General features: G+C 35.4%; 4 protein-coding genes and 1 long non-coding RNA gene across 5 annotated transcripts; 3 read left to right on the top strand and 2 right to left on the bottom strand.

The window, feature by feature from the left end:
- Positions 1-1,804: 1,804 nt before the first annotated feature.
- LOC110704145 (heat shock cognate 70 kDa protein-like) lies at positions 1,805-5,740 on the bottom strand. Its single transcript, XM_021881928.1, has 2 exons — positions 4,642-5,740; positions 1,805-3,586 (listed from the first exon to the last, which is right to left on the bottom strand). The coding sequence occupies exons 1-2, from the start codon at positions 4,853-4,855 to the stop codon at positions 2,070-2,072; spliced, it is 1,731 nt and encodes a 576-aa protein (XP_021737620.1). The 5' UTR covers positions 4,856-5,740; the 3' UTR covers positions 1,805-2,069.
- Positions 5,741-13,337: 7,597 nt separating this feature from the next.
- LOC110704144 (heat shock cognate 70 kDa protein-like) lies at positions 13,338-17,272 on the bottom strand. Its single transcript, XM_021881927.1, has 2 exons — positions 16,175-17,272; positions 13,338-15,119 (listed from the first exon to the last, which is right to left on the bottom strand). Exons 1-2 carry the CDS (start codon positions 16,386-16,388, stop codon positions 13,603-13,605), a joined length of 1,731 nt encoding a protein of 576 aa, XP_021737619.1. The 5' UTR covers positions 16,389-17,272; the 3' UTR covers positions 13,338-13,602.
- Positions 17,273-41,603: 24,331 nt separating this feature from the next.
- On the top strand, positions 41,604-42,893 carry LOC110704080. Its single transcript, XR_002507857.1, has 2 exons — positions 41,604-42,166; positions 42,461-42,893. It is a non-coding gene; the product is annotated as an uncharacterized LOC110704080 (long non-coding RNA).
- Positions 42,894-45,222: 2,329 nt separating this feature from the next.
- Positions 45,223-48,466, top strand: LOC110704109. The gene is made up of 4 exons (XM_021881888.1): positions 45,223-46,039; positions 46,175-46,471; positions 46,866-47,314; positions 47,441-48,466. The coding sequence occupies exons 1-4, from the start codon at positions 45,223-45,225 to the stop codon at positions 48,464-48,466; spliced, it is 2,589 nt and encodes an 862-aa protein (XP_021737580.1).
- A 99-nt stretch (positions 48,467-48,565) lies between these two features.
- On the top strand, positions 48,566-49,111 carry LOC110704108. The gene has a single exon (XM_021881886.1). The coding sequence runs from the start codon at positions 48,566-48,568 to the stop codon at positions 49,109-49,111; it is 546 nt and encodes a 181-aa protein (XP_021737578.1).
- Positions 49,112-60,948: the final 11,837 nt, after the last annotated feature.

Raw genomic sequence — 60,948 nt, 5'->3', positions numbered from 1 at the left:
GAGGAGCTTGAAAATTCTGATAACTTCATGCATAAGATGGCAGCAAGAATGAATGAGAAATTTGCTAAATATTGGACCAACTTTAGCATAATCATGGCTGTGGCTGTTGTTTTAGACCCTCGATTTAAGTATGAGTTTGTGGAGTGGGCTTTTAAGAAGGTGTATGGGGAAATAGAGGGTACTAATGAGTTGGTGAAGTTCAAGGAAAGGTTGGATTATTTATATGGTGTTTATGTGACTGAGGCTTCCACAACAACACCACGAACAAGGCGCCGTTCTTCTAGACAGCCTAATGAAGAGCAAGTTGATGTTGCTTCTGATTCTTTTATGATGGTAACTGTGAACACTTGCTTTTTGTTTGATAATCAGCTTTAAATTCTGTTTTTTGTATGCTTTATTGTAATTTTTGTTTAAACATCTTTTAGGACTTTGATAACTTCTCTTCTAGAAAATCATATGTTGCTGCTAAATCTGACTTGCAAATCTACTTGGAAGAGCCATTGATTCCTCGTGCAACCAACATTAATATTCTATATCATTGGAAAACAAATGTTGTGAGGTATCCAATTCTTTCAAAGATGGCAAGGGACATCCTTGCAATCCCTATTTCAACAGTAGCTTCAGAATCTGCCTTCAGTACTGGTGGTCGAGTTTTGGACTGCTATAGAAGCTCTTTGAAACCAAACACAGCAGAAGCTATCATTTGCCTCAAAGATTGGACTTTTGGTGAAGGTATGAAAATAGTTTATGTATTTAAAATTACAATTTTTTTTGTTTCTTTTTTGTACTATTTTATTTATGCTTAAGGCTGAAATTAACTTTTGTATGTATTCTTTTGGTTGTAGCTAATATGGATCCGCAATTGCAAGATTTATGTGGAAAAATCATGGCCATGAAAGTCAACGATGATGTGGGGGATACTCCCAGCCCCAGCCCTCCACAAAGTGCACCAGAAAGTCCTGCTGTCATGGAGAGTCAAACCTGATTATGTTGTTAATTTCTTCTAAAATTAGTTGATGAAACTGTTACTGTTATTTTGGACATGTATTTGGTTTTCTAGTTGAACTTTTATTTGCCTACTTGGAAGTATTTTGGACATGTAACTCTTGAATTATGTTGTTAAGTTATGTTTGCTTGAATTATGTGTTGAATTTGAAGTCTTGAATACTTGAATCTTACAGGTTAAAGAAATTAGTCAAATTACAGGTTAAAAAAATTACAGTATAAAGAAATTAGTAAATTACAGGTTTTTATTTTATTTTTTTTAATTAAAAAAAATCAGGTTTAGGCGGGTCGGGTTCAGGTCGACCCGTTTATAATCAGGTCGGGTTCAGGTTGGTTTTTTTGACCTGTTTAAGTAAACATGTCGGGTTCAGGTTGGGGGGTCCTGACCCGTTTATGTAAACAGGTCGACCTGAACCCGACCCGACCCGACCTGTTTGCCAGCCCTAGGATTTGTTGGTGGTAAGGGAAAGGGGGCTCTGGCAGAGAGGCAGGGGAAGGAAGAAGAAGATATTTTATTTTAATTCTTTAATATTTTAAAAAATCAATTAAAAAGTGACACGTGTCAAATTACCTTTTAAAATAGGTTAACAATTCAACACAACCGGTCATTAAATGAAAAAGGTTCATTTTCGGAAGATGGGGTTACAAGGTGGGATTATTTCTAGAATTCGAAAAGGTGGGATTATTTCTAGAATTCGAAAATGTGGGATTATTTTGAGCAGATGGGCGAAAGGTAGGATTATTATTTTCAACTTAATAGCTCAGGAGGTAGCCCAAATCCAAAAAAGCTTAAGGGGGGTATAAAGTAATTAAGTCTTGTTAAATGTCAATTCAATCTAAAAAGACCAAAAACATATTTTCACAAAAATAATTTGTAATCTGAAATTAATTTGTTACACCGTTACACGACCATAGACAAAAGCTAAGATTATACATGCATGTTAAGTGTATAATTTAGAAACCTGTAGCTAACGAGTAATGACATGAAATATCTCTAGCTGATAGCAGCACCTTTGTCAAGGCATGTCTCCAAATTATAAGGCCGAGAATTGTCTTGAGTTCATTCAACTTTTCCTCTTATTCAGAAACTCTCGAAACTTGTTCCAGCGAACTTCCACCATGTCCAACATACTTTCAGCATAATTCTGTAATGCAAGCTTTGCGTTGACAGCTTTTTTGTGCTGCTCGTCCTCTGCCTTGTAATTGTTGGCTTCCTCTACCATCCGATCAATCTCTTCTTTGGATAACCTACCACTGTGATTTGCAATACTGATTTGTTTTTTGTTGTCAGTGCCTATATGCTGCGCTGACACAGTAAGGATACCATCATTGTCGATTTCAAAGCAAACATCAAATTTTTCTTGACCTTGCGGTGCTGGAGGGATATCGTACAGAGTAAATGTACCTAAGAAGTTGTTGTCTTCAGCGATAGGTCTCTCACCCTCGTATACACTAAATGGAACGGTTGTCTCACCATCATAAGCAGTGAAAAGAATAGTTGACATTTTCACTGGAATGGTAGAATTTCTCGGGATCACAATATTCATTTCACCATAATAAAGCCTAACCCCAAGGGACAAAGGAGTAACATCTACTAGTGTGAAGTCTTTATTGTTACGTACACCGCTCAAGATTGCAGCTTGAATTGCAGCACCATATGCAACGGCCTCATCCGGGTTAATGCTTTGGCAAAGTTCCTTCCCTTTGAAAAAATCTTTCAACAATTCTTGAACTTTTGGAATTCTAGTTGACCCACCAACAAGAACAACATCATCAACATCACCCTTTTTCATATTGGCGTCTTCCAAACATCTCTTAACAGGATTTATACAATTTTTAAACAAATCCAGGTTCAACTTTTCAAACTTGGCACGGGAGATGGTTGAATAAAAATCAATACCCTCGTAGAGACAATCTACATCAATACTAGTCTCAGTAGCTGATGAAAGCATCCTTTTAGCCCTCTCACAAGCATATCTCAACCTCCCAATAGCCCTGCGCTCCTGACTGATGTCCTTGTTATGTTTCCTCTTAAATTCAGACACAAAGTAGTCAACCATTCTACTATCAAAATCCTGACCACCTAAATGAGTGTCTCCGTTAACAGCTTTCACTTCATAAGCCTGTTTACTAATTCTGACCAAAGATACATCAAATGTCCCACCGCCAAGATCAAAAACTAACACGTTCTTAGCCATGTCTTTCCTATCATTGCTCATATCGTTTAGACCATAGGCAATGGCAGCAGCAGTTGGCTCATTGATAATGTGCATGACATTGAGTCCAGCAATGGTACTGGCAGCTTTTGTTGCCTGACGCTGGGAATCATTGAAATAAGCCGGGACAGTGATAACAGCATTTTTCACTTCTGAGCCAAGGTAGGTCTCTGCAGTCTGTTTCATCTTCATTAGGACCATTGAAGAGATTTCCTCTGCAGAAAATTCCTTTTCTTCGCCCTTATAGGTGACTACAATAACAGGTTTGTCGTCTTCAGACGCAGAAATAACCTTAAAAGGCCAGAGTTTCATGTCATTCTGCACTATTTCATCAGTGAATCTTCTGCCAATAAGCCTCTTTGCATCTGTAGTTTATTCCAGTGGTTAAGAAAGCAATTATAAGAAATTGACAAATGTAATACAGCTATTGCATCAATTTGTTTCAAAATAAATTGCAAAACTTTGACTAAATGTGAGAGCTCTTGTTGCAATTTTATGAAACGGAGAAGTATAAACTCTTTTAAAATAAAATAAAAAACATAACTACATAAGTAGTTAAATGTGCTTTAGGAGACATATAAGAGTTAAAGAGTATATCTAACCCATTGTCTCTTTACGACGATTGTTTCATTTTTTTTATATATAAAATAATTACATTCTAATAACACTTTGCAATAATCATCAATCCGTTGTCTTCCTCTTACAATTTTTAAATACTTCAACTTTAATTCCCTACTTATCAATAACACTTATTCAAGTGATATCACTTTTGAATACAATATCAGATTTTTAGAATGCTATCTTCTCATATTGAGAAACGAAATTTGTTTCTCATGGAGAATATCACGTGAGAAACAAATTTTGTTTCACAATATGAGATATTAGACATCCCCGAGTGGAAGTGCTTGTTTACAATAAGTACTACATCCGTTAACTTTTAGTTGTAACAAAGGGTATTATTTATAAGACGTAACACAATGTATTTTTTATTGCAACTAAAAATTAACAAAAGTATTAAAAATGAACAACAATAATAAGTTTCAATTAATCGACGATAATTATTTGAAGTTTAAAGATTATTTCCCTTCAACTAAAATCAACTAGGAATAATTACTTTCTAAACCGGATGCTATCGACATATATTGGACACACATTATAAAGTCAATCTAGTAAAACATAATTACGGATTAATTAATAATTCTAGTGTACATTAAATATTTATTTGATAAAAATAATTTCATCTGGGTTTACGGTCAGTTTTAGCTAACATGGATGCTATTATATGGACACACGTTAGGATTTAGGAATATCATCTGTGACCAAACGTTGTTATACGAAGTATAATAAACGAAGCAAAATTATATTGTAACATGATATACATGAAGATTGAAGGATAGAGGTTAAGAGGTAGAAAACGAACCAAAAATAGTATTAATAGGATTAGAAGTAGCCTGATTTTTAGCAGCCTCGCCAACAAGACGCTGGGTTTGATTGAAAGCAACACAAGATGGTGTCGTTCTGTTTCCTTGATCATTGATAATGATTTCAACACGGCCGTGCTGCCATACTCCAACACAAGAGTATGTTGTCCCGAGATCGATTCCTATTGCCGGCAATTCTTTTTTACCTTCCATAGTTTTATTTGTTTAGACAGGATGGAAATTTGAGGGATTTAACGTCGGATAAGGGAAAGAAAGAACGGTTGGTTAGGGTATTTGTTTGAAGCAATTTATAACAGAGTAGTTTGACTTGCAAAATAAATTATGTGAAATTTGGAGTGTACACTACTTATAGGAAGGTCCGTAGGTGTAGAATACTTAGGATTTTTTAATTTTATCTTTTTAGGAAGTGTACACTACTTAGGATTGGGTAGAAAAAAGCCTTGAGCACGCCTGATCTGATCTTTATAGAAATAGAATAATTGAAGACAGATAGAACGTAGCTACGAGAAGAGAAGGTATGCCGCTTGTTCCTTCTACTTTTTACCGAATTAAATTGTTGTTCGGTCGTGGTACTTTGTTATGTGTACCCAGAAAAAGGGGAAAACTCTGGTTCGAAGACGGTTTTCAAGCTTACTAAAATCTTATAGGAAAATTTGAGTTTATAAATCCCAACTTTGGGCGATTTACGATGAAAAATCTCAACTATGCATTATCCCTCAAAAATCCCAACTTTGATACATATTTTCTTTTAAAGATCCCAACAGGTCACCAAACCTATTACTTTAGGTTACAATCCACGTGTCAACACGAGATTGGTAAAATAATAATTCAAAAAATAAATACTAAAAAGAATTAATTCAAAAAAAAAAAAACTAAATGAACCAAAAAAATCAAAACAGTAGCCCCTACCCCATCCCGGAAAACACCCTACCCACACCCCACCCTCGTCGGATTATCGCCCTCAACCCCGACAACCCCTCCCCATCCCCGGAATCCGACGACAAACCCTCTCCCACCCTCGAAAACCCACCCCTGTCCCTCCTCCCACCCTCGCGAAACCCACCCACTAACCCCCTAACCCGGAAAACACCCCTCCCCTAACCCCACCTTCGAAAACGCCCCCTTCCCCTTCCCCAACCGTGGATCGATTTCTGGGGTGGGGGAAGGGAGGGGGCGACTTCGAGGGTGGGGGTTTTGGGAGGGGGCTTTAAGGTTTAGGGTGGGAGGGTTTCACGAGGGTGGGGGGAGGGTTTTTTCGTCAGATTCCGGCGACATGAAGGGATTATTGGGGGTGGGGGAAGGGTGGGCGCCGTTTTACGGCGGCGGGGAGAGGTTTTCGGGGATGGGAGGCGATTTCCGGCGGGGTGCTGGGGTGGGGGTGAGGGTGAGGTGTTTTCTGGGATTGGGGTGGGAGCTGGGGGTTGGGTTTTTTTTAATTTTTTGAATAAATCAGATTTTTTTAAAAAATAACAATTATTAATTTTATTGTTTGGACCACTAAAATTTTGACAAGTGGCGATTTTATTTTAGAAAAAATGAGTTAACCTTCTCTTCAAGTAACCGGTCATCTGGTATCTATAAAATAAAATGAGTACCAAAGTTGAGATTTTTTAGGGATAATGCATAGTTGGGATTTTTCAAAGTAAACCACCCAAAGTTGGGATTTATAATCTCAATTTTCCAATCATTTAATGCAAGTAACCATTCATTCGTCAAATTCGTAAATATTTGCACCACAAAGAATCTAGCTATAGTCACATTTGTAAGTCGTTCATTTAAAATACTAATTGTAATTAAAAAAAAATATTTAAACCCTATGAGTTGTTTTTACAAACGAGTTTGGCAAATACTTTTAACAAAAAATAAATTAGAAAAAAAAAACTTGCCTTAATTATAAAAAATATATATATTGCGATATAAACAATTAAACATTTTTTTATTAAAAATAATAATAATAAAGATTTATATAAATACATACATTTTATTTATTTTTTATTTTTTTGAAAGAAGTCCTAAAGGACATTAAATTTCATTAATTATAGTCATACGACATCTACAATTGATAAGTAACGATAATGAAAACGAATTTAACACAATCAAACAAGAATTAATCGGGGAAGGGCTAAGAATCCAAATACATAAATACAACAATTCGACACATTCTCGAGTTGTTGTCTCATACAACTTTTTGAGTAGATCCGTCATCGCTTCGCAATTTTGGGAGTAAGTAAATTATTGTGCTGATTCCGACCCGTAATCCGAATCCGAGCCATAATCAATCGTAGCCCCGTAAAACCGCAGATCAAAATAAACACAAATAAAACCTTGTCTTTCGAAGGAGTCCGGAAAACCTTGTCATTCGAAGGAGATCAAGAAAACCTTGTCTTTCAAAAGAGATAAACCCTTTCTTTCGAGGGAGACATTATTGCAACAAAAAAAAAACAAAAAGCTTAAAAAAAATAATAAAGATTAGGGCTTTCCACCGGTGAAATCCATTGGAAGCCCCTTCAAATTGACAATGGAGGCTAGAGTTTAGGAGAGAGTTCAGAGAGGAGGCTAGGGTTTTTTTTTTTACATACATTTTATTTTAATTAAAATAATATTAATAATCTATACTTTGTTAAACCTCCATAATTCTCTCTTTAAACTTGTAAATACCTTTATCCCTATAAAAAAATCATGTAAAATCGAAGAGCATTAGAGCATCTCCAGTGGTTCAATTATAAGGACTTGCTTGCAATTTAAATAAAGTTCCTAACTACATGCTTATCACTGGAGAACAAAAAATTGAGCAACATGCAAGTAACTGTAGCCCAAACAAGCTACATGCTTGATAGAAAAAGAGAGAAATAAATTCTACTCATACTATACTATGTGTAAAATTATTTATTTAATTTTCATTGGAACAAGTTGTTGCTTAAAAGTATTGTAGCTTAGAAATTTATGTGGAAAAGCAAGCTACAATTTTTTATAGCTTGCCACCGGAGATTTTGATGTTCTTATCTTTAAAAAGCTTGCCACGGGAGATGCTCTTGTCTTTCCAAAAAAAAAAAAAAAAAAAAAAAAAATCCAAGAGAATTACTAACGTGCTACCGTCACGTGTTCAAACATTAAGGCTAATTAAAAATCTAGTCAGTTATAAATAAGTTTCAAAAGAAATGAACAAAAACAAATTAAGTCTTACAACTTGAAACCATGACCGTTATTCAAGACCCATTAAAAGTGGTAAATAAATCAACCCAAGTTTAAATAAATTCAAATTTAAAAAATAAAATAAATTCTAAACGGTAACCAACACTGCTCTCCAATATTTTAGGTGAGCATTCGAATTCCATATAATTCCTGCGTGTAATTCCTGATTTCATTCATCATCAATATTATTCCATAGTGCAAGGGTGGGTTTTTTTCTCCCAATTCTCAGGTTTTCCCATGGTAACATTATCTCACTTTTACTTGCTTTAATTTCTTCGTGGATGTTCTTAGTTGTTGTGCTTGCTTGTTCTTCATTGTTATGGGTCGATTGCAATTAGTTTGAGCTCTTAACCCTTACATAACTTAGTGCCTAAAATCAAGTTGTAAGCTTTGTCAAGTTGCTAATTGAATTTCTATCACTTTGTAATAAATGCTTAACTTGAATAAGTAATTTAATTTGATAACTTTCTTTTATTCGTGACTACTATAACATGATTAAAGTATGGGTTTTAATGTTCTTTTTATTCAACAATTTCTGCAAATAAGTTCTTTTTATTCAAATCAAACACCAAATAATATTACTAATTTAACAAGCGATGACAATCACTTGACAAACTGAACAAAAGAAATAGAACATCAAATTATTGAGCGATCAACCATTTTATAATCAATCTACCATGAATCATACGAGCCTAACATCTGCGTTTTATATAGAAATAGAAAGGGAAAGTATAAATTTCCCATTCCGATCCCATACAAAAACGAAAAATAGTTATTAGAAATATCCAACAAATGTAACAAAAATAAAAATATACTTGGCGACTTTTATTACACCTTGTTTTTGCAATAGGTCTAAGATGCATCCTCGTGCACTTATTTTAGATGCAACATCAACCCACAAGCCCAATTTCAAACGTGCCCCATTAAAAAAGCCCCAAACCAAAATGAGCCCACCCAAAAACTGAACATATGTTTAAATTACAGCCCACTCAACCATCACTTTCAACGGCTATTATTTTTTTTTTTTAAAAAAAAACGTCACTCTTAAATTTAAATTTCTGAAATTTATTATTCATTTATTTGATTTTCTCCCTCTAACAATCAAACACAATTCACTCTCTCTTCAAAACAACCATGAATATTTGAAATGAGATGAAAAATCAAACAAGTTCTCCCTTAAAAATGCAATTTAATGTAAATTTTACTTAATTTTGTTTGAATTTATATGTTTATCACTTAATTTTAAATTTTACTTAATTTTGTTTGGATATTGTTTTTTTTTTTTTTTTTTTTTTGAAACCTGTTTGGATATTGTTCGATACTCTATTGTTCGAAATATTCTTATGTTCATATTTTGAATACTTATGTTCACTTTTTGAAATACATATGTTCATATTTTTTATGCGTATGTTCACTTTCTTAGATGTTTATGTTCATATTTTGAATCCTTGTAATCTTTCTGAAATGCATATATTCACTTTCTAAATCCATATGTTCATATTTTTTATGTATATGTTCACTTTCTAAAATGCTTAATTATGTTCATACGCATTAAAAAATGAACCAATGCATATGTCACATTTAATACTTATGATGCATATGTTTCATTAATAATCATATTATTTTTTATTTCTTCAATTTTTATGTTCATAATTAAATGTCTTATATTCATAATAATATTTTATATGTTCATGATGTAAATATTCATAGTTAATATTTGTTGTTCATGAAATATTCTCATTAAATCTGTTTATGCATATGTTCTCTTTCTTAAATACACATGTTTATATTATTTACGCATATATTCACCTTTTAAATGCTTATATTCACTTAAAGGAAACAAATGCTTATGTTCATATTTTGAATTGTTATGTTTACTTTCTGAAATACAAATGTTCATATTTTTTATGCCTATATTCACTTTTTGAAAAGGTAATATTCACATTTAAGGGAACCTATGCATATGTTCATATTTTGCATGATTATGTTCATTGATAAAAAAAATGTAGAAAATCAGATGAAATTAATTAGCTCATAAGAAATCGAAATTTATACATAATACATCAAATTGATCGAACATAACCAAAAATCAGATGAAATTGAATAACTGATCAATCGAAACTAATCGAAGCTAACCTAAAATCATACAAAACACAATTACAACTGAAACTAACAAAAAAAAAAAATTAGAAATCAAAAAATTAAGCAACTAACCTGCATTGACGATGTCTTCGTCGAGAACAACCAATTCCATATTTATCCAATCGAAACAGATGCAATCGCAAAATAGAGGATAATTTTTCCAGAAAAAACAGAGAAAAAAGAAATTAAAGAAGGAGAAAAAACATAGAATAATTTTTCCAAGAAAAAAAACAGAGAACAAACTATAGTAATGAAAATTTTTATAGAAAACTTTGATGAGAATTAGGAAATACAAGAGAAGAGAGAGAATTGGAAAAGAAGAAACCAAATTTTTTTAAAAAGGAAACTAAGCTGCATTTTGAGCAGTGACATCTACTTCTAGGTGTAGGAGGTTACACCTAAGAATATGTGTTGCTGAACTTGATTGATAGAATTTGGGTGCACGCATAAGTTTAAACCCGAATATCATATACCAAGTCTATGATTTCATAAATTTATCATAAATTGTACAAATACGTTTGTGAGAGTTCATATGTCTCTCACTCTCTTGATAGAACCCCTAGTTTCTATCAATCATTGGTGGAACTCTTTTGATTAGCTCACCTCCTAACCCTTTTCACATACAACATATTTATAGTGGTTGTTCGCCACTCTCTAAATCTTTCTACACATGTCTAATATTACATGTATCTAGATTAGAGTTGTCAATTCGGGTAAACGGGTCGGGTTAGTGTGAGTTGGGTCATCTCGGGTCAGGTCAATACGGGCTAATGTCATAACATATGCGGGTCGGGTTCGGGTTGGGTCATGCTTGAGTCGGGTCACGTCGGGTCATACATCTTATCGGGTTTAGGTCATGTTACATTCGAGCCGGGTGAAAAATAGGTCGGGTTAAATTTGGCTCTTTACGATTTTAAACGAGTTAAGGTCGTTCTCGGGTTCGAGTCGGGTTCGGTTCAAGTCAATTATTTACGGGTTATAATTAGGTTGGGTCATTCTCGAGTTCAAGTCGGGTTCGGTTCAAGTAATTAATTTGCGGGTTATAATCAAGTCGGGTCATTTTCAAGTTAGGTCATTTTCGGGTTCGAGTCGGGTTCGGTTCAAGTGAATAATTTGCAGAAAACATGTTTCGTCCATGAGTAAAAACATGTTGTGAAACTAACCTCTTAAAATTCAAAGTGAAATATTAAAGGAATAGAGTTAGGATTCAATTTTCATTCCAATACCAACATGAGATAACGACCTATACATATTGATTTAATAACAAGTCGGGTTGAATTTGAGACAGGTCAATAACAAGTCGGGTTGATTTGGGCCGGATTTGAAACAGGTCGGGTAGAAATTCGAGTCGGGTTTGTAGCAGGTCGGGTAAAATTCGGGTCGGGTTAGGAACAGGTCGGGTTGAATTCGGGTCATGTTAAGAACAAGTCAGGTTAAATTCGGGTTTTAACGGGTTAAAACAACGGGTTTGGGTCAATTTTGTTTCAGGTCGAGTTCGGTTCAGATCAATAATTTACGGGTTACATTCAGGTTGGGTCGTTTCTAGGTCGGTTAATGTTCCGATTCGGGTCTCAAATACTCGGGTCAACTCGGGTCTATGGTTGGTTTCATGTCGGGTTCGGGTCACCATTTTTTTGGGTTCAGACGGGTCAGTTAATAAGTCGGGTTAGAGTCGATATTTCGAGTCGGGTCAGCTTTTGACAGCTAAGCCCAGACCATCTCTAGCAGACTAGCACGCACATTCCGAAAGAGTAGATGTTAATCAACTCAATGTAACGTAACTTTTCTGTATTAATTACATACTCCGTATACAAAGTATTTTTGAATAAATAAAAAAACATTAAAGTATTTTTGTTACTCTGTAGATTTTCTACACTAAAATAGATGTAATAAGACCATAATTGATTTATTAAGGGCTTGTTTGGAATTATTTTTGGTTTTCAGTTTTCTTTTTTTTTTTAAACTAAAAACCAAAAACAGGAAAAGAGAAAAAGGTGTTTTCACTTTTTGTTGTCGGTTTTCAAAATCATCATGATTATAAGTCTAAATAATTTTTGATTCATTATGTGACACATATAATATACTTTTAAAAAATAAAAAACCAAAAAAACAGAAAACCACAGCGATGTCAAACGAACCCTTATTAATTAGTATTGTATTTTGTGTATGTTAACAAACCAATAAAATTGGAAAGTAGGTAAATTTATTAGAAAAGATTTTACAACATTGTACACGAGCTTAAGAAAACATAGCTTCAAATAAGACTCATATCTATAGTACTACAGAAAGAGAAAGGACATCTTGGTCGACTTTTTTAAAAATACCCTTATCCATATCTAAATTTACTATTTCAATTTTTTTTTAATTACCCTCTTTTTTAAAAAACTACCATCCTTTTAAAAAAAAACTACCATCTTAATAAAAACTAGATGAAGCCCGTGCGATGCACGGTTTGTTTGATTTTTTTTAAATAATTTTTTTTTTTTGTATTTATGAGCCTAAAATTTGTTATATATTTAGATCAAATTCCTAATATTAAAAGATTTTATATAATATTTAATTAATTTAAACTTAAAAATCTCATTCGCCAATTTTGTTTACATGACATTTAAATTATATAATTATAAAAGAAATTAATAATCTCTTATTTAATTGTCTACTACTAAGATTTATAATCCTACATGGCGCGCTGAGAAAATTAGATCCTACGTGGCTCTCTAAAAACTCGGGAAAAAACTCCCCTTTATATATATATATTAGATTTAAAAAAAAAAAACATTAACATTTTTTTTCAACAATTTTGTAATCAACTAATATTTTTTTATTAGAGTATGAAATAAATACAAAAATCCAACTTGATATAATACTTATATTGTACACGCACGCATCGTGTGCGTCTCTTAGCTTGCCTATCTAATTAATATAGATTGTCAAAAATCGATTCAAAAAGCGACGGTCAGCTGGGTCACTGGTTGTGATGGGGTTTAGGATTTGTTGGTGGTAAGGGAAAGGGGGCTCTGGCAGGGAGGCAGGGGAAGGAAGAAGAAGATATTTTATTTTAATTCTTTAATATTTTAAAAAATCAATTAAAAAGTGACACGTGTCAAATTACCTTTTAAAATAGGTTAACAATTCAACACAACCGGTCATTAAATGAAAAAGGTTCATTTTCGGAAGATGGGGTTACAAGGTGGGATTATTTCTAGAATTCGAAAAGGTGGGATTATTTCTAGAATTCGAAAATGTGGGATTATTTTGAGCAGATGGGCGAAAGGTAGGATTATTATTTTCAACTTAATAGCTCAGGAGGTAGCCCAAATCCAAAAAAGCTTAAGGGGGGTATAAAGTAATTAAGTCTTGTTAAATGTCAATTCAATCTAAAAAGACCAAAAACATATTTTCACAAAAATAATTTGTAATCTGAAATTAATTTGTTACACCGTTACACGACCATAGACAAAAGCTAAGATTATACATGCATGTTAAGTGTATAATTTAGAAACCTGTAGCTAACGAGTAATGACATGAAATATCTCTAGCTGATAGCAGCACCTTTGTCAAGGCATGTCTCCAAATTATAAGGCCGAGAATTGTCTTGAGTTCATTCAACTTTTCCTCTTATTCAGAAACTCTCGAAACTTGTTCCAGCGAACTTCCACCATGTCCAACATACTTTCAGCATAATTCTGTAATGCAAGCTTTGCGTTGACAGCTTTTTTGTGCTGCTCGTCCTCTGCCTTGTAATTGTTGGCTTCCTCTACCATCCGATCAATCTCTTCTTTGGATAACCTACCACTGTGATTTGCAATACTGATTTGTTTTTTGTTGTCAGTGCCTATATGCTGCGCTGACACAGTAAGGATACCATCATTGTCGATTTCAAAGCAAACATCAAATTTTTCTTGACCTTGCGGTGCTGGAGGGATATCGTACAGAGTAAATGTACCTAAGAAGTTGTTGTCTTCAGCGATAGGTCTCTCACCCTCGTATACACTAAATGGAACGGTTGTCTCACCATCATAAGCAGTGAAAAGAATAGTTGACATTTTCACTGGAATGGTAGAATTTCTCGGGATCACAATATTCATTTCACCATAATAAAGCCTAACCCCAAGGGACAAAGGAGTAACATCTACTAGTGTGAAGTCTTTATTGTTACGTACACCGCTCAAGATTGCAGCTTGAATTGCAGCACCATATGCAACGGCCTCATCCGGGTTAATGCTTTGGCAAAGTTCCTTCCCTTTGAAAAAATCTTTCAACAATTCTTGAACTTTTGGAATTCTAGTTGACCCACCAACAAGAACAACATCATCAACATCACCCTTTTTCATATTGGCGTCTTCCAAACATCTCTTAACAGGATTTATACAATTTTTAAACAAATCCAGGTTCAACTTTTCAAACTTGGCACGGGAGATGGTTGAATAAAAATCAATACCCTCGTAGAGACAATCTACATCAATACTAGTCTCAGTAGCTGATGAAAGCATCCTTTTAGCCCTCTCACAAGCATATCTCAACCTCCCAATAGCCCTGCGCTCCTGACTGATGTCCTTGTTATGTTTCCTCTTAAATTCAGACACAAAGTAGTCAACCATTCTACTATCAAAATCCTGACCACCTAAATGAGTGTCTCCGTTAACAGCTTTCACTTCATAAGCCTGTTTACTAATTCTGACCAAAGATACATCAAATGTCCCACCGCCAAGATCAAAAACTAACACGTTCTTAGCCATGTCTTTCCTATCATTGCTCATATCGTTTAGACCATAGGCAATGGCAGCAGCAGTTGGCTCATTGATAATGTGCATGACATTGAGTCCAGCAATGGTACTGGCAGCTTTTGTTGCCTGACGCTGGGAATCATTGAAATAAGCCGGGACAGTGATAACAGCATTTTTCACTTCTGAGCCAAGGTAGGTCTCTGCAGTCTGTTTCATCTTCATTAGGACCATTGAAGAGATTTCCTCTGCAGAAAATTCCTTTTCTTCGCCCTTATAGGTGACTACAATAACAGGTTTGTCGTCTTCAGACGCAGAAATAACCTTAAAAGGCCAGAGTTTCATGTCATTCTGCACTATTTCATCAGTGAATCTTCTGCCAATAAGCCTCTTTGCATCTGTAGTTTATTCCAGTGGTTAAGAAAGCAATTATAAGAAATTGACAAATGTAATACAGCTATTGCATCAATTTGTTTCAAAATAAATTGTAAAACTTTGACTAAATGTGAGAGCTCTTGTTGCAATTTTATGAAACGGAGAAGTATAAACTCTTTTAAAATAAAATAAAAAACATAACTACATAAGTAGTTAAATGTGCTTTAGGAGACATATAAGAGTTAAAGAGTATATCTAACCCATTGTCTCTTTACGACGATTGTTTCATTTTTTTTATATATAAAATAATTACATTCTAATAACACTTTGCAATAATCATCAATCCGTTGTCTTCCTCTTACAATTTTTAAATACTTCAACTTTAATTCCCTACTTATCAATAACACTTATTCAAGTGATATCACTTTTGAATACAATATCAGATTTTTAGAATGCTATCTTCTCATATTGAGAAACGAAATTTGTTTCTCATGGAGAATATCACGTGAGAAACAAATTTTGTTTCACAATATGAGATATTAGACATCCCCGAGTGGAAGTGCTTGTTTACAATAAGTACTACATCCGTTAACTTTTAGTTGTAACAAAGGGTATTATTTATAAGACGTAACACAATGTATTTTTTATTGCAACTAAAAATTAACAAAAGTATTAAAAATGAACAACAATAATAAGTTTCAATTAATCGACGATAATTATTTGAAGTTTAAAGATTATTTCCCTTCAACTAAAATCAACTAGGAATAATTACTTTCTAAACCGGATGCTATCGACATATATTGGACACACATTATAAAGTCAATCTAGTAAAACATAATTACGGATTAATTAATAATTCTAGTGTACATTAAATATTTATTTGATAAAAATAATTTCATCTGGGTTTACGGTCAGTTTTAGCTAACATGGATGCTATTATATGGACACACGTTAGGATTTAGGAATATCATCTGTGACCAAACGTTGTTATACGAAGTATAATAAACGAAGCAAAATTATATTGTAACATGATATACATGAAGATTGAAGGATAGAGGTTAAGAGGTAGAAAACGAACCAAAAATAGTATTAATAGGATTAGAAGTAGCCTGATTTTTAGCAGCCTCGCCAACAAGACGCTGGGTTTGATTGAAAGCAACACAAGATGGTGTCGTTCTGTTTCCTTGATCATTGATAATGATTTCAACACGGCCGTGCTGCCATACTCCAACACAAGAGTATGTTGTCCCGAGATCGATTCCTATTGCCGGCAATTCTTTTTTACCTTCCATAGTTTTATTTGTTTAGACAGGATGGAAATTTGAGGGATTTAACGTCGGATAAGGGAAAGAAAGAACGGTTGGTTAGGGTATTTGTTTGAAGCAATTTATAACAGAGTAGTTTGACTTGCAAAATAAATTATGTGAAATTTGGAGTGTACACTACTTATAGGAAGGTCCGTAGGTGTAGAATACTTAGGATTTTTTAATTTTATCTTTTTAGGAAGTGTACACTACTTAGGATTGGGTAGAAAAAAGCCTTGAGCACGCCTGATCTGATCTTTATAGAAATAGAATAATTGAAGACAGATAGAACGTAGCTACGAGAAGAGAAGGTATGCCGCTTGTTCCTTCTACTTTTTACCGAATTAAATTGTTGTTCGGTCGTGGTACTTTGTTATGTGTACCCAGAAAAAGGGGAAAACTCTGGTTCGAAGACGGTTTTCAAGCTTACTAAAATCTTATAGGAAAATTTGAGTTTATAAATCCCAACTTTGGGCGATTTACGATGAAAAATCTCAACTATGCATTATCCCTCAAAAATCCCAACTTTGATACATATTTTCTTTTAAAGATCCCAACAGGTCACCAAACCTATTACTTTAGGTTACAATCCACGTGTCAACACGGGATTGGTAAAATAATAATTCAAAAAATAAATACTAAAAAGAATTAATTCAAAAAAAAAAAACTAAATGAACCAAAAAAATCAAAACAGTAGCCCCTACCCCATCCCGGAAAACACCCTACCCACACCCCACCCTCGTCGGATTATCGCCCTCAACCCCGACAACCCCTCCCCATCCCCGGAATCCGACGACAAACCCTCTCCCACCCTCGAAAACCCACCCCTGTCCCTCCTCCCACCCTCGCGAAACCCACCCACTAACCCCCTAACCCGGAAAACACCCCTCCCCTAACCCCACCTTCGAAAACGCCCCCTTCCCCTTCCCCAACCGTGGATCGATTTCTGGGGTGGGGGAAGGGAGGGGGCGACTTCGAGGGTGGGGGTTTTGGGAGGGGGCTTTAAGGTTTAGGGTGGGAGGGTTTCACGAGGGTGGGGGGAGGGTTTTTCGTCAGATTCCGGCGACATGAAGGGATTATTGGGGGTGGGGGAAGGGTGGGCGCCGTTTTACGGCGGCGGGGAGAGGTTTTCGGGGATGGGAGGCGATTTCCGGCGGGGTGCTGGGGTGGGGGTGAGGGTGAGGTGTTTTCTGGGATTGGGGTGGGAGCTGGGGGTTGGGTTTTTTTTAATTTTTTGAATAAATCAGATTTTTTTTAAAAATAACAATTATTAATTTTATTGTTTGGACCACTAAAATTTTGACAAGTGGCGATTTTATTTTAGAAAAAATGAGTTAACCTTCTCTTCAAGTAACCGGTCATCTGGTATCTATAAAATAAAATGAGTACCAAAGTTGAGATTTTTTAGGGATAATGCATAGTTGGGATTTTTCAAAGTAAACCACCCAAAGTTGGGATTTATAATCTCAATTTTCCAATCATTTAATGCAAGTAACCATTCATTCGTCAAATTCGTAAATATTTGCACCACAAAGAATCTAGCTATAGTCACATTTGTAAGTCGTTCATTTAAAATACTAATTGTAATTAAAAAAAAATATTTAAACCCTATGAGTTGTTTTTACAAACGAGTTTGGCAAATACTTTTAACAAAAAATAAATTAGAAAAAAAAAACTTGCCTTAATTATAAAAAATATATATATTGCGATATAAACAATTAAACATTTTTTTATTAAAAATAATAATAATAAAGATTTATATAAATACATACATTTTATTTATTTTTTATTTTTTTGAAAGAAGTCCTAAAGGACATTAAATTTCATTAATTATAGTCATACGACATCTACAATTGATAAGTAACGATAATGAAAACGAATTTAACACAATCAAACAAGAATTAATCGGGGAAGGGCTAAGAATCCAAATACATAAATACAACAATTCGACACATTCTCGAGTTGTTGTCTCATACAACTTTTTGAGTAGATCCGTCATCGCTTCGCAATTTTGGGAGTAAGTAAATTCTTGTGCTGATTCCGACCCGTAATCCGAATCCGAGCCATAATCAATCGTAGCCCCGTAAAACCGCAGATCAAAATAAACACAAATAAAACCTTGTCTTTCGAAGGAGTCCGGAAAACCTTGTCATTCGAAGGAGATCAAGAAAACCTTGTCTTTCAAAAGAGATAAACCCTTTCTTTCGAGGGAGACATTATTGCAACAAAAAAAAAAACAAAAAGCTTAAAAAAAATAATAAAGATTAGGGCTTTCCACCGGTGAAATCCATTGGAAGCCCCTTCAAATTGACAATGGAGGCTAGAGTTTAGGAGAGAGTTCAGAGAGGAGGCTAGGGTTTTTTTTTTACATACATTTTATTTTAATTAAAATAATATTAATAATCTATACTTTGTTAAACCTCCATAATTCTCTCTTTAAACTTGTAAATACCTTTATCCCTATAAAAAAATCATGTAAAATCGAAGAGCATTAGAGCATCTCCAGTGGTTCAATTATAAGGACTTGCTTGCAATTTAAATAAAGTTCCTAACTACATGCTTATCACTGGAGAACAAAAAATTGAGCAACATGCAAGTAACTGTAGCCCAAACAAGCTACATGCTTGATAGAAAAAGAGAGAAATAAATTCTACTCATACTATACTATGTGTAAAATTATTTATTTAATTTTCATTGGAACAAGTTGTTGCTTAAAAGTATTGTAGCTTAGAAATTTATGTGGAAAAGCAAGCTACAATTTTTTATAGCTTGCCACCGGAGATTTTGATGTTCTTATCTTTAAAAAGCTTGCCACGGGAGATGCTCTTGTCTTTCCAAAAAAAAAAAAAAAAAAAAAATCCAAGAGAATTACTAACGTGCTACCGTCACGTGTTCAAACATTAAGGCTAATTAAAAATCTAGTCAGTTATAAATAAGTTTCAAAAGAAATGAACAAAAACAAATTAAGTCTTACAACTTGAAACCATGACCGTTATTCAAGACCCATTAAAAGTGGTAAATAAATCAACCCAAGTTTAAATAAATTCAAATTTAAAAAATAAAATAAATTCTATACGGTAACCAACACTGCTCTCCAATATTTTAGGTGAGCATTAGAATTCCATATAATTCCTGCGTGTAATTCCTGATTTCATTCATCATCAATATTATTCCATAGTGCAAGGGTGGGTTTTTTTCTCCCAGTTCTCAGGTTTTCCCATGGTAACATTATCTCACTTTTACTTGCTTTAATTTCTTCGTGGATGTTCTTAGTTGTTGTGCTTGCTTGTTCTTCATTGTTATGGGTCGATTGCAATTAGTTTGAGCTCTTAACCCTTACATAACTTAGTGCCTAAAATCAAGTTGTAAGCTTTGTCAAGTTGCTAATTGAATTTCTATCACTTTGTAATAAATGCTTAACTTGAATAAGTAATTTAATTTGATAACTTTCTTTTATTCGTGACTACTATAACATGATTAAAGTATGGGTTTTAATGTTCTTTTTATTCAACAATTTCTGCAAATAAGTTCTTTTTATTCAAATCAAACACCAAATAATATTACTAATTTAACAAGCGATGACAATCACTTAACAAACTGAACAAAAGAAATAGAACATCAAATTATTGAGCGATCAACCATTTTATAATCAATCTACCATGAATCATACGAGCCTAACATCTGCGTTTTATATAGAAATAGAAAGGGAAAGTATAAATTTCCCATTCCGATCCCATACAAAAACGAAAAATAGTTATTAGAAATATCCAACAAATGTAACAAAAATAAAAATATACTTGGCGACTTTTATTACACCTTGTTTTTGCAATAGGTCTAAGATGCATCCTCGTGCACTTATTTTAGATGCAACATCAACCCACAAGCCCAATTTCAAACGTGCCCCATTAAAAAAGCCCCAAACCAAAATGAGCCCACCCAAAAACTGAACATATGTTTAAATTACAGCCCACTCAACCATCACTTTCAACGGCTATTATTTTTTTTTTAAAAAAAAAACGTCACTCTTAAATTTAAATTTCTGAAATTTATTATTCATTTATTTGATTTTCTCCCTCTAACAATCAAACACAATTCACTCTCTCTTCAAAACAACCATGAATATTTGAGATGAGATGAAAAATCAAACAAGTTCTCCCTTAAAAATGCAATTTAATGTAAATTTTACTTAATTTTGTTTGAATTTATATGTTTATCACTTAATTTTAAATTTTACTTAATTTTGTTTGGATATTGCTTTTTTTTTTTTTTTTTTTTGAAACCTGTTTGGATATTGTTCGATACTCTATTGTTCGAAATATTCTTATGTTCATATTTTGAATACTTATGTTCACTTTTTGAAATACATATGTTCATATTTTTTATGCGTATGTTCACTTTCTTAGATGTTTATGTTCATATTTTGAATCCTTGTAATCTTTCTGAAATGCATATATTCACTTTCTAAATCCATATGTTCATATTTTTTATGTATATGTTCACTTTCTAAAATGCTTAATTATGTTCATACGCATTAAAAAATGAACCAATGCATATGTCACATTTAATACTTATGATGCATATGTTTCATTAATAATCATATTATTTTTTATTTCTTCAATTTTTATGTTCATAATTAAATGTCTTATATTCATAATAATATTTTATATGTTCATGATGTAAATATTCATAGTTAATATTTGTTGTTCATGAAATATTCTCATTAAATCTGTTTATGCATATGTTCTCTTTCTTAAATACACATGTTTATATTATTTACGCATATATTCACCTTTTAAATGCTTATATTCACTTAAAGGAAACAAATGCTTATGTTCATATTTTGAATTGTTATGTTTACTTTCTGAAATACAAATGTTCATATTTTTTATGCCTATATTCACTTTTTGAAAAGGTAATATTCACATTTAAGGGAACCTATGCATATGTTCATATTTTGCATGATTATGTTCATTGATAAAAAAAATGTAGAAAATCAGATGAAATTAATTAGCTCATAAGAAATCGAAATTTATACATAATACATCAAATTGATCGAACATAACCAAAAATCAGATGAAATTGAATAACTGATCAATCGAAACTAATCGAAGCTAACCTAAAATCATACAAAACACAATTACAACTGAAACTAACAAAAAAAAAAAAATTAGAAATCAAAAAATTAAGCAACTAACCTGCATTGACGATGTCTTCGTCGAGAACAACCAATTCCATATTTATCCAATCGAAACAGATGCAATCGCAAAATAGAGGATAATTTTTCCAGAAAAAACAGAGAAAAAAGAAATTAAAGAAGGAGAAAAAACATAGAATAATTTTTCCAAGAAAAAAAAACAGAGAACAAACTATAGTAATGAAAATTTTTATAGAAAACTTTGATGAGAATTAGGAAATACAAGAGAAGAGAGAGAATTGGAAAAGAAGAAACCAAAATTTTTTAAAAAGGAAACTAAGCTGCATTTTGAGCAGTGACACCTACTTCTAGGTGTAGGAGGTTACACCTAAGAATATGTGTTGTGTTTGCTGAACTTGATTGATAGAATTTGGGTGCACGCATAAGTTTAAACCCGAATATCATATAACAATTCTATGATTTCATAAATTTATCATAAATTGTACAAATACGTTTGTGAGAGTTCATATGTCTCTCACTCTCTTGATAGAACCCCTAGTTTCTATCAATCATTGGTGGAACTCTTTTGATTAGCTCACCTCCTAACCCTTTCACATACAACATATTTATAGTGGTTGTTCTCCACTCTATACATCTTTCTACACATGTCTAATATTACATGTATCTAGATTAGAGCTGTCAATTCGGGTAAACGGGTCGGGTTTGAGTCGTGTTAGTGTGAGTTGGGTCATCTCGGGTCAGGTCAATACGGGTTAATATCATAACATATGCGGGTCGGGTTCGGGTTGGGTCATGCTTGAGTCGGGTCACGTCGGGTCATACATCTTATCGGGTTTAGGTCATGTTACATTCGGGTCGGGTGAAAAATATGTCGGGTTAAATTTGGCTCTTTACGATTTTAAACGAGTTAAGGTCGTTCTCGGGTTCGAGTCGGGTTCGGTTCAAGTCAATTATTTACGGGTTATAATTAGGTTGGGTCATTCTCGAGTTCAAGTCGGGTTCGGTTCAAGTAATTAATTTGCGGGTTATAATCAAGTCGGGTCATTTTCAAGTTAGGTCATTTTCGGGTTCGAGTCGGGTTCGGTTCAAGTGAATAATTTGCAGTTCGGTTTGTTTGATTTTTTTTAAATAATTTTTTTTTTGTATTTATGAGCCTAAAATTTGTTATATATTTAGATCAAATTCCTAATATTAAAAGATAATATATAATATTTAATTAATTTAAACTTAAAAATCTCATTCGCCAATTTTGTTTACATGGCATTTAAATTATTTAATTATAAAAGAAATTAATAATCTCTTATTTAATTGTCTACTACTAAGATTTATAATCCTACATGGCGCGCTGAGAAAATTAGATCCTACGTGGCTCTCTAAAAACTCGGAAAAAAACTCCCCTTTATATATATATATTAGATTTAAAAAAAAACATTAACATTTTTTTTCAACAATTTTGTAACCAACTAATATTTTTTTATTAGAGTATGAAATAAATACAAAAATCCAACTTGATATAATACTTATATTGTACACGCACGCATCGTGTGCGTCTCTTAGCTTGCCTATCTAATTAAATTAGATTGTCAAAAATTGATTTAAATTGGGAAATTATTTTACTACAGCTGGAAATTTCTTTGCTACAACCGGAAGTTAATAACATTGAATATGACATATATATATATATATATATATATATATATATATATATATATATATATATATATATATATATATATATATATATGTATGTATTCGGTGAGAATTCATACTTTTTATGTGAGAACACTTTTTATATTCTAAATTTTTACTCGTATGTTCAAAATTTTAAATTTTATGTTCTAAACTTTTCTCCAAGTGTTCTAAATTAAATAAAATGTTTTAGAAAAATTGAAAAGAATAATTCCACCTTTCGTCCATCTGCTCAAAATAATCTCACTTTTTCGAATTCCAGAAATAATCCCACATTGTAACTCCATCTTTCCAAAATGAACCTTTTTACCTACAACCGTTTCAACAGGTAATTTTTTTTTTTTGTTTGAATAATAAAACAAAGGCAAAATAATAAAAAAAAAAAAAAAAAAAGAAAAAAAAAAACCCAAACACCGTAATCCAGCCCCCACCCCACCATTAGCACCGCCATCACCACCACCATCACCGTAACCCAGCCCCACCCCATCGGCGATAGCTTAACCGCACCTCTGCCCCACTAATACCGGCGAATTGAAACCCTCCTTCCCCTTTCTCCCTCCCCGAAAAACCATCCCAATTTCAAACCTCAGCCTCTTCGAACCACCACGAAGACCACTCGAAAACCAATTTCGAACCCCAGCCTCTTCGAACCACCACGAATACCACCCGAAACCCCATTTAAATTGGCTGATTGAATTGGAGCTTGTGGCTGCATTTTAGGGTTGAATTGATGCTTGTGGTTGCGATTTGTGGGGCTACGACATCACGGTGGCTCGGAGGTTAGGGTAATTGTGGAATTAGTGAAGTGGTGGTTGTTGTGGGATATGTTGGGCGAATTTTGAGGTTGTGCGATGGTTGATTTATGCGGCAACAACTGATTTGGAGGAGGTGCACTGGGGTTGTTTATGTGGCTGGGCGATGTGGCTGGGTGTTGTGGGGTTGTTGAATTTGTTGTGATGGTGGTGATGGTGGTAAGGCGCGACGGTCAGCTGGGTCACTGGTTGTGATGGGGTTTAGGATTTGTTGGTGGTAAGGGAAAGGGGGCTCTGGCAGAGAGGCAGGGGAAGGAAGAAGAAGATATTTTATTTTAATTCTTTAATATTTTAAAAAATCAATTAAAAAGTGACACGTGTCAAATTACCTTTTAAAATAGGTTAACAATTCAACACAACCGGTCATTAAATGAAAAAGGTTCATTTTCGGAAGATGGGGTTACAAGGTGGGATTATTTCTAGAATTCGAAAAAGTGGGATTATTTCTAGAATTCGAAAATGTGGGATTATTTTGAGCAGATGGGCGAAAGGTAGGATTATTCTTTTCAATTTTTCCAATGTTTTAAATTAGTACTCACATATTCTCAACCATAAATTAGTTAAGTTAGATGTTATAAATTTTGAATAACTTATTCCAAAATTTAAACTTTTTTGTTCTAAATTTCAAAACGTGCGTGTATTCTAAGATTTTTAGTTTTATGTTTTAAATTTGAAAGCATATGTTCCAATTTTTACTTGCATGTTCTAAACTTTTACTCATATGTTCTAAATTTTTTGTTCACATGTTCACATGTTCAACGTTTTAAATCAAATGTTCTAAATTAAAGTAAATTTTTTAAATTTTTACTCACATGTTCTAATTCTTAAATCAGATGTTCTAAAATATTACTCACACCTATGTTCTAAATTTAAATTTGAGGTCGCATGTTCTAAATTTTTACTCGTATGTTCTAAATTTTTACTCACGTGTTCTAAATTATAGATTAGTTATCATATAAGTATGAATTATCACATATGGATTAAGGTGTCAATCGGGTTAACGGTTCGATTTTCGGTTTGGTTTATAATTTTTCGGTTTATAACGGGTCGGTTTACGACAGGTTTAAATAATTAACGGGCCGGTTCAGTTCGGTTTTAAATAAAATCGGGTCAGTTTGGTTTGGGTTTTTTTAACTACGGTTTCTATTTGGGTCCGGTTCTAATCAGATCGGCTTGTAATCGGTTTAGGTGATAATTGATTTGGGTTGAACTCTACAGTTTGAAAGCGGATTTTTTCGGTTTTAAGCGGGTTTCGGGTCAAAACAGATCGAATCCTAATTGGGTCGGGTTGTAATCGGTTCAGGTTAACTTCGTCAGTTTGCAAACGGGGTTTTCCAATTTAGAACGGTTTTCGGGTCAAAACAGATCGGGTCCTAATCAGGTCGGATTATAATCTGTTCCGGTGGAACTTAGTCGATTTAAAAACGAGTTTTTGTTCAAAACAAATTGGGTTAAATCCTAACTCACAAAGTCACAATTAATTAATAAGGGTCATAAAACAAGTTGGGTTGATTGACTAATTAGTTAAACAAATTAAGTGAGTTAGGATATAATGGAGCAGGTTGTGAAAAATCGGGTAAAACCCTAACTCACAAAGTCACAATTAATTAATAAGGGTCACAAAACAAGCTGGGTTGATTGAATAGTGAGTTAAACAAATCAAGTGAATTAGGATATAATTGAGCAGGTTATAAAGAATTGGGTTTATTAGGTAATATTGTACGTATAACAAGTTATGACTCATACATTTATACTCATACACGAATTTAAATCAAATGACTTAGGTTACGACTCATACACGAATTCAAATCAGATCAGATTAAAATCGAGTTATGAGTTAAACAAGTTAGGTTGAATAGGTAACGAAAATTAGAACAAGTTGAAATTTTGTTCCAGTCATAATATGCTCGGATCGGTTAATTAATATGAGTCATAATAAGTTGGGTTAATCAATTGACTCAAGTCATAATCAAGTCGGGTCATATAGATAATGGACTTATCGGGTCATAAAATATTAAAATGTAATAAACATGTAATATTTAATAAAGGTTTAAAGACTTTAAACAAATTACATTGATCGAGTAATGAATTAGAATGAATTGAGTTATAAACTTGCAATTGGTCAGGTTTTAAACACGTTATATACTTTTATTTTTATATATATATATTTTTTTAGTAAGAACACGTTATATACTTATAGTAATAATTATATTTTATACTTTAATTTTATTAGTTGTAAACTTGAATTTATATTTTGTTTTAACTAGCAAGTTAGTAAGTTACTAATAAACAATAAGCTAGTAATTAGTGTTGTCAAATTTCAAACCGAAACCGTTTAACTGCCCGAAACCAACCAACCTAAATGAGAACCGAACCGATTAAAAACCGATTTTGTAAAACTGAAAACCGACCCAAACCGTATTTAAGTAAAACCAAAACCGAACCAATTCGAATAATGTCAGACCATATAACAACCGAACCTGTTAACAAACCGAACCTATTCTAAACCGAATTGAAATCAAACCGTACCGAAAAAGAACCGGACCGTTTCTAACTCGAAACCGTTTCCAACCCAAAACCGCTTAATCCAAGGTAAAAACCGTTTACACCAAACCGTTAACAAACTCCAACACGTTTGTACCGAACCGTTTATGAACTGAACCACTTTAGGGAATAATTTCAAGCCTTTAAAATCCCACTAGCTTGAACCCCACTGTGATCATACACTAAAGTACAGTGGCGTCCAAAAGGGAAGAAGATAGAGCAAAAGAGTCGCCAACAAGTTTTTAAGGAACTTGTAAACCATTCATAGGATGAAGAATACACCCTTTAACGATCCAAGAGACCGTCAACTCCATAAGGTCATGAACCAAATAAGGGTTCGGGGATGATGGTACAAATCCAACCTAAAAGAGATTGAACCTGCCCTAATAATAGGCCTCTACTTTATTCTGCTCGTATTCATGTGCGCTTTCTGATTATTATACAATCAATAGGATTAACCCTAAACCTGTTTAATCTATGTTGGTTGAATTTAATGCACAAACAAATCTATTATTGGCGATCACTTGAATTATAATTACAATTAACCCTAAACAAAATTATTAATTATCTTATTAAGCGTGATTACAAGTACAAATTCCCTTTAAACATGCATAAAAGGTGATCAAGCAATAAAGAATAAATAATGTATCAAGCAACATAATCAATAAATATCATGATTAAACATGAATTATAATAATAATTATAATAATAATAATATTCATAATCATAAATTATAATAATAATAATAATAATCATATTCATGTTAATATTAAAGCATAATAGCAAGATCCTGGTATGATACTAACAAGATTAATAACAAACCCTAGCATGTCACTAAGCAATAAAAATCAAATCTTTAGCCCTAACATGATACTAAAATGAATAAACATTAGGAAAAACATAGGAAGCATCATAACAATCATATTTAATATTAAAATTAACCTAGACATGATACTAGGAATATCATAATAACAATATAAACATGATTTCTACATCATAATATCAATAAATCAATTAAAGCCATTACTTTGATGCTTCGTACCTCTTTCTAATAACAAAATACACACGTTAGTAACTTCAAGGAAAATAATAAACAAAACAATTAAATTAAATAATTGAAAGACAGATTTGGGACCAAACCCTCAGAAATTAAAACCTTTCACGTCTAGGGCGAAGGCAACTTCGAATATGGATAGGTGTTTTGAGATCTTGTGAATGCGGAATTTTGTATGAAAACAAGTAAGAAAGAATTGAATGAATTAAAGAATGCTAAAAAATTATTGATTGTTGATGAAAGCTTGAGAATGAATAGGATTGGTGAAAATTGGTGAATAAGTGAATGATGGATGTAGATGATGAATGAAAACGGAGTTTTTGATGCGATATTTATAGAGAAAATCAGCCAAAAAAGATAATTTAACAAAACAGAGTCTGACGCTCAAGAAACAAGGTTGGCGCCAACCCTGGCTAGCTGGCGCCAGGCATCAGTGGCTAGCGCCTGACACCAAGCCTGGTTCCAGGCACCAAGGCCTGGGGTTGGACGCCAGTCTTGATTCTAACTCGTTTTCGAAAATCCGATAAGTTTACTGTACTGGAAGATAAAATAATATAATTTCTTCGAAAATGCTATTTGATTTTGATTAAAACTCTGAAAACTCAACAAAGTCAACTTATCAATGCGAATTGAATTAGGAATGAAAAGAACCTTCTAGAAGATTCTAGAAGAACAAAACCATTCCTTATTGCATTAGGAATGATAAATCATATCAGGCCCTCCCCTAGATCATTGGGTCGTACATAAAGCTCAAACCGGGCCCAGTTTAGTAAATTGACCATAATTTCCTCAATATTCATAGGAATTGGGATTATAATATATCGTTGGAAAGGTCTTTGCAAGCCCCATCCAACTACAATACTATTGGACCCATATTATAGACCAACCAAACTTGATTGGCTTTTTTCTTAAAATAAAGTTTTCAAAAGCAGAGAGAAGAGAAAAGAAATAAAAACTTTCCGCAACACTAGTCCTTCCACACTTTCGTTTCATTCGATTATGATTCGACGTGAAAGGTACTCATCACTGGGTTTGGTTTTTGGGAGACACAAATGGGTGTCTATAGAAGCCCCCACTTTGACTGAGTTTGGAGAAACGCAAGTTTCGAAAATAAAAGTCAAAGTATCGATAGGGACGGAGAATGATTCAGAATGTTCTGCGATCCTAAATCACTCTTATAACGCCGATACCAGCAAAACTAGCATTAGTCAAACAGATAGAAGAGTTAAGAAACGCGTGTCTTGCACTGTCGATCACACGTCTCTTAAAGTAACCGATTTGCTGCTTCCTTGTTGTATCCTTGGTTTGATACCTTCTACAAGCTTGAGAATGTCATCCCGCTTGAAAACTGCTACTCCTGTAACTGCTTCCAAATTAGAAGATTGCTTTGCCTGAAACTATCCTCTCCGCAATGATAATATTCCACATCCTAGGGAACACTATCGAAGATTATTTCTCTTGAAACAATCCTCATGCCCATTTATAATATTCCACATCCTAGGGAATACCATCGAAGATTATTTCTCTTGAAACAATCTCCATCCGCATTGATAATATTCCACATCCTAGGGAATATGACCGAAGACAACTTCGCCCGAAATTACCTTCAGTTGTTTGTGACAACTCTCCACAATCTAGGGAATTCCACCTTGCTGCTTTGACATTCTGAACAAAGAGCCCCTTTTTCCCGCTGTGATAGTCTTCGAAAAGATCACTGTTTTTTAATATTTGCTATGCCAGTATGTCGGTGCTTTGCTGCTTGTGAACCAGTACGTCGGTGCTTTTGTTGTGATGACAATCCTCTTTTCTTTGGGAATAGTTGCCAACATAACTCTTGCATGATGAATGACAATCCGATTTAGGGAAAGTTGTCAATGCCACGTAACAATCCATCCTTGGAAATGTTGTCACGATGAAGCGACAATCCGTACCTCGGAAAATTTGCCAAAATCCAATTTTTGGAAAAGTTGCCAATGCTTCGTAACAATCTTTCATAAGAACTTTGCTACGATCGACAATCCACATCTTGGAATATAACTCTTGAAAGCAATCCACCTTGGAAACTTGCCAACGCTATGCGTAGAGGTGTCCACCGTGCGAGTCGTGCGAGCTGGGTTAGGGTTAGGTGGGTCGCGGGTTGGGGTTTCATGACACACGGCACGACACACGTAGGGTAGGGTGGGCCGGGTCGTGGGTTGGGTCGGAGAAGTTGGACACACCAGGGTTAGGTTCGTGGGTTAGACGAGTCGTGGGTGGGTCGAGCTGGGTTTGTGGGTTAGACGGATCGTGGGTGGGTCGAGCTGGGTTTGTGGGTTAGACGGGTCATGGGTGGGTCGAGCTAGGTTCGTGGGTTAGACGGGTCAAGGTGGGTTAGTGAGTTAGGGTGGGTCGAAGGGTGGGTTAGTGGGTTAGGGTCGGGTGGGTTTGTGGGTTAGGTGGGTTAGGGTCGGGTGGGTTAGTGGGTTAGGGTCGGGTGGGTTTGTGGGTTAGGTGGGTTAGGGTCGGGTGGGTTTGTGGGTTAGGGTCGGGTGGGTTCGTGGGTTAGGGTCGGGTGGGTTGTGTGGTGTTTTAATTTTTACAAAATTAACAATTTGATGGCTTGCTCTTAATTAAGATGCCTACGTATCCTTATATTATAAAATAAGGAATCAAAGCCAGCGTAGTTCTTATATTGTACTTCTTTTGAAATTTGGGGGGGGGCTTGGACCTATCTTTAGAAAACTAAAATTTAATTTTGCAATTAAATTGTAATTTTCGAAAAATAAGTTGCCTACGTATCCCGAAAGAATCAAAGCCCACGTAGTTCTTAGCGTACCTGATTTAGACTTTTCTAGCCACCCATGTTTGTTGCATCATCATCCCCGGAAGCTGCATCATCCGTTGACGACTCCAATATCATCACAGGATCATCTTCATCGTCTTCGTCTTCCTTTAAACCTTGAGTTCTTCTTTCAGCTTGATCTCAATCTTTCTTACAAACACAAATTTGAATGCTTTCCGGAGTTAAGCGAGATCTTTTTTCATCTAACACTCTTCTACCTGCACTAAAAGCAGACTCGGAAGCAACAGATGAAGCGGGAACTGCAAGTATATCTTTTGCAATTCTCGCCAATATAGGAAAACTTTTTTTATGTTCTTGCCACCATTTTATAATTTGAAAGTTGTTGTTGGTCTCATGTTGATATGACAAATAATCATTAATAGCAAGTGTTGAAGAAGATGATGATGAGAATGATGTAGATGCTTTGTGTTTTTTTTTATAACTTTATCAAGAAAACCAAATCTAGAATCGGAAGTGCTAGTAGTAGTTGGTGTTGCCAAATCAAAACCATAAATAGATGCATAATGATCATAAAGGTCTCCCAAAACAGATTTGCATTTGTTAATATATTCACTAACATCATAATCGATACTTAAACTTGTATAATAAAATTCTAAAAGATTTTCCAAACCTTCAGCTTTGACACCGGGGTCAAGAATAGCAGCAATTCCATAAATGATTGGAAATTCACTAAAATAAGTATGCCACTTACGTTTCATGCTATCAAGAACGGGACGAAGTCCATCAATCTTCATATGCTCTTCGATGGTGTGAACAACTTTAACACACTCAATTATGACTAAATGAACGTTAGGCTCATAAATATAAGAGAAAATATGAGTTGCACTATCAAAAGCATTTAAAACATCACGAACAAAAGAAGCATTAGTCCAATGACTTTCGGTTATTAACTCAGTAGGATCAACACGAGTCTCATTGTAAAGTTGGGTCAAAATATCACGATACTTTATAGCATCACTCAACAACTTGAAAGTAGAATTCCAACGGGTAGGGGTATCAATAGACCATTGTCTTTTCTTAAGACCTCTCTCTTTACACATAGCTATGTACTTTCTTCTAACTGACTGAGTAATCCTAATCCATTTTATAACTGTTCTAATTGGGTTTAGCAATGGTTGCAACTCAGCGAGACCCTCTTGAACAGACAAATTCAAAATATGAGCACAACATCTAACATGCAAGAGACTACCACCCAACAACAAATTCAACTCGGAGTCATTTTTCAAATAGTCAATACACTTTGTGTTTGCAGTTGCATTATCAAGAGACAAAGAAAAAACTTTATTATTCAAGTGAAATTCTTTTAAACAATCCAAAATACGAACTTTGATGTTAAAACCGGTATGCCTTTCTTCCATAGCTTGAAAACATAGTATACGTTTTTGAATAAACCAATCATCATCCACCCAATGAGCAGTAATGCAAAGAAAAGGTTTGCCAAAACTAGAAGTCCATGTATCACTTGTAAAACTAACACGACCATCAAAAGTACGAAATAATTCAATCAAACTACTCCTATACTTATAATAAGAAGTTTGTGTATAACGTCTTAGGGTATTTCGGGGGACACGAGTAAATGCAGGTTGTAATGCAACTTTATTAAAATGCTCAACGTTTGCATTTTCACCGTAACTAAAAGGGTATTCATTAGCAATAACTAAAGTACTCATTTCATCAATCATTCTATCTTTATTATAAATGAAAGGTGTACCTCCGCCGGGTTGGTTCATGTATCCACCCAATTGTGTTTGGACGCCACCCCCCGAAGGACGGGGGCCATTTTCGAACAAGTCGTGTTTATTTTGCAAATGCCGACTCAAGGTTCCGGTTCCATCTCCCGTTTTCCAATTATATGACTTGACATTTGCACCTAGCGCCTTGCAAACTAGGCATGTACACGTGAACCTCTTTAGTTGACCAGGTTGCCATCCCGGGGGTGTGACCTCAACTCGTTCAAAATGTTTCCACACCCAAGAAAAATGTGCTCGACCTCTACTTTCACCGCCACCACCTTTCATAAATCAAATTATTAAAATTAATTTTTAAATGCTATTCATGAAAATAAGCTTTTAAATTTTAAATATTTTAATTATACTTATTTAAACGCATTTTTCATGGTAATTAACTAATTGTAAATCATAGAAAATTGGAAACTAAACTAACTTTATAATCATTAATAATAGTTTTTTTAAATATTCATAACAATAAAAATTTAATTAGAAATTACCTTGAGATGAAGGTTGAGATGTTGGTTGCGATGGAGGTGGCATAGTTGAACTTGATGATTGGTGGGAGAAATGTTGTGGTGGAGACGTTTGAATATTTTGCCCATCTCCTAAACCATAATCTCCATATTCATTGACAAATTGGTTTAAATTTTCCGTATTAATTTCATACGAAAAATTTGCACCACCACTCCTTTGGCTACCACTTCGACCACCACTTTGACTCCTTCCCATTCCTCCTCTTGAGCTCATTTTTTTTTTGTATGATTACTAATTATAATATGGAGAAGAACTTTTTTTTTTTAGAATCTTAAGAATACTAATAATAATATTAAGGAGATTTTTTTTAACAAAAATATAACTCTATATAACACTTGAGAATTTGAGAACAATAAGAATTTTTAAGTAAGAGAGAAAGAAAGCTTGAATTTGTGTGGAAATTTGAGTGAAATGGAATTGGTATTTTAGGAAAAATAGAATGGATGATCATACACTTAAAAAACTAGCCGTTAGATACAAAAAACTAGCCGTTAGATACAAAAAACTAGCCGTTTTTTTTTTAAAATGGATGTTAGGCCGTGCGGGTCGTGCGAATTGTGCGGGCTGTGCGGGCCGTGCGGGTTGTGCCGGCCGTGCGGGTTGGGTGGGTCATGCGTGCGGGTTGGGTGGGTCATGCGTGCGGGTTAGGTGGGTTGGCTCGTGCGGGTTGGGTGGGTCATTCGTGCGGGCTGGGTTGTGCCAGGTGGGTCGGGTTAGGTGGGTTCACGGGCTAGGTGTGTCGAATTAAATGAGTCAAAACGGGTTGTGCGATTTGGGTCGAATCAAACGGGTTAAACTGAGCTGGGTTGAAATGGGTTGTGTCGAAAATTTTGGACCCACGACACAACCCGGATTAAATCCGAGCTGTGTCGGGCTGTGCCGGATTGAAACCGGGTCGGACCCACGTGACCCACCAGCCGTGCGAGTTAGGGTGGGCTGGGTCCAACCCGGCCCACTGGCCACCTCTAGCTATGCGACAATCCTTTTGGGAAAATATTGCCACTATTGACAATCCGGGTCTTGGAATATTTGCAAAAAAGAGTCGACCGACAATCCACTTCGGGAAAATTTGCCACATACTGAAATGAATGACAATCCACGTTGAGGAACTTTTGTCAAAATTTATGATGAATAGAAACCTACAACAATCCTTTGGGAAATTTTGCCATAGGGAACTAGGTGTATGACAATCCAATCTCGGAAAACTTGCCAGCGATGTATGAATGTATGACAATCCGAACTTGGAAAAACTTGCCAAACAAAGAAGGAGCACGACAATCCACGCTTGGAAACTTTGTCAGAGATGACAATCCAATCTTGAAAAAATTGTCGTTGAAGAAGATGCACGACAATCCAGTTTTGGAAATATTGTCAGTTGGGGATGACAATCCAATTTTTGGAAAACTTTGTCGTTTAATAAGAATGCGCGACAATCCATATTTGGAAATATTGTCGTTTAAGTGCTTGCTTTTCAACCGAGTGTAATGAGCCAGTGTTTTAGACGCTTAAGCTAAGTGAGACGCTTTTTTTTTCAGGTCAATCACTTACTACGATTGTAATCGAGCCGACTACTAATCATGTCAAATTGCTTAGAGGGGCTAACTGGCGTACCAAGGAACCCGAAATTGCAGCATGAGGTCGAAATCACCTTTTTGAGAGGCTTCGAACTCTGTCGTTGCTGAGATATTTCTGGCGCCAGGCGCTGGAGTAGGGTCTTCCCTGTTCTGCTGCACCTGTATTTATTTTTGACTATAGAACTTTGCCAATCTCTTTAATCATCTTAGGGTTGACCTAAGGTTTAACATTGCTTGACTCATCGACTTAACACGACTCAAGGTATAAACTTGACTCGCTGTGATTGACTCGAGGTTGACTCGACTCAAAGTGTTTGACACATGTATTAGACTCAAATCAAAGTGATATGACACGACATGACTTGTGTGTGCATTGTAATGTGATCGTGCGACTCGAAAATGCAGAAAAGCAAAAAAATTTCATCATTTTTGTGGAGGGTACCGACTTTCTCCCGAAAAAGAAAGACACGAAGAAAGAATGCATGTTGAATGAGCTTAGTCAAATGTTGTTTGATACTATCTCTCAAGGTTCAAGGATTAATTCATCCTAGGATATCTCAACTGTTGACTCCATGATGAAAGTATTTGGGTAACTTAGGCACGGAGGCTAAGCCCTTTATACTTCGTGATGCAATGACAATTATGAGTGATTTTGACGAAGCATGCTTCAGCGTTAAGATTTCATGACAAAGGGTTCCTAAGGGAAGTATATTTGGTCATGTATCTGTGCAGTGTGTGAAAGTGACACTAAAGCTAGGCCGCAAGAGCTAAGTGTGTGGGAAAATATTATTATTGAAAAGAGTCAAATGGTGGTGACTCTTAGGCTACGTAAGCTAATGATGTAGGGATCAAGCCCCCAAGTCTAGCTCTAAATGAATAGGGATGAGCACAGGGGATCCCTTGATATGATGATGGTGTAATTGTGTGAATGTGAATATGAATGCATGTTTATTACGGCTGCACCTCGATTTGAGGTTGCCTACGTATCCGTTAGGAATCAGGCCGAACGTAGCTCTAGCCGAACCTCGCACAAGTGTGTATACCTCAAAAAAGGTCTTTTTAAGGGTTGTAACGTGGTTAGGCTAAAGGTTTGAAGAAGAAGGGGATCAAGGCTCAAGACCCTAGATAAGCCCCCAAGGTGTGCAACCTTGCTTTTGAATATTTGTATTTTTATGCTTGAGGTTTTCTACTCTTTTTTAGCTTTCTTTTTTGCTTTAGCATTTATTTTATTTTAATAAGTGTGGGCAATCTCGATCATGCGGTCTATCAATCACTTGGCATTCATGTTTCTCAGGCACGGTACCCAGCACTCGATAAGAGACCCAATTTGAGACGTGTTCTTATCGAAGATATTTTCATATCAAAGACATTGGAACACTTGCCCTTTTGTACACTTTTATTTATTTATTTTTTTCTTATTTTGCTATTTATTTTGATCTTTTGAAATCACTCAAGCTTTTTAGAATTGCATAAGTTGCACACCATCCCATCCCAAGGTTAGGTAGATGTAGGTTGAAAAAAGAAGGGTCTATCGTTAGACGAGGCTTAAAGTGGTTTATGAAGAAAGGATTGCATATTCGAAAGGTGAAAGGAGATATGATGTGGCTACAAGGGTTGCCTTAAATCATTGGTATACCTTGTGTTTAATTCGACATTGTTGTTTTTTTTTTTAATGCAATGCAATGAAATGATCATATATAAGGAAATAAATGCTCATTTTCTTAAAGGAAAGCAAAAAAAATCCTACAAAATAAATTTAAGGAAAGGAAAAGGTTCCTATGCTAGACTTATTGGGGAAAGGAAAAAAAATGAAAAAGAAATATAAAAAGAGGTCACGAAATCTTGTCGTTGAAGCTCGCCTCGTGTCTTGTGTTGTTTGCTCCGACATCATCCAGTCTTCTCGCTAGCTAGAGGCGATGGGATCTTATTTGCTTGTATGAGATCTTGAATGAGGTTATGAAACTTGTAGTATTCATCAGTAGTATGACCGCGCCCTCGATGGTACTTGCAATAGGAGTTTGGATTCCATCTCGAAGATCGATTTTCTAGTGTTGGATCCTCGGTAGGGCCAATAGGTTTGGTTAATCCTCGATCATAGAGACGATCGAAAGCAGCATCGTAGGTCATTCCAATGGGTGTGAACTCTCGCTTGGGTTTCCTTTTAGATCCTTGATTATCTATGGCTAAGACACCATTATGGTCAAAGGTCCTTACATTATTACTAGAGTGGGCGTTTTCGAAAGAAGAAGGATTTTTGTTCTTCTTTCCTTTCCAGCCACCGTGGTTACTATTGAGGTCGTCTTCGATTTTAATTCCGATGTCATAAACGGCCTTGAAAGTATTCAAGTTGTGTTGATATTTTAAGTGCTTTGAATACTTTTCTTGAAGATTCTTGATAAACATCCTCACGGATTCTTTTTCAGTGGGGACCTCAATCATCTTGGCGGAAGTTTCCCTCCACTTATTAAAGAAAGAAGTAAAACCTTCATTCTCTTTTTGTCTTAGCATCTCAAGTTGTCTATGGTCGGTTTCAACTTGGATATTGCACTTGTACCTACCAACGAAAGCGTTTACTATCGATTCCCAGGTAGAGGTTTTCTCCTTGTCAAGGGAGAAGAACCATTGTTGGAAAACGGTTTTGAGAGATAGTGAGAAAAGAGAGGGGAAAACTTTCTTATCAATACCCTTAATACTCATTATTGTTTCGAATGCTCTTAAATGAAAGTAAGGGTTGTCAGTTGCTCTGAATTTTGGGATGTCGTTGGCGTTGAACTTCTGCGGAAGAAGATCTTTATCCACCGAGACCACTTGGGATGTGAGTTCTTGAAACTTGTAGTCACTGGACAACTTGCTTAGGCTCTCTTGCATGAGGTCCATTTGTTGTTGTTTCACGGGATCATCGATCCTAAGTGCGAGAAGCTTCAGTGTCTCAGTCACGTTATTCAATTGACTCCTAAGTTCATTAACTTCCTCTTGAGTTGCCATTATATTCTTAGGCTTTCTCTTTTGACAAATCGGTTTATCAAAAAGTAAGAGTTGAACAAAGGTGTTGTCCTTGATTAATCGCCCTTCTCTCCTCGACCAAGTACTGTGGAAAAGGAATTTGGGGATACTTATTGTTAATTATTTGAATCAAACTTTATTCAACATGCAATGATGGAGGAAGTGAAGAAAGATGGAAGAATGCAAAAGAAGATTTAGATGGAGAAATATGAAGAATTAGGAATAGAATGTACCCCCAACTTAAACGACGAAAAAGACCGACTCATGCATGAACCTAAGACATGGCCATGGTCATGTGTACTCAAAGTGTGTGCTAAGACTAGTGAGTGTAGGTGACATGTTGAGACTTTTGTGTAAGACCATGGGACTTAGTGCCTAAACTCGATCATTGATTCAATTAAGCATTATTGTCAGCAAAATTAACCGACTTAAACAGGAGACTGATTAATTAGACTTTAGGTGATGACTCGACAAATAATCCGAACTGTCGGCCAAGCGACAAGACTAGCGTCACACTGTGGTGGTTGGCGCCAGACAATTTAGCTGACGTCTGGGACTGTTTTCGGTATTATTAGTCAACTGGGGTATACCTAAAGTCGTACTAGGTCAATTCCGATTGAAATAAAAATTAGACTTATTGACTCAAATTAATTAATTAATTAGGCAAAGTTCTTTAAGTCATTAATTTATTTATTCTCAACACAAATCAACAAACGGTTAAGAGAAACATAGAATATATATGCACAACAAATAATGCACAATTAGTCAAGTAGGCACAATATGATGCAATGAGTTCGCAACCTAACCATGGCTCTAGTTCTCTAAAGTTCGGGATATGGTTTAGTCAATAGAGGGTCCATGGTTAATTGTCCGGATGCACCGCGTGGAAACCTAACCGTGAAGGGTTGGCACGAGTGGATGGGACACCGCGAGTTTTAAAAAAGAAAAAAAACTCGCTTCCATGGTTTGGTGAATTCAACATCTCGGATGTACCCTTTGTTGCACGGAGCGTTCAATCGGGTAGATGGAGCATGAATTCCTAGAGGGTTATGTCCATATGTAGAACACATATGGGTTTCAGAAAAGTGAGAAAAAATTCAATCAGGAAGTAGGATCGAGCAAACAATACGAAAAATCGGTCGAAATTAGAACGCATATTTCTGGCTCGGTATTGGGGGAGATTGGCGCCAGCAAACAGAGACTGGCGCCAACTTTTAACTGTAGCGCCTGGCGCCAATACTGGCGTTTGGCGCTACGGCTAAAAGTGTGGCGCCAAGCTCAGGCCCCTGACGCTACTTCCCACATGCCTCAACAGATTTCTGTGCTCGATAAAATCTTCCAGTTTCGCGCGGTGTTATTTCAGTCCTAGTAGTGAAAGACATTTCTCAAATTTCCTACGTGTAAAATCCTATATTTTTTACTCATTACGGATGGTCTTTCCAATGAGAACCTTTTTATGCATATGACAATAATGTTAATCAAAATTACGCACTTGAAATACTTATAACTTTTCGAGTCTCATCCACTCATTCTAGATCATTGCCGAAACAAATTCAGGAATTAAAATAGAAATCCTCCCAAGCGGAGTCGCCAAAAACTGTAGAGAATAATTTCAAGCCTTTAAAATCCCACTAGCTTGAACCCCACTGTGATCATACACTAAAGTACAGTGGCGTCCAAAAGGGAAGAAGATAAAGCAAAAGAGTCGCCAACAAGTTTTTAAGGAACTTTTAAACCGTTCATAGGATGAAGGTCACACCCCTTAACGATCCAAGAGACCGTCAACTCCATGAGGTCATGAACCAAATAAGGGTTCGGGGATGATGGTACAAATCCAACCTAAAAGAGATTGAACCTGCCCTAATAATAGGCCTCTAGTTTATTCTGCTCGTATTCATGTGCGCTTTCTGATTAACAAACAATCAATAGGATTAACCCTAAACCTGTTTAATCTATGTTGGTTGAATTTAATGCACAAACAAATCTATTATTGGCGATCACTTGAATTATAATCACAATTAACCCTAAACAAAATTATTAATTATCTTATTAAGCGTGATTACAAGTACAAATTCCCTTTAAACATGCATAAAAGGTGATCAAGCAATAAAGAATAAATAATGTATCAAGCAACATAATCAATAAATATCATGAATAAACATGAATTATAATAATTATAATAATAATAATATTCATAATCATAAATTATAATAATAATAATAATGATCATATTCATGTTAATATTAAAGCATAATAATAATAGCAAGATCCTAGGTACGATGCTAACAAGATTAATAACAAACCCTAGCATGTCACTAAGCAATAAAAATCAAATCTTTAGCCCTAACATGATACTAACATGAATAAACATTAGGAAGAACATAGGAAGCATCATAACAATCATATTTAATATTAAAATTAACCTAGACATGATACTAGGAATATCATAATAACAATATAAACATGATTTCTACATCATAATATCAATAAATCAATTAAAGCACTTACTTTGATTATTCGTACCTCTTTCTAATAACAAAATACACACGTTAGTAACTTCAAGGAAAATAATAAACAAAATAATTAAATTAAATAATTGAAAGACAGATTTGGGACCAAACCCTCAGAAATTAAAACCTTTCAAGTCTAGGGCGAAGGCAACTTCGAATATGGATAGGTGTTTCTAGATCTTGTGAATGCGGAATTTTGTATGAAAACAAGTAAGAAAGAATTGAATGAATTAAAGAATGCTAAAGAATTAATGATTGTTGATGAAAGCTTGAGAATGAATAGAATTGGTGAAAATTGGTGAATGATGGACGTAGATGATGAATGAAAACGGAGTTTTTGATGCGATATTTATAGAGAAAATCAGCCAAAAAAGATAATTTAACAAAACAGAGACTGACGCTTAGGAAACAAGGTTGGCGCCAACCATGGCTAGCTGGCGCCAGGCACCAGTGGCTAGCGCCTGGCGCCAAGCCTGGTTCCAGGCGCCAAGGCTTGGGGTTGGACGCCAGTCTTGATTCTAACGCATTTTCGAAAATCCGATAAGTTTACTGTACTGGAAGATAAAATAATATAATTTCTTTGAAAATGCTATTTGATTTTGATTAAAACTCTGAAAAGTCAACAAAGTCAACTTATCAATGCTAATTGAATTAGGAATGAAAAGAACCTTCTAGAAGATTCTATAAGAACAAAACCATTCCTAATTGCATTAGGAATGATAAATCATATCAGGCCCTCCCCTAGATCATTGGGCCGTACATAAAGCTCAAATCGGGCCCAGTTTAGTAAATTGGCCATAATTTCCCCAATATTCATAGGAATTGGGCTTATAATATATCGTTGGAAAGGTCTTTGCAAGCCCCATCCAACTACACTATTATTGGACCCATATCATGGACCAACCAAACTGGATTGGATGTTTTTTTAAAATAAAGTTTTCAAAAGCAGAGAGAAGAGAAATAAAAACTTTCCGCAACACTAGTCCTTCCACACTTTCGTTTCATTCGATTATGATTCGACGTGAAAGGTACTCATCACTGGGTTTGGTTTTGGGGAGACACAAATGGGTGTCTACAACCACATACAAACTGAACTGTCTATAAATCAAACTATAATTTCGATCTCACAATAACTCATCAATTCATGATTATGACACATCAATTAGATGATTAAATAAGAAACAACTAATATTGTGATATCAAAACAATAATAATTCATTAATACACTAAACTTTTATAATCTACGTTACTTCGTAATAAACTAGTAAGATCAATATGACTAAACTTGAAAATAATATGATATGTATTTTTTAAATCGATGAGAATTTGTATATAATATAATGCCTAATGCCTAAATATGAAGTGATGAAGTCTCGGCTTGATATAAAAATTGTTAACCAGTAAAAGGTTAGCAAGTACTATGAAATTTCAAACCAAAATCGTTAAACTGCCCAAATCTAAACGACCCAATTAAAAATCGACTTTTTGTAATAAAAAACCGTTCCGAACCATAATTTAGTAAACGTGAAATGGAACTGATCCGAATAACGTTTAACCGTATAAAAGGCAAACCCGTTAACAAACCGAACCAATATAAAACTAAACCGAAAAAGAACCGAACCGTTTCTAACTCGAAACCGTTTCCAACCCAAAACTATTTGAACCGGTATAAAAACCGTTTACACCGAACCGTTAACAAACCGTAACCCGGATGCACCGAACCGTTTACAACCCGAACCGAATTAAAACCGATCAAGAATAAACCGAAACCGAATTGAACCAATAACTATTTTAACCGAACTGAAACTGACCCGCGAGACATTTAATCCGATTTCAAACCGATCCGATTTAATACCGAACCGAACCCAAACTATCAAACCGTTTTGACAGTGCTACTAGTAATAGTTAGTTAGTTATAATCTCTTTAATTGTATTAACTATTGATTTATAATTCTCATTGGCCACTCGATAAAAACACGGATTAGAATCCATACCCCTCATCAAAACACCCTCACAACTGCTGATTAAACCCATCTTTAATCCAATGGCCTTATTCATCTTCCCAAAATACCTGTCAAAAAAAAAAAAAAAAAAAAAAAAAAACCTTCCCAAAATCACCAATAATGAAACCTAATCTAAATCGGAAAACTTCAACTTTGCTTCAATTTTTTTCATTCAAACCCTATAATCACGGTTATCCCTCTTCAACTCTCCTTCAATTACAACTTTAATATCACGGTTCATCACCAATTCACCACCCAATCAGGCGATCAACAAGAACTCACAAGGAATACGCCTCCGCTACCCACCAATATGCAGGTAATAATTAAACTTTGAAAACCCTTCTTCTTGTCTCTTCTTTGTGTTATTTTGCTTGAATCTTTAAAACTTGGAAGTGAATTCTTGAATATAATGCAATTTTATGTAATCCCCACAAAATTTGGTAATGAAAGTAAATTTTGGGTCTTTGAGACATAATATGTTTAACAGGTGGTGTGCATATTGTATTAGATGTATACATGAATTCTTAGGTTTAAATTTGTAACAACTTTAAGTGATAAATTAATTACATATTTATAGCTTTAACTGATAAAATTGGGTTGCTCAAAACAGGTTAGTCATTGTGAATAAGGAGCCAATTGCCGGAGAAGTGGTGCGGTATCACGTATGCTCTCTAAACAGAGGGGTGGCAGCGTGTATAGTTGTGTACAAGAGAGTGGGAGGTTGAGAGGGGGAGGGTTTTCGCTGGGATGTTGGGTGATGTGAATCAGAGAGCATTTGATTCTATAGCTAGAAAGAGAGTGTCGGTAGAAAAATAATATGTTGCATCATCTAGAAGTAATAAACAGGACATTATTGTCTCAGGACTTCATATAAATTCTATGGTTGATACACTCTTATAGGTGATTTTATTAATATGTTACTAGTTTTGTTTCACCTCAAGATACTTTAGTTACACTTTACGTACTTAGTCTCAAAATTTACTTTAGTTAGTCTCTCAATTAAGTTTGTACTCTTACCAAGTTAATAAATTATGAATTAGTCCTGTTGTCGTCTGTTTACCAAAGTATCATGATTTGAGGGTTTTCTTTTCTTTTTTTTTTTTTTTAAAAAAAAAAAAATACAATATAATCTAAAGTTAGCTATTAATTTCTGATTTTTTTTGATACAACATATATTATCCAATAAGCCATTACTCATAAAAGGAATCTATATAGGGCTAATGACTTGGTCATAATAGATTATGGGTTATAAATTAATCGATCATAATCGGTCACAGATTGTAAATAGTTCGGTCATAACCGGTTACAGGTTGTAAACGGTTCAGTCGTAACCAGTTACGGGTTGTAAATTGTTCAGTCATAACCAGTTACGGGTTATAAACGGTTCGAGTTAATTGGTTTTTTGTCGGATTTTAAAAGTTTCGGTTTACACTAGGTCGGGTTACTATCGGGTTTGGCAGTACTCGGTTCGTTTGTTATCGGTTTCGAGTTGCATCGGTTCGCTGGAAAACGGGTACGATTTCTTAACAGTTTTCATACATTTGGATCGGTTCAGTTTCAGGTTTTAAAAAACCGGGTCAGGTCAGTTTACTATTATAACATAACGGGTTGTTAACGGTTCGGTTCCTTTTCGAAACAGCTCGGAGTCACCAGTTTGGGTCGGTTTTTGACAACTACCTAATTTCACCGGATCCTTCCCCTATATTTATATATAAGAAGGCTCATGTAAGAACCCTCCTTTATATAAGAACCCAATCTTATATAAGAATCAATCTCAACCCTTTATTAGTTTTGATCAAACCATCTAAAATGATCTTTTAGTAATGACATTTATGTTAATATGAGAATTCCGTATTTTGAACCTAAAAATAATTACAACATAGAAAAAAAATTTAGAACATAAGCAGAAACTTTTTTAAACACAAGCAGAAAATTTTAGAACATAAAAAAAAAAATTTAGAAGAAAGAAAAAATTTAGAACGTAAGTAACCAAAAAAATTTGAACATAAGAAAAATAATTTAGAACATAAGTTGAAAAAATAGTTATAGCATAGGTAAAAATTAATAACATAATTTGAAAAAATAATTTAGAACATAGGAAAAAATTTATTACAAAAGCTGAAAAAAAAAATTAGAACATAATCTAAACAACAATTTAGAACATTGAAAATAATTTGGAACATTATTAGAAAAAATTTAGAATATAGAAAAAACTGTAGAACATAAACTGAAAAAAATAATTTAGAACATAGGAAAAAAATTTAGAATATATATATATATATATTTGTATATATATATATTTGTATATATATATATATATATATATATATATATATATATATATATATATATATATATATATATATATATATATATATATATATATATATATATATATATATATATATATATATATATATATAGGGGAGGGATTCGGTGAGAATGGGTTCATATGTGAGAATTCATACTAATATGAGAACTCATTTAAAATTTACAACATACGAGTAAAAATTTAGAACATGTGAGTAAAAATTTAGAACATGCGAGTTAAAGTTTAGAACATGTGACTCAAACTAAAATTCTGAACATATGAGTAATAATTTAGAACATTTGTGTTTAGAACATCTGATTTAAGAATTAGAACAAGTGATTAAAAATTTATAAAATTTGCTTTATGAAATTTTAAACATATGAGTAAAATTTAGAACATCTGATTTAAGATTATGATTATGTGAATAAAAATTTAGAACAAACTGATATAGAATACAAAAAGTGTGAGTGAATTTAGAACATACGTGTAAAAAAATAGAACACACGCTTTAAAATTTGGAACATATAATAAAAATCTTAGAACACAAGTTTTAAAATTTAGAACATATAAATTAAAATTTTGGAACAAGTTATTTAAAATTTATGACATCAAACTTAACTAATTTATGGTTTAGAACATGTGAATACTAAATTAGAACATTTGATTTAATTTAGAACATAGTTGGTGAAAAGAGGAAAGCCTCGGATTTTGACAAGGCTGATGGCAATAACATGAATGTTGATGGTGGAGAAAGTAACAAGAGGAGAATTGCTGTGAACTCGAACGAGAAAGTGGCGAGCCCCACGAGTTGGGCTCTCAGTGATTAATGAGCTACATCTTATTGTGGAACTGTAGGGGTTTGGGGGGGGGGGGGTAGCAATCCTACAGTTAATGCTTTGAAACGCATTGTGTTTCTTGAGTGACCCCAATTAGTGTTCCTTTCCGAAACACGGTTGAAAGCTTTCAAGTTCGAGAAAATAAAACAAAAAATAAAATTTGATAGTGCCTTGGTAGTAGAATGTGAAGGGGAAAGTAAGAAAAGAAAAGGGGGATTAGCTTTGATGTGGAAGAATTCCCTTGATGTTGTTGTGAACTCTTATTCCCAAAACCATATTGATGTCGAAGTGAGTACTATGCAACATGGAAAGTGGCGTTTCTCGGGTATTTATGGTTTTCCGGAGGAAGAAAACAAGTTCAAAACAGGTTTTCTCCTCAAGAATTTGTGGAATGGGCAGGGAAACTCGTGGCTGCTAGGAGGTGATTTTAACCTCTTGATGCAGTCAAATGAAAAACAAGGTGGGCGTGCCTTTTTTAATGAGGAGGCTGACATCTTTCGGGAGGCTATTGATCATTGTCACCTTGAGGACTTGGGATACATTGGGCATGGTTTCACGTGGTCGAACAATAGAGGAGGCAAGGAAAACATCCAAGAACGTCTGGACATGTTCTTAGCAAATCGTGAGTGGAGAGAGTGTTTCCCGGGCTCTTTTGTTACCCACCTTACAAAAAGAAAATCGGATCATCTACCGATTTTATTGTGCATCAAAGAAGCTTTAAACACCCCGAAGAAGAGGAAAAAGAAGAAATTATATAGATTCAAGGAAATGTGGTTGCGGGATGAGAATTGTAGTACTATCATCTCTGAGGCGTGGGAGAGAGGAGGGGATTTATGCTCAAAAATTGCTTTCACATCGTCGAAATTGAGCTCTTGGAGTAAGGAAAAATTTGGAGACTTTATGAAAGAGTTGCAAGATTGTAAGGGGCAAATGGAGAAACTTATGGGAGAGTGCCAAACGGAGCAGGTGATCGATCAAATGAGTGCCATTGATGATCGTATGGATAAGTTAGAAAGGAGGAAGGAGATGTATTGGAAGCAACGTAGTAGGCAAGATTGGCTCAAACATGGGGACAAAAATACCACTTTTTCACACAAAGACGAAGCAGAGAGCTAGCCGAAACAGTACAATATTAAAAAAATTCATAATGCTGCTGGGAACGAATTTGTGGATGAAGTTCAGATCACTGAAGTTCTGGTGAATTATTTTGAGACCCTTTTTGCTGGAAATAGTGAGATTGAGCCAGATTCAATCATTGAGAAGGTGGAGCCAATGGTTAGCGAGAGACATCATAGTAGTCTGGCGGCTCCCTTTTGCGTCGAGGAAGTGAAGAATGTGTTGTTTCAAATGCATCCAACGAAGGCCCCTGGCCCCGATGGTATGTCTACTATTTTTTTCCAGAATTATTGGGATATTGTGGGAGCGGATGTGACTGATAAAGTACTTGATATTTTGAATAATAATGGTGATATAGGTTCTATTAATCAGGCTCATATTGTTTTGATCCCGAAAAATAAGGAGTGTGAGTCTCCTGTTGATTATAGCCTATTAGTTTGTGCAATGTGTTGTATAAAATTATCACCAAAGTTCTAGCGAATAGATTGAAGTTAGTCCTTCCCTACATTATTCATGACTCGGAGAGTGGTTTTGTTCCCGGAAGATTGATTTCTGATAATGTTTTGGTGCTTATGAGTCTTTCCACTATCTCCGGAAGAAGAAAACAGGGAGAAAAGGCTTTCTAAGTCTTAAGCTTGACATAAGCAAAGCTTACGACAGAGTGGAATGGGATTTTCTAGAAAAAATGATGAAAAAGTTGGGCCTTCCGGAATGTTTCGTGAGTTTGATCATGAAATGTGTAAGCTCTGCAGAGTTCGATGTTCTGGTCAATGGGCAACCTTTGAGGAATTTTAAGCCTACCCGGGGGATTAGGCAAGGTGATCCTCTTTCACCTTTCCTGTTCATTATGTGTGCGGAAGGTTTGTCGACGTTGATTCGTGATGCTGAGAGTAGGAACGTCATCCATGGGGTCAAAATTGGGAGAAATGTCAATCCGATTTCTCATTTATTTTTTGCGGATTATAGTATTCTTTTTGTGAGAGCAACGGAGGAAAAGGTGGATGCTGTGCTCGGCATCCTTTCTATGTACGAAGTGGCTTCGGGCCAGAAATTGAATATGGATAAATCAGAGGTGTCTTTTAGCCGAAACATTGAGCAAGAACGAAAGAATATGCTTCAGATGAAGTTAAGTTTTAAGGCTGTCGAAGGACATGATAAATATCTAGGACTACCAACTTACATTAGTGGGTCTAAGAAACAAGTTTTCCAGATTATTTAGGGGGTTTGGAAGAAACTTAAGGGGTAGAAAGAGAATTTTTTGTCACAAGCGGGAAAGGAGGTGTTGATGAAATCAATTGCTTAAGCTATCCCGACTTATGCTATGCAGTGTTTTGCTATTCCCACTAGCATTATTACTGTTATTGAAAAATTATGCCGACAATTTTTTTGGGGTCAGAAACGGGAAGAGAGGAAGCTATGTTGGATTGCTTGGGAGAAGTTGCAAATCTCAAAAAAGGAAGGGGGGCTTGGGTTCAGAAATATGAGGAATTTTATTAATGCTCTTCTTGCTAAGAAGGCTTGGAGAATCCTTACTAAAGGGGATTCTTTAGTGGAAAAAGTTCTTAAGGGAAAATATTTCCCTCATACGTCACTATTGGAGGCAAAGGTGAGTTCGAACGCAAGTTATACTTGGAGATCAATTCTTGGTGCTCGTGAAGTGCTCGTTAAGGGTCTTCGGAAGGCTGTTGGAACTAGTTCGACCATTCACATTTGGGATGATCCTTGGGTTCCAAACCTCCCAAGTTTCAAGGTGATGTCGAGCCGTGGATTGGATGAAGGTACTCCTACTTATGTCCGAGAGCTTTGGGTTGATAATTCTTGGGATATTAAAGCTCTTAATGTGTTGTTTACTTCTATGGAAGTGAGTGAAATTTGTAAACTCCCTATTTCCCTCTCCAACCGAAATGACTCGTGGGTTTGGCACTACACAAAGGATGGGATTTTCTCTGTTAAAAGTGTGTACCATCTGATCACCATGGACCAACAAAATGTAGCATCATCTACCTCGAATGTGGGGAGTAATTTTGAGTGGCACACTGTCTGCAATGCAGGGGTACCTTCGAAGATAAAAAATTTTGCCTGGCGTGCTATTAAAGGGGTTGTGGCCTCTCGCTATAACATGGTGAAACGAGGTATGAATGTTGACTCTATATGTCCAATGTGTGGTCTTGAAATTGAGAGTGAGCTGCATATGTTTGTCAAGTGTGCTGACGATAAGCGTATGTGGTATCTTTCACCACTACGTTTGGATGTTGATAATTATGAAGGAGAGTCTTTCGGGGAATGGTGTTGCTCGGTTAGACATCACCGTAAGGATGCTCTTTGGTGGGATTTATTCTGGAGTGTTTTATGAAGCATTTGGCTTCGAAGAAATGGGTGGGCTTTTGAAGGTAAGAAGAGAGATGTGGGGTAGGTTATTCACAAGGTTGTTGGCATGGTGGGGGAGTATGCCATGGCTCAAGAAGGAGCAAGCACGTTGCACCCCTCACCTATTCTGGAAACGAGGTGGAAACCCTTTGTGCACGGGCCGATTAAAGTGAACTTTGATGTCGCGGTTCCCGGGACTAATTATGTAGTCTTGGGTGGTGTTGCAAGGGATTCGGTGGGTGACGTGGTGGTGTCTACTTGCCTTCGAGTGTTAGGTAATTTTGAGGCTGATGTTGCCGAGGCTTTGGCTATGAGACACGCCTTGTCTACCTCTATGGAGTCAGGCTTTAGAAAGGTATGCTTGGAGACTGATTGTATCAGGTTGTACTCGCATCTGTCGAAGGGATATGCTCCTCATACTGCTTTTGGTTTGGTTGTTAACGACATTCTTCATCTTGCTCGTAGGTGGGTCTCATGCTCTTTCTCTTTTGTTAAAAGAAGTGGCAATTGTGTTGCCCATAAACTTGCTAAGCTAAGCCTCTCCTTTCATGATCTTAGAGTATGGATGGAGGAGGTACCTAGTGATGTGTTTTCTGCTGTTGTTGATGATTTACACTTTTTGAGTGAGTAATAAAACGCTATGAGCAGGTTTTGTCAAAAAAAAAAGAACACCTAAGGAAAAGTTTAGAACATCAGATTTAAAATTGAGAACATACGAGTAAAAATTTAGAACATAAAGAGTGTTCTCATATAAGAAAATTCTCACATAAGAAAAATTCTCACGAGAGCCTTCCCCTATATATATATATATATATTCAATCAATATTGGACCAATATTGACTCTATCTAAATTTCTCATCAAACAAATACGTATAATACAACTAAATAAGAAACATCTAGCCCAAAAAAATATATGCTCTTGTTGTGTTAATTTGAATCAAAACATAATTTGTACTCTTGAAAAAAATTAAATCAAGAATAGGTCCTAACTTCGTAACATAATCGGACTCAAACATCTTATTTAATTTGACATCTTTTAAGACTTTATGCTTCAATTAAATTATAGTACAATAGTCATGAAATCTATCAGTGATAAGAGAAATGAAAACAAAATTAATTGAAGGAGGAAAAATAAATTATGTTGCATAATTCAAACAATTAACTAACTCAACAATTTTCATTATTTATTCAACGGAAATTTCATGAAATGCCCCTGAGTAATTTTTTTATTCACCAAATACCCATGAAAGTTTTCAAATTCACCAAATATCCATCAGTTACCGTACGTTAGCATTAAATGTTCTTTTACCTAACTGACGTTAACTCTCCGTTAGTAGTTTTTGTTTTTCACCATATAACCATACTATAAGAATTTTTTTCACCATATACCCAAACTTAAAGAACCTTTTTTCACCATTTAACCCGAAAGTTTTGATGGAAAATTTTGAAAAAAAACTAGCCGTTGGCCTTTAAAACATGGCTAGTTCCTTTAGCTTATATATTGAATCCTCTCATACTTGGTATTTCATATCCAATTCAAGCATGATTTCACAAACCTGTTCTTCCTCTTATGAATCTTCTTATATTAGAGTTCTTAATAAAACATGTTGTTGGGGGAAAAAATTTGCAATTCGAAGTTCGGAAACAACAAAAAATCCCCAAAGGTTATACTACAACTGCAATGCATGTGACAACTGAAGCAAACTGAAGCAAGAGATGAAGGTGCTCAAGAAAAAGATGCAGCAGCAGCAAAGATTAGTTAATGTAGTAGTCAAAATAGGGGTTCTAATGTTTGCAATCATTGTATTTGTAACATTTAAGTGACTTAATAAAATGTTTACAACAATGTGCAAAATAAAAAGTGCATTAATTACATATGATAATGTTTTTGTCCAAAAAAAACCACATTCATCCACCTACTGACATAAAATATAGGAACTTGGTTTCAATTTCTTAACAAAAAAATATGGCAGTGGTGGACTGACAAAAAGTTATGGCAGATGTGAACTAAGCATCTTGAGTGCTTCTTGTTTTCCTTTGCTTTGATGGAGGTTGGTGAGAGGTGCTTCCACCATCATTTTGTGCCTTCCTTTTTCCCCCTTTCCTTTTCCTTGTCCAGCAGCACCACTTCCAGTTGTGCTCTTGTTCTTGCAAGTTAAAGCATTGTGACCAACTCCTTACAGATTCCACATTTGTTGTTCTTGTGCCTTTTGCCTTTCCTTGCTTCATGTGGGGCCCTTTTTCTCTGTTTTGCTAGTTTGCCAGCACTTCTCTTGACTGGTGGGGGCAAGATTGTAGGAACATCAAAATTTGGCCACTGTGTGGGGTCAGCCATAAGGTGGATGTGCTGGGCATAAGTTGCTTTGTAAGCAGCCCCTTTGAAGTATGGTGAAACAAATGTGGTGGGTTCCAATCTTTGGTGGTATATCACCCTTAAGCAATGCTTACAGGGAATGCCAGAACCTTGCCATTTGCCACACCCACAAGTCATCAAATCCCGATTTATGGGGAATTTCACATGCCTATCTCTGACCTCAAACTCCCTCCCCCCACAAGTAGTAACATGACAAAATAAAGAGTCATCACTTCTACTTTAGAGTATGTTTTGTGCATGCTCTGTGAGTTAATGAGGTTCCATGTCTATAGCCTTGTCAAATCTTGCTCCCACTCTCTTCATCACCCAATTTCTTACAGCTTCATCATACAACAAATAATTAGTGTCATATAATAACAACAATGCATAAAAACAAACAAGGCTATATTAGATGTACCTTCAAGTAGTGTTAGCACATGCAAGTCTCTGAAATCCTTTGTCTTGGAATTGAAAGACTCGACAAAGTTTTTTGTGTTGTGATCACAACAGAATTTGGTGTCAAACATCTTACTTGACCATTGCTTTGGTACTTCCCTTAAGTACACCTCAGCTGCAGCAGCATGCTCCTTGATTTTTGTCATTGCTTTCTCAAACACATACTCATTGTATGCATCTGCAGCTATCCAAAAAAGCTTGTGAAAAGCTAAACCACTCCACCCTGTTGTTTTACAGTTAGAGTATAGATGTTGGCAACAAATCCTCATTGTTGCCTTTGGGTACACATCTTGTATTGCAGCATCAACTCCCTAATTAAGCAACAAAGACAAAGATACACAAATTTAGGAACTGTATGCTGAAAATGTATGTATGATCAAAATGAATAGAAACAAATATTATGTAAGCTTACCCTCAGTCTGTCAAAAAATAAAGGTCCAGTCATCTTTACGACAACCTTCAGTTGCAAACAGGCATCTCAGATTTCTGAAGAAATATGTCTAACTCTCAATGCTTTCAGTGTCAACTATCCCATATGCAATCACAAATATTTCATTGTTGGCATCAATACTAATTGCAGTCAACATAATCCCTTTGTAGTAACCACTCAAATGTGCTCCGTTTATCCCAATTATGGTCCTACACCCACCAAGAAATCCTTTGACAGATGCAGCAAAGGAAAAAAAGCAAGCTTTGAACTGAGGTGCTTGGTTGCAAGTGTTTGCTGTCCATGTTATGAGTGCATAAGAGCCTGGGTTTGTGGCCTTAATCATCTCAGCATATCTAGGCAGTAAGGCATAACTCTCAGCAAACCCACCATGAATTTGAACCCTAGCAACTGCCTTGACCTTGTAGAACAACCTTTTCTTCACATTCAACCTAAATCTTTCCATGCAAATCTTTTGTAGTGACTTTACAGGGATCTCAGGATTTGCCTCTAGATCTTGCAATAGATGTCTAAATAACCAGTCAGTTGAAACCATGGGATTTTCTTCCAATCTGCCACATGTATTGTGCTCCCCAGTTAGAGTTTTAATGGCCCAACTAACATTGTCAACCAAAACAGTAGCATGTATCCTCCAGTTGCAAGTCTCAACCACACACCTTTCTGTGTATCTCCAGCTTTCAGCTCTGTCCACAGTCACTACAAACCCTTCTTGAATGCAGAAATCCCTAAATAATTTTAGAAATTGAGCCTTGTTCTCAAAAATCAACCATGGCTCTAAAACTTAGAACCAAACTCTACTCATGCCCAAATTTTCTCATTTTTATAAAACTTATCCAACTTGTGACTCCCATCTAAATAATCTTCAAACTTTTTCTCTCTAAACTTTTCAACATCATCTAAAACATTATCATCCTCATCTTCAATGAAGTCTAGGTCACTCACATTCTCATCATCTTCATCAACATAAGAAAGTACATAATCATCATCCTCACTATCATCATTCTTTAACTCACTTACCTGCACATCTCTGCTTTCATTCTCCCTTCTCACTCTCTCAACTCCCTTACCTCTCCCTTGTACAGAAGACTTGCTCTTTGGCACTCTCCAGTTGGAAGGCCTAACTCTGTGCTTTTTCTTTGGTTGAGAAGATGAGCTTGCATGTGTATTGGTTGGTGGAGGTGGAGGTGGTGGTGATGGTGATGGTGGTGGTGTTGGTGCATGTCTTGGTGGAGATGGTGGTGTTTCCTGTCATGGTGGAGATGGTGGTGGAGGTGGTGGTGGTGGTGGAGAGGGTGGTGGTGTTTCCAGTCTTGGTGGAGAGGGTGCTTGTGTTTGCTGATGTTCTGTTCTAGTGATGAAAATCAATTAATAAACAAAAGAATCAACCCCCTCCCATTACAAATGAATGATTACAACCTTAGCATTAATCTAAAAACTGAGTTATCATACTGTAAACCATAAAAATTGAAACCTGTAATAAAATCACGGATATAGATATTATTTTATAGTACGGGGCATTGTCGGCTTATTTCATACTATGGACCTACAATATTTGGTAGTGGGAGGAGATGAGTCTTTGTGACTTGTTTCATCCGAGCCTCATTAAACCCTATAAACACCCTTTTTATATAGAGTGTCATAGAGTAGTAAACAAGATATCTATCAAATTTTCTATGAGATCTTGAAGATAATATCTTATAATATTTTTATCTTTTTATCTACATATATCTGACACCTAATAATTAACAAAATTTCGGTGTCCTACACATATATTTTATTTTTCTAGCATAAGCAAAGTATTAATCTACAAGAACGAACTAACAACAGTTTGATCGATAATAGAGTAGCAAATTTCACACGATGGGACATTTGGTGAGGACTTTCAATTCATGATAAGCAGGGACATACCATTTGTAACACCCTATGTAATCTTGCTCTTGGCGTACTCGAATCAGGATCACTCGGCGGTTCCAGTGCAATAAATGGGTCATTCAAGAGCTCATTCGCCGAGGGTCTTAGATTTATACACCTGCTAGTAAATCGGGAAACTTCAACATCATCGTGTGCCATTTTGCATAGCTCAACAAAATCAAGGCCGCCTAATTTCACTTGTTTCGGTAATTCCATTGTCGTACTTGTACTGCATTTATTTGCCCACACCATCTCTAACACGCACATTCCGAAAGAATAAATGTCAATCAACTCACTGTAACGTGATTTTACAAAGTCTGATGGCTTGTGACGTGATCTGTTACATTATGAGATATCGGAAAATAGATGTGTGATATATTTTCCGTAGATATCATTTAAGACAATAATATATTTAGTTTATGCTAAGATATTATTGAAAGGAATGGTGTCCTTCGAACAAGTGTATTATTCTGATAGCGGGTTCAGAATTATTAGAAAGCCAATATATTCAGTAAGGTCAAGTGATCGGAATGCCTGGGTAGAGGCCGCTTCCGATCAGTAATATTAATATAATTAATATTACAGCTTAATCTTGACTGAACCCTTCGGGTCACACCCAAGCAAATATATGCGAACCAACTCGACGAATTAATTCGGAAGAAATTAATTCGTCGCCCGAGTGTTAAACATTTAGACGTCGGAAATTCGAGCTTGTAGCGTCGAAACCGAGCGTCGGAGAATCTCAAATGTCGAGCCAAAATTTAGGATTTGGCGAGACGGGAAAATGCATCAAGTAACAAGTAAAATCCTAGCCACGCAAAAGGCTAGGAATGCGTGCCCAATAGGAGCATGCCACGTGGCAGCACACATGGTAAAACGCCATGTGGCAGCACACGTGGCCGCCACGTTGGCAGCCGCCACATTGGCATCCACCTAGTGGCAGCCACCAAGCGACAGCGTGCCACGTGGCAGCGCCATGGTGGCGGCGCGCCACGGTGGCGACACATGTGGCAATGGGCGTGGACCCGGGTTGATGGGTCATGGACACGGGCCAAAATAAAATGGGCCAACCGAACCCAACTTGGGGCTCAAGGTTGGGTGACACATGGTTAGTTCACATTGCATGTGAAATGCCTTGGGGACCAAGTGAGAAAGTGGTCCACACCTAACCATGTGACACTTGTCACTTGTTCCTTTGTTTATTTAACTAAGGGTTGAATTCACCAATCTTTCCATGTGGGATCTTTTTGTGAAAAGTCCCACATTGAAAGATTAGTGAAATTCACAAGGCATACTTCCTTATAAATAGTCATGGAATGGCTTGAGAATTCTTTGCTTGAGTGGGAGTTAAATAGAGCATTCCATAATATTGGGAAAACTCTTAAACTCATATAACACTCAAGTTTTGGTCAGACCTCGCTAACCCCCAGGTAGTAGACCTTAAAGTTGTGTTCGCCTTTTTGTGGGTGGATACCGTCGGAGGCGCGGCGCTTGACGTGCTCGTAGATTTCAAGTAAGAGCCCCGGTTTTTGGGCGAAGCTCGCTTCGAGAGTAAGATTCGTTATCTTTTCTTAGTGAATATTTATTTATGCTTTATGATTTTAATTATTGCGAGTGGTTCCTTGGGTCGGGGTTTGTTTCCGCGGTGAGTCAGACTCACCAAACCCCAACAGCGGTATCAGAGCCCCGCTCGTTTATTTTTATAATCATATTTTTCAAGGTTTATTTTGGCTTAATTTTCTGGTTTAAGTTGCTAATTAGATTAGTAGCTCGGTTTTATTTATTTTAATCCCGTTTTTAATGTCGATTTTGGCCCAGAACCCAGATTTTCGCCCAAGACTAGTGAATTTTGGGTGGAAAACGTGTTCTGGAAAGGTTTTAACCCCCAAGGGTACTGTGATTTTAGCCAAATTCTGACCAAAAATGCCTTTTTCGAGGGGTTTTTCGTTTTTGACGAAAAATTTTAAGTCTTTTCTAACCTTGAAATTAATGGCATAAATTGTTGATTATATGGTTGATTATTTGCATTATTTTCTGCAATTTTATGTCCCCTTAAAGCACACTTACTTGGTAGTATTTGATGCTTAAAGGTTGATTTATTTTCACATAATTGCAAACTAATTGCTTTTTAGTGTGAAAGTTTTAATTTTGAGGCTTCCATAAGTGTTAAAGATTCAATCTTTATTTGTAATAAGTGATTGAAACTTTAAAAACCACTAAATTCCATGTTATTTTGTGTTAAACTTTGATGTTTTAATCATTTTGAGTTGATTGGAAACATAAAGTTTCGATTTTTGTGATAGAAATTTGGTTATCTTCATGTTGGAAGATATAATTTTCAAGGATTCACAAAATTTAGATGCTGGAATTTTCATTTGAACATTAAAGTTCATATTTTTCAAACTTCCCTTTACTTTGTCAAATTCTCAAGTTTAATTTAAATTGATTAAATTGAAAGTGAGAAATTGCCTCAATTTTATGTTGCACCAAGCTAAACCAATTTAATTAAGAATGGTTCTTGGAATTATTTTGGTTATTTGCACTTTGAAAATTTTATTAAGTCAGACTTGTTTAAAATTTTATTTTGCTCTCTAAATTATTTCTAAAATTAATTTAGAATTAATTATTGTTGTCTCGCGAAAAGGGATCAAATCCCGAGGTCGTGGAAAAACGAGGCATTGCATCACCTTGGCAAGCCGGGCTGCATAGCAACCCATATGTGGCTGCCAAGGTGGCAGCACCTCCTTACTTGCGGCCACACGCGCGGCAGCAGCCACGCAAGGCAGCAGCACACGCGCGACAGCAGGTGCGGGCTGCAGCAGCCACGCGCGGCTGTGCCATGGCAGCAGCTCGCGGCCGTGTGCCGTGGGCCGTGTGTTTGTGGTCTTGGCGTGTGTGTATGCTTGGTGCGGTGAGGTGGCTAGCCATAGTAGGCTTGATGTTGCTTATTTTGCCGTTTTACTTATTTTAATTAACTTTGTTTATTTTAATTATAATTTTGGGAGGCTAGGCCTCGGTTTTGAGCGGCATTGGCAAAATTTCATTTTGACAAGTTTGGGTGCTACCGAATTAATTAATTAGATTAATTAAGGAAATGCGGAATTTAGTGGGAGCTTCAATTATTAATGACGTGATTTATATAATCGATTAAACAACTTTGACTAGTTTTAATTAGGCGTGTTAATCGGATTAACCACCTAGATTAGTTACTAGAGCGCGCGTTGTTTAAATGCATTTTACTTTGTTTTAATTTGTAAATTGCATGGGCCATTCACAAATAGTGAATGGATGAATGGAATATATGTATATATTCCCTCTCACAGGTTTTATGAAATGGCAATTAGTGGGACTCGACTAGGATAAAAAAATACGGACTACGTGCCGTTATGTATTTTTGTAAATCTAAATACGGTCTACGCACCGTTAAGTATTTTTGTACTTTAATATTTAGATCTTTCCTAGTTGTAGACACTAGTTTTTGCATAGTTTGGTTAAGTCTTGAAGACGGCGTATCTTGGAAGACAAAGCCTTGAATTGCAAATGAAGACCTTTTGAAGATATGAAGATCTCAAGGGGTCATGCTAGTTGTCAATATGCATCTATAATTTCGCTTTATATTTTATGCTTATATATATGTGTGAATTATTTGTTAGATGCATGTTTAGGTTTTCTTGATGTTGCGATGATTAGTTAAGTTCACTTAAATCAACCAACATAGAAATCCTAGGTCCCTAATAATATTGAGTCAAACTTGCCTTTCCAAACAACACTTATTAACCGAACGAGAGTGATGGTAGGTTACGCCAAAGCGAGGTGCCATCACTTCTCCAAGGGGCATAAGGCACACCGGGTGTGCATGTTGGTTTTGGTTTAACTCATCGGTATGGGTTAGGAGTCCTCACATACCGTGGCAAAAGAGATACATCGTCAAAGATGCATTAGATGCGACGATTATCTAACCAAGAGTGGCTTAGAGCCATTAGCAAGGAAATGCTTACCCACGAAGATTGAGTGTTTAAGACAAGCCAAAGCATGCTTAACCAGTCTTTGTTTCTTCGGATCTTGGAATCGCCTTATTTTCGCCAAATAGGGACAATTATTATGCGTAAATAAGACGTTTAATAAGATTAAAGTTTGCATGAATGCTATAAAATTTCAAACTTATTATGTTCTTGATAAATGGTTATACTTAGCACTTATATTTATAATATTCTAAATCAAATAATATTGTTTCCATGATTGGTAGGAAATCCTTGAGAATAGTTCTCAAAGAAAGGAAAAGCATTTCTAAAATACAATTCTCATGAATGACTTTTATAATTAAGTCCGAAAGGACGGTTGGACATCATGTATTCAAAATACTAGGTAGTTTTGATAAAACATGAGGTATTGAGTTGCAAACTCAAGATTATCAATGTTTGACAACCAACGTATCTTTTCTCATCACAATTGAGTAGGACTCATTGATGTAGTAATTCGAGTAAGAATTAATGGAAAAGATGAAACTTTGTTTAAACGGCGCACTAGGTGCTTGATTATGCCTAACAAAGTATAAGAGTCAAGGTACTTAAAGAAATGATTCTTAAAGTAAGATTATGAGATATTGTATGATAAGAAATATAGGAAAGAAGGAACGAAGAAAAGGAATTAGATTTCATTTCAACTCATTAGTTCATGTTATTTACTTAGCAATTCGTTATCTTCACAAGTATCGGATACTGCTTGAGTGTTCCACTATGATAGTGACCTCAAACTATTGAATTTAAGCTAAGTTATCAACTTACAAGCTTAGAATGAAGCAAGAAGAGCTACATCAGTTGTAAGGTCGTATGTTTTGTTTAAAGACCTTTTAAGTCAAAGGCTGGAACAAGTAATGGTTATTATGTTCCATAATCAGCAACTGATCCGTTTACACACGGAAAGACTCACATTCAAAGTAATGAGCAATAGTTGCGAGATTTATTTGAATGGGATGGTTATCCAAGCGTTGAGTTAAGAATGCTTGATTATAAACAAAAATTTCTCTAACATGATAAACTCACTAAGTTCAAGTCATGGTCATGATTTGCGTTCCAAACATCTTTAGCAATGTCACATCGACAAGAACGTACTCAAGGCTCTATTAAATAGGCTCTTGATAGTTGCTTGAATTGGAATCGTTCTAAGACAAGAAAGTCTTACTTGTTGAAACCGACAAAGCAGAGAGCTATTGTTATTGGTATAGACAATTGACTCCGAAGGCTAAAGAGGATTCAATTACTTTAACGTTTCACAAAGAATTTGAAAGGATATGGCTATATTCATCAAATGTGAACAAACTTGACTTGAGTAGCTCAAGAGTTCGGTGAAGTACATAATCGACTTGGCAAGATATCAAAATGTCTAGATTAGATCGAGCGATGTTTGCTTGAGCCAAGCGTGACTATCTCAAAGTTATGAATGGAAATTTTCATAAATAACTCCACAAAGAACATAGTGTGTCTTCACGGAGACCTCGGTGTCATTTGGAAATGACTCGAACAATGATGGTTCACAACCCTTCCTATAAAGTTCTTAAAGATTTGCACAAATGACTAATGTTACACTAAACATTGTGTCGAAGCTAAGAAAGGACGTCATATTCAGTTATGGATAGAAATAACTTCTAAAAGTCTTTTCAAGTATATGTCTAAGGCTCTTAGTCTCAGTAGGAGTTCACTAGCTCAGTGGGAGCAAAGTGGCTCAATGGGAGCTAGGTGACTCAGTGGGAGCTGAATGGCTCAATAAAGACTAAGATAGCTCAAGTAGGAGCTAACTGTTTGTTTCACAACGAACTTTTACCCAAAGACAATATACATGTCTCTTTGTAAGCATTCAAGTGAGACTACGGGTATTACCTCCACATCCTAATTGAGAACAAAAAATTGTTTGTTGCTCTAAGTAGTGTCTTTCTGGAAAGTAACACGTTTCCAAAACGACAAGTGAGAGGAAAATGAACTCGATGACCATCGATCTTAGCAACAAACTAGAACTGAGAATCTCGGAAGACCTTAAAGGACTTCGTGATAATGCTTGATCAAGAATACTCAAAAGGACTTTACAAGTGCCTTAAAAGAGAATTCATTACTCACAAAACATTAAAGATGTTGGAGTAAGATCAACATAATAAAAGGGCTTTGAAAGCGCCTTAAAACTCAGTGTTTGATGCAATTGCCCCGTATAGGTATAGAATTCACCAAAGGCTTGGATTGAATCCTATAAATTTTCTATTAAGTTAGAAACAAACCTAAGACTTACAAGCATACTATTTACTATTAGATAGTAAAGGAATAATGTCTTGTAAGATAGCTACGACAAATCCAAATTCCGAATAATGGTTAAAAGCCATGAAAATCCGAAATAGACTCCATGTTTGAAAATCATGTTTGAAACTTGATTAATTTGCATGAAAGGTGAAAGACCCATCGATTGCAAATAAGTTTTCAAGGAGAAAACTAACAAATGTGGAAATGTATATGCATACATAGCTAGATTGGTTGTAAAGGATATAATTAATTTCAAGGAGTTGATTTTAATAAAATCCCATTCACCAATCGGAATGCTCAAGTCTTTTCGTGATTGATCTAGAAAAATTGCGCATATGAAATATGGCAAAATAGATACCAAAACCGCCTTCCCAAAATGAAATTTTGGAAGTGACTATGGAATAGTCTAAGGGTTTTGAAAATCTAAATAATGCTAGATTTGAAAGCAAGCACATGGAATCCGTCATGGGATTAAAGGAAGCATTGCATGAAGGAATTGGAACGTGTTTTCTCATAAAGTTAATAAGAGGATTGACTTATGGAGAAACATAAAAAAAATTCTGATAAACAAGAAGTTTAGTGGGAGCAAAAGTAATGGTCCAACAAGAAGTTTACGAACTCTATTGTGAAACAACCATCAAATGCTAAATGTTTAGATTTGAAAGTATTTTCGACAATGGACCGAGCTAAAGACGATACTTAGTACATGTTGGGAATTAAGTTCTATGGTATGGACTTAATTAAATGTTTAAATGAGTAAAAGAAATTACCATGTTAAACATGAAAGACTTTGAAAGGCTTTCGACCCATATGTATGAAGCTAAGTAAATGTTTGAACTAAGTATAAGCTAGGCTAAGTACTAAATCAAACAAGAAAGACTCTAGTAAGAGACTTTCAATCATATCATACAACGAACAATTTGGCAAGACTTAGTGTAACTGTATGAGCTAAATGTCACATGGATGGAATAAAATTGAGAATCATTCTAGAATTAAATCCATCATGTAAGGCTATG

Source organism: Chenopodium quinoa, unplaced genomic scaffold (genome assembly GCF_001683475.1).
Source record: "Chenopodium quinoa cultivar QQ74 unplaced genomic scaffold, ASM168347v1, whole genome shotgun sequence".
NCBI lineage: Eukaryota > Viridiplantae > Streptophyta > Magnoliopsida > Caryophyllales > Amaranthaceae > Chenopodium > Chenopodium quinoa.
The sequence above is the reverse complement of the archived record's forward strand: the minus strand, read 5'-3'. Positions and strand labels throughout refer to the sequence as shown.

Coding starts and splice junctions, on each gene's coding strand:
- LOC110704109 (XM_021881888.1), top strand. CDS start 45,223: ATGTGGAAGAATTCCCTTGATGTTGTTGTGAACTCTTATTCCCAAAAC. Junction 46,040..46,174: donor GGAGATGTATTGGAAGCAAC/GTAGTAGGCAAG, acceptor TTGTGGATGAAG/TTCAGATCACTGAAGTTCTG. Junction 47,315..47,440: donor TTAGTGGGTCTAAGAAACAA/GTTTTCCAGATT, acceptor TATGCTATGCAG/TGTTTTGCTATTCCCACTAG.
- LOC110704145 (XM_021881928.1), bottom strand. CDS start 4,855: ATGGAAGGTAAAAAAGAATTGCCGGCAATAGGAATCGATCTCGGGACA. Junction 3,587..4,641: donor TCCTATTAATACTATTTTTG/GTTCGTTTTCTA, acceptor AATAAACTACAG/ATGCAAAGAGGCTTATTGGC.
- LOC110704108 (XM_021881886.1), top strand. CDS start 48,566: ATGGCTCAAGAAGGAGCAAGCACGTTGCACCCCTCACCTATTCTGGAA.
- LOC110704144 (XM_021881927.1), bottom strand. CDS start 16,388: ATGGAAGGTAAAAAAGAATTGCCGGCAATAGGAATCGATCTCGGGACA. Junction 15,120..16,174: donor TCCTATTAATACTATTTTTG/GTTCGTTTTCTA, acceptor AATAAACTACAG/ATGCAAAGAGGCTTATTGGC.